Source organism: Humulus lupulus, chromosome 1 (genome assembly GCF_963169125.1).
Source record: "Humulus lupulus chromosome 1, drHumLupu1.1, whole genome shotgun sequence".
Classification (NCBI taxonomy): domain Eukaryota; kingdom Viridiplantae; phylum Streptophyta; class Magnoliopsida; order Rosales; family Cannabaceae; genus Humulus; species Humulus lupulus.
The window spans coordinates 264,861,140-264,933,228 of NC_084793.1; the positions used below are offsets into that span (position 1 = coordinate 264,861,140).

At 42.3% G+C, this 72,089-nt stretch overlaps 1 protein-coding gene across 1 annotated transcript; it reads right to left on the reverse strand.

Moving 5' to 3' along the window:
- Positions 1-19,875: 19,875 nt before the first annotated feature.
- Positions 19,876-32,957, reverse strand: LOC133806213 (kinesin-like protein KIN-14B). Its single transcript, XM_062244341.1, has 23 exons — positions 32,573-32,957; positions 32,142-32,265; positions 31,712-31,798; positions 31,338-31,508; positions 31,053-31,159; positions 30,497-30,628; positions 30,228-30,406; positions 29,389-29,550; positions 28,843-28,934; positions 28,505-28,656; positions 27,950-28,123; positions 27,166-27,312; positions 26,602-26,790; positions 25,220-25,291; positions 24,964-25,019; positions 24,647-24,857; positions 22,855-23,046; positions 22,555-22,746; positions 21,923-22,273; positions 21,642-21,740; positions 21,194-21,334; positions 20,898-21,056; positions 19,876-20,612 (listed from the first exon to the last, which is right to left on the reverse strand). Exons 1-23 carry the CDS (start codon positions 32,816-32,818, stop codon positions 20,157-20,159), a joined length of 3,891 nt encoding a protein of 1,296 aa, XP_062100325.1. The 5' UTR covers positions 32,819-32,957; the 3' UTR covers positions 19,876-20,156.
- Between the last annotated feature and the right edge of the window lie 39,132 nt (positions 32,958-72,089).

The following is a 72,089-nucleotide window of genomic DNA, read 5'->3' on the forward strand; positions in this document are numbered from 1 at the left end:
CTGGCGGCCAATCAAACAATCAAGGCCACCAGTCTCTGGGGGATACAATGCGAGAAAGACCCGGCATTGAGGGAGGAGCTGGCCAGCGGGACCAGGCCCAGGAGAAGAAGAGTGCCACCTCCGAGGAGCTGGAAGCCCTCTTCGACGAGGCCCTTCCGAACACGGGGACCCCCGGTGCTAGTGTATCAGGGCAAGGTAACTCACCTTTGCTTTTGACTTATGCTCCCCGAGTTGGGGACTTAGTTAGGGATAGACTAGTTTATCGAGGCCCCCTGTTCGAGGCTGATGGAGAGATGAGACCTTCATCTCCCAACACTGTAGATCAGTAAACCCTTCATCTCTCGGGTATGGGAACTTCTTATACCCGAATCACATGGGAGATCGAATCCATTCCTTCACCTTAGGAGAATTGAGTCGAGTCCGAGGTCTAGACAAAGGTTCATCCCGGATTACTTTTAGTCTTGTGATTACTCATTCGCCGTGACTTGTTTATTTTGCTAATTCCCTTTTTGTTTGTTCATTTCAGAAGACTCTAACATGTCCGATCCCGTGGAGAAGATGAAGCGGGCCCTTGAGGTCTGGGCTGCCAAGATTAGAGCTTCGGCAAAGAAGACTGCCAAAGGCACGCCCAAGCCAAAAGCTCCAGACGCGATCCTTGGGAGCTCGGTGCCGGAGCCTAACTCAGTCGTGGAGGCCTCAGCCACGGTCCCGATCATGATAGTTAATCCTGAAACTGTCTCAGCTCCTGCTCATCCCCTGGTAATCGACTTGGAGCGGGATCCACTTGTGAGTCGGAGTTCTGGGAAGAGAACCGCAGTCTCAAGCGCGGGTGAGGCCGCGAAGGGGACAAAGAGAGCCAAGACCAAAGTCGCTGGCTCGGCCAAGGAATCCTCCGGGGAGAGTCACCTCGCCGTCAAGGACCTTCCGGGAGCACCTGCGCTCCCCATCCATCCGGCTTTGCCCAAAGAGGGAGAGGCGGTTCTGCGGGAGGAACAGTACAAGCTGGAATCCCAGGCATGGGAGAACGGCCGGGAGAAGAGGGAAGAGGTTTACCGGGCCCTGATGATTCATCGTCAGGCCGAGTTCTCGGAGCGTCCGACAGCTTTTAGCGCTTCCCAGCCGATCGTGGACCATCTTGCCACTGAGACGGGGTTCCGTTCTAAACTGGGGCAAGACATGGCTCCATTTGCTGCAGACTTGCTGGATCAGGTGGGAGTTACTATGTACAGCCTCCAGCTGAAGCGGTACGCCACCATAGCCTACCAGGACATGTTATTCATCTCCCAGGCTCTTTGCCACCAGGCCACTGCTGTAAGTTATCCGTTTACACCTCCTGTTTCTTCTTGCACTTTTGGTTCTTCAGATTTTTCTAACTTTACTTCATTTCAGGATGCTCTACTGGCTCATCGAAATGTTGACTTGGCGGCCGAGATTGCAATGAAAATGGAGACGAGCCAATTAGAGCTGGAGGCGGTCGTGAACCAGCGGGAAGCTGCTAAGGAAGCCCTGGCCAAGGAGGTGGCTCAGGCCAAAGCGGACCGGGAAGAGGCTGCCCGGACTAAGTTCCAACTCAAATAGACTATGTCTCAGAGAGAGGATGAGAATAGCAAGCTGGTGGCCGGGTTGGATGCGGAGCTTCTCCGAGGGAAGGCCCTGCAGGAGGCGGTCGAAGCCCGGTCTACCCAAGACCGGGAGAGGGTCAACGGTCTCGAGTCTCGGGTTCGCGAATTGGACGACCTGTTTTGGCGGGAGGTGATGCGCACGATGAGACTCGCCGCGAGAGAGAAAAGGCAGACGCCATGCTGAGGGTCACCTTTGATGAGGCCATCTACATGGCCTGGCTCCAAGACAAGAACATGAACCTCCTGCTTTACCCCGACCCCGCCGTGAAAAGAGCCAAATTTGAGGCCAAGGACAAAGAAGACGCAGAACCCTTGGACAAGGAAGAGGCAGACGAAGCTAACCCAGAGGCATCGGGGCACGGCGAAGCCTAGGCTGGGTCTTCTATTTGTTTTTCTCTCTTTTTTCTATTTTTGCAACACTTTCACGGACGCGGATGCGTCTAAGACAATTTTATGTTCTTATTTACTTTATTTCTTGCATAATGCTTTCTCGTTTCCATTCGTTAAACTTTTACTAAGTGTTTTCGCCACCTTGTGTAAACGAGTCGAATGTTCGGTCCCGGTTCCAATGATCGGGACTGTTGACGGCCTGGACTAGATTGTTTTGGTTTTACAATACAGGCTCCAATAGCCCAAACCGCCGAGATCTTTCTAGATTTTAACTTATCAACTCGTTTTACTCCTATTGCTCAGGTTCCAACGCCCTCGGCCATTTGGGAGTTGATAATTATCACTAAATCTATTCGTCCCGATTCTAGTGTTCAGGTTTTGACAGTCTGGACCATCAAGGATTAGCCGACCAGTTTATTATAAAACCTAGGTTAGGTTCTCATGGCCTGGGCCATTTATAAGACTACTTTTAGACAACTTATACCTGGGACTCGCGCCCCAATAGTACTGTGCTATTGCAGAGGTGACGCGAACGGGTCTTTGGTTGTTTGGGACCACGCTCGGTCAACCAATTTTTAGGTATTTTATATCCCCGTGACACGCATGTCTGGGTTAGAACCTGGGCTAGCCCGTACGTCCTACTGGATATTTCACCTCCCGGACTACGTATGTCCGGGCCGGGACCAGGCCTGAGCCTTAAGTCCTATAGTTTTTACCCCTAGACCGCGTATGTCCGAGTCAGGACTAGGCCTGAGCCTAGTGCCTTTTCATTAGCATCTTGATTTTGTTTTCGGACTTACTCATGTGAATGGGTACACCCCCCGCCCCTTTTAGTGGGCCAGGACTGGTCTTGGGTCTCTTGCTTATGGAGACGGACGAGAACTTTCATTGTTTCACAATTTTTCTTTATGAAGTTTTGTACACGTCATTTTTATTATCCAAGAAATCGCTCTGGGGCATACATTTTTTACAAAGAAAATATAAAGTCGAAGCATGCTCTCCTGACTACTGATAGTACTTATAGAGTTGTTTCGCGGTCCAGGCCCTTGGGACTTCAGTTCCATCGAGTCGCTTTAAGTGATACGTTCCCGGACATACTTCATGTTGAATTTCGTATGGCCCTTCCCAGTTCGGGCCTAGAACCCCCACTCCCAGATCTTGGGTTGTAGGGAAGACTCTCCTTAGGACTAGGTCGCCGGTCCCGAACCTTCGGCTTTTTACTTTTGAGTTAAAATGCCGAGCGATCTTGCCCTGGTACATCTTCAATTGAACTTGCGATTCTTCCCAGATCTCTTCAATGTGATCCAAGGATTCCTGGAGTAAGGCGTGGTTCTGGGCGGGATCATACGTGTCCCTCCTGTGGGACGGGATGGCCATTTCTACTGGGATGATGGCTTCGCATCCGTACACCATGGAGTACGGAGTGTGTCCGGTAGACGTTCGTTCGGTGGTCCGGTATGCCCATAGTACGCGGGGCAACTCTTCTGGCCATTTGCTCTTGCAGGCTTGAAGCTTTTTCTTTAACGTCCCCTTCAAGATTTTATTAACGGCCTTTTTTTGCCCGCTCACTTGAGGTCTGGCGACCGCGGAGAAGCTCTTGATGATACCATGTCTTTCACAGAAGTCCGTGAAGTGGATGTTGTCAAACTGTTTCCCGTTGTCGGACACAATCTTGTAGGGGAGGCTGTACTGGCACACGATGTTGTTGATGATGAAGTCCAAGGCCTTCTTTGAGGTGATGGTGTTCATAGGCTCTGCTTCGACCCACTTGGTATAGTAGTCAACGGCCACGGTAGCATACTTCACACCCCCCCTCCTGGTCGGGAGCGATCCTACTAGGTCAATTCCCCATACCGCGAAGGGCCAGGGACTTGTCATTAGGGTTATTTCCGTTGGAGGGGCTCGCGAGATCTTCGCATACCTTTGGCACTGTTCGCATTTGCGGACGTAATCAACACAGTCTTTTTTCATGGTTGGCCAGAAATATCCTTGGCCCAGGATTTTCTTGGACAAGCTTAGTCCGGCTGTGTGATCTCCGCAGAAGCCTTCGTGAACCTCGTGCATGATTGTACTCATCTCGGTCCTGGATACGCATTGGAGGTATAGCATGGATAATCCTCTACGATAGAGCTTTCCCTCCATCATGACGTATCTATGGACCTATTACTGAAGTTTCCTGGCTACTGCCTTGTCCGTGGGAAACCCCCCGGTTGTCAGGTACTGGATGATGAGTCCCATCCAGGACGTGGAGTAGTCTATAGCGTTGATCATGGGGGCTTGAATACTTGGTACGGGGAGATGGTTGATCAGGACTAGCCCGAAAAGCTCTGCCTCAGCATCCGTGGGTTTGCCAACATGTCTGCAAACACGTTTTGATCCCTAGGGATCTGGCAGACGGAGTGCTTCTTGAAAGTTTGGAGCATCTCTCGCGTCTGAGTCACGTAAGTTGTCATCTTTTCCCCTTTAGTTTGGTATTCTCCCGAGATCTGTCTGATAACCAACTAGGAATCGCTAAAGATCTCCAGGTTTGCGACCCCTACTTCCCAGGCCAGGCGCAACCCGGCCAACATGGCCTCGTGCTCGGCCTCGTTGTTCGAAGCCTTGAAATAGAAACACAGGGCATTTTGTAACTGGTGCCCCTGTGGCAACACTAGGATGATTTTGGCCCCCGCTCCATTTTCATTCGAGGCTCCGTCTACGAACACCTTCCACACGGGCATTGCGGGATCCGTGGGATCGTCCTCTTCAGTGATCCCGGAGCATTCCATGACGAAGTCGGCTAAGGCCTATCCCTTGATTGAGATTCTAGGGATGTATGCAATGTCAAACTGACTCAATTCCATGGCCCATTTCAAGAGTCTTCCTAATGATTCAGGTTTTTGCAACACTTGTCGCAAAGGATGGTTGGTCAAAACTCTTATGGCATGAGCCTGGAATAAGGCCTGAGCTTCTGGGACCCGATTAGTAGACAGAACATTAACTTTTCGATTAGTGGGTATCGTGACTCTGCACCCAATAATATTTTTCTTACATAATAGATCGGGAGCTGGGCCTTCCCGTCTTCCCATACTAGTGCGGCGCTGATGGCGTGTTCGGTCACGGCCAAATAGAGGTATAGCGGTTCTCCCATCACCGGTTTTGCCAATATTGGTGCTTGGGCTAGATGTTCTTTCAGTCTTTGGAAATCCTCTTCGCACTCAGCCGACCATTCGATCCATTGGCTTCCCCGAAGGACGTTGAAGAAAGGAATGCATTTTTCCGTGGCCTTTGAGACGAAACGGCTCAAAGCGGCTATTCGCCCATTCAGGCTCTGCACATCTTTGTACTTCCGGGGCGAGGGCATCTCAACCAGTGCCTTGATTTTGTCTGGATTGGCTTCTATTCCCCGAAAGCTTACTATGAACCCCATGAACTTTCCGGATGCTACGCCGAAAGTGCATTTTTTGGGATTCAACTTCATCCCATACCTACGAATGATCGCGAAGGCTTCAGCCAGGTCGTCAGAATGTTTGCTGGAGGTCTTGGACTTGACCAGCATGTCATTGATGTATACCTCCATGTTCCATCCTAGCTGGGCCCGGAACATTCTGTTGACTAGCCGCTGATAGGTGGCTCTGACGTTTTTGAGTCCGAAATGCATGACGATGTAGCAGTACACTCCCTTGTTGGTTTGGAAACTGGTATGTTCCCGGTCCGCTACATGCATAGAGATCTGATTGTAGCCTGAATAGGCGTCCACGAAACTCAAAATCTCATACCCGGATGTTGCGTCCACCATCTGATCGATCTGAGGAAGCGGGAAGCAATCTTTAGGGCAAGCTTTGTTTAGATCCGTGAAGTCAATGTAGGTCCTCCATGTCCCGTTCGGCTTAGGCACCAACACTGGGTTAGCCAGCCACACGGGATACAAAGTTTCTCGAATGAAGTTGATCGTGTATAGCTTTTCAACTTCTAGCTTGAGGGCTTCCGCCCTTTCTGCCCCTAGGGGTCTTTGCTTCTGCCGGACCGGGGTCGCATCCTTGTTGATATTCAAGGCATGGCAGATGATATTGCGGTCGATCCTAGTCATATCTGAATGAGACCAGGCCAGGACATCCTGGTTCTCCTTCACCCGGGCAATGATTGCAGCCCATACCTCTGCTTTCAAGTTCTTCCCGACTTGGATTACCTTGGTCGAGTCAGTGTCACTGATGCACACCTCTTCAATCTCTTCCATGGGTTCTAGTACGCGGTCCTCTCCTATCCGTGGGTCCAACTCATCCTCTTCCCGAACAATCTGTCTTGCCGGGGGAGGGGGCGAGACTGGATCGGCGATTTCCTCAAGAGGTTCTTCGGGGACCATGTAAACGGGTCGGGCAGATACGTGGTAACATTTCCATGCGCTCTTCTGATCTCCCCGGATTGTTCCCACTCCTCCGTTATCGCAGGGGAATTTCATGCATAGGTGGCGGATGGAGGTGATTGCCCCGAATTCGACCAATGCGGGCCGTCCGAAAATGATGTTGTAAGCGGTGGGGCAGTCCACCACCACGAACGTACAAAATTTGAACGAGCTTTGCATCTCGTTCCCCAGTGTTACGGGCAACTGGATTTTTCCCATCGGGAGTATTGAGTCCCCATTGAAGCCGTAAATCTGGGTTGGGCACGAGGCTAGATTTGCCTCAGTCAAGCCAATTGCGATGAAGGCAGGCTTGAACAAAATGTTGACAGAGCTTCCGTTGTCCACCAGCACTCTGGACACCATCTTGTTGGCGATTTGGGCATCAATGACCAGAGGGTCATGATGCGGGAAATAGACGTTGCGGGCGTCATCTTCCGTGAAGGTGATGGGGAGATTCATCAACTTCGGGCGTTGAGCCGGTGCTTGGACTAGGGCGCATACCTCTTGGTCGTGGTCAATCTCACTGAGGTAACGCTTCTGATCATTCTGGGACGGTCCTCCCAGGTGGGGCCCACCCGAGATGGTGGCTACGTGACCATCTACTCTCGGGGGTGCGGTCTCGGCCGGATAAGGCATTCTGGGTCTGGGCGCCTACACGGCGAGGGCCCCCTGAGGGGCCTATGGTCTCGGGCCCTTTGTGTATCCTCCCTGGGGAGGTAGGTACACTCCAGGTGCGCCCGGGATCGTGGATTGTCCTAAGACTGCTGACAGTCCCGGAACTCCCACAGGCATCTTGATCCATTGGTGGAGATGCCCCAGTTTGATCAAATTTTCGATCTTGTCCTTTAGCTGCCAAAATTCTTCAGTTGTGTGGCCAACTTCCTTATGGTACACGCACCTTTTGTTGGAATCCCTTGGGTTTTTTCCTCCTTTGGACATGAGGGCTGGTCTCCGGTAATGAACCGTCCTCTCTGTGGCCAGGTAGATGTTTTCCCTAGTATCCACTAGGTTGGTCTACTCCGAATACTGGGGCTCGTAGCCTCTCTTGCCCTTCTTAGATGGTTCAGACCGATTTGGTCCCTTCCCGGATCTCTTTCCCTGGGAGGGATTCACACTCGCTTCAATTCCCCCCATCTGGGACGGCTGGGCCCTGCCGGGAGCAGCACTGTACCCGACTAGCGCAATTTCGTATCCAGGCAAAGGGGTAGTCTGGGCCGGGGCATATCCCGAAGATGCGAGGCCATAGACCGTAGGCGCGGCAAAGGTTATTCCAGGCGCAACTACCAATCTCGGGGCTACTGAGGGTGTCAGGTACTGCTGGGCCAGATATTGTGCCCCGCCGGGATATTGTGCCCCATATCCCGGAAAGGTTTAGGCATTTGGCTGAGGTGTCGGCTGCCATCCAAATGTCTGAATTTGGGCCTCCTCCCAGTTGATAAAGCCTTGGGCCCTCCTTATGAATTCCTCGAGGGTGGCCGCCTTGCTGCGCTGCATGTCATCCCAGAGGGGAGACCCGGCCTGGATTCCAGATTGTAGGGCCACCAAGCGCTACCCATTGTCCACCTTAGTTTTGGAGGCTTCCTTTGTGAAACGTTGGATGTAGGCCCTCAACGTCTCCGTGGGGAGCTGCTTGATATTGGCGAGGGCACTAATCTGCATGTCCATCCTCATGGCGGGCACGAACTATTTGCGGAAATTCGACTGCAGTCCGGACCAGGATTGGATGGATCCCGGCTTGAGCCTCTTCCACCATTCTTCTGCAGGTCCGCCTAGACTAATTGAAAAACATAGGCACTTGTCGTTGTCGTAGACGTGGGCTATGGTCATTAACCGATTGTAGCGCGATAGATGATCTCTAGGGTCGGTGTTCCCAGTGTAGGCGGGCAGACACGGCATTTTGAATCCTTTGGGGAGCACCACATCTAGGATGTGCTTGGCGCAGGGCTCCTTTTCTTCCTCGTCGGAATCGGTGTCTGCTCCCTCCAGCTTGCAGACCAGGCGGTCCGTGACTTTCTTTAAGGCGGCCAGTTGTTCCATGAACTGTTTGGCCGTACCATATTCCAGGGGAACTCTCTCGTTCCTCCTATCATTGAGATTATTTCTCAAAGCGCCATCTCGGGGGCGGATCTTTTCCTTGCGGGCCCGTTCCTTTCGAGCATTCATCCCATCCCGCAGGTCTACCCGAGATGTATCATCCCCAGAGCTAAGGGCGTTCAGCTCGTCATTATGTTGGCGCTCCCGGTGGCCCTTGTTCACAAAAGCGCTTGGGTTGAAAGACCGTTCCCGTCCAGTCCGCTCTAGGGAGGATCGGGGCCTAGTACCCTATGGGCGCATCCCTCGTGGATTGATTGGGTGGCCCTGTCCTGGGACGGGGCGCACCTTCTCTTTCTTAGGGAGCGGCTGGGGACGAGTCCCGGTTTTCTGGACAGGAGGGACTTCCCTCTGGGGGTTTGCTTTGGCCTTCCCTTTCTCTTGGGCCGGGTTAACTGGGCCCTGTCCAGGAGCTTATCCTGGGGTAGGAATCGGCCTCGCATCTCTGGGCGCGCCATTCCTAGCCTGCAGAGTGAGCGGTTGTGTTCCTGGAGGCAGAAAAACTGGGGGATTAGCCGCCAAGACTCAGGCGGCTATGAAAGCTTGCAGGGCTTGGAGGGACTCTTACATCCGTCGAGTGGGTTCCTTTTGTTTGACAATCTTGGCCTCTTGGTCCAGGACTTGCTGTCTTAGTTTGGTCACCTCCGGGTCCTCCTAGTTGGGGTCTACTTCTTCAAGGATCGCAAGATCCTCAGCTTCGAGATCGTGGTATTCCGCCTCATTTCCCTCCTCTTCCTCATAGTAATCTTCCTCATACTCTTCCCCACCTCCATCGTTCTGCAACTCGTCGGGCTAGGACATCTGATGAAGTGTGTCCTCAGGTTGGCTCTGAGGAAGAGGTTGGCTAGGCAATGGCTCTCCATCGCCTTGTTCTTGGTTAGTAGGGTTGAAAGTGGTGTGTCTCATGTTTACCATTGATGTAGACGTTCAAGATTGACTCAAGCTTTCTCAGAACTCTCAATGAAAGCACCAAAATGTTTACTGAGTTTTTTGGAAACCAGAATTATGAAAGATTAGAGAGCGTAAAAGAAAGGATTTAATAAAAGTAAACAAGGTTTTTACGTGGTTGGGGCGTTAATGAGCCTTAGTCCACGAGACAGTCATATTAGAGCTTAGAGAACTTTTTGACGATGGAGTTTTCTACAAGTTTGAGCAGAGTAACTGCTTACAATCAAAATCTCGGATCCCCTCCTCAATGCACCACTATTCGTATTTATAGGCACATGAGTGCACTGGACTTGGGCCGGGATAACCCGGGCCCAATAAGGGTGTAAATACCATTGGCTTCTCTGATGGGAGCCCAATACAAAGGATTGAAATATGAAACATACATTAATCAAAGCCCATTGGGCCAACCCAAATAATATCTTATTCTAAGACATGCGACAAACTGGAGTTTCAGTCTGGGTATTCTGGGCTACGAGGAAGATTTGGGGGACAAGATCGGTCAGAGTAGTGGCGGCGCAGTTCTGAACCAACGGCGTACAATCCCGAGGTAGTCTCTTCTGCAGGTTAAGCGTGGGGACAACCCCCACGCTTCATGGAACAATGTCAGTATCTTGGACACTTTATCGTGCCAAACTCGAACAACCCATCCAGGTCCGTTTACCACAATCCCCCTCCATTTACCAGGGCCCGAGTTCATCCACGGAGATCCCGACCCAATCTTGGATTTGGTAGCCGCGACCTCCTTTACCGTACCTCAAGGAACATCTTGGTACGCTATCCCAGGTTTATACAACCTGCCCTGACGATGGTCCCGACCTATTCTCCCGATAGCCCTTTAAACCTTTTTGAGACTTGGGCTGCCAATACCCATTTTCCCTTCGCCTAATGGGCCTGGTCTAGGCCTTGGTTCCCAGGAAAGCGGCGCATGAACTTACAGTGTGGATCCGTACATGTAGGAAGAAACGAGGATAACACAACCTATGATAAAACTCTTTTAAAAACCTTTGAAAGTGCAAAGGTGGGACTTGAAGTCCAAATGGGAAATGAAAAGATATCCAAAGTATTTGGAAGGGGCTGCACTGATGTGCTCTTTAATGGAAAGAAAGTTACCCTAACTAATATTTTCTATGTTCCCGATATGACTAGAAACATTGTGAGTGGAAGTCTATTGAGTAAATTCAGTACCAAAATGGAGTTTGAATTCGGTAAACTCACTTTGACTAAATTGGGCACTTTTGTGGGAAAGGGTTTTACATATAATGGAATGATTAAATTGTGTACTCTTGATAGTGTCAATAATGATGTGGCATCTAAATCTTTCAATGCGATTAATTCTAATTCTATTACTCTGTGTCATAATAGACTTTCTCATATAGTTTATAACACAATTAAAAGAGTTGTTAAATGTGGATTGATTAATTGTGATGTGAATGAGCATGATAAATGTGAATTATTAAATCTAAATGGTAAAGAAACATTTTCCAAGTGTTGATAGTGTAGGATCTAAGAATTTAAATCCAGATGCACGCTCTCTATTATTTTTCCAAAAACATAATAGAAACATAGAATAACATGACATACATATGAACATCAAATTCGTAAATTAACATAAGCACAAAGATGTAGAAACTTATGAATACGCAACAAAACTGGAACAACTCCTTCATTCAATCTTTCTAACCCTTGATTATTTTCTGTAGCAGAGTATTAGCAAGAGATTGAACTAGACCAGCAACACAATCTTCCTCACCAAGCCTTTGATCAACCTAGAACTAGTGTGAGTTGGCTCTCAACACATGAGATAGAGATTTAGAAAAGAAGAAGAGAGTGAGTGGCCAAGAAAGGATTAGACTGTCTATGTTTTCACTTACCCAATGAATCAACTGAGACTAACTTCTGAAAACTCTAGAAATCATATTCCTTATATAGCCAACTTAATGGGCTTTATTTAAATTTAAATTTAAATTAATTAAAAATAATAAACAAAAAATAAAATCCTTGGGCTGCCACAAATGGACTTGGGCTCAATCTCTTTGTTTTGAATTTAAATCCCAATTGGGTATAAAATCAAAACTTTTTTTATTTATATATCTTTTAATTAATTAATTAAATCCTTATTCAAATTAATTAATTATAATTTGAAACTTAATTTAATATTATTTATTTATATTGACACCAATTTATCAATATTAATAAATTTCCCAAAGATTCTCTTTTATTTTCTAAATCTCATATCTCTGTGAAATTTTCCAAAATTGACATAATCAACTTTAAAAATCCTAATTGATAATTAAATCAATTAATTGAGACATTCTAGATGATTTACTCAAAGGTGATGCGGGGACCATGGATCCATGAATACAAGCTACAATAAATTTCCATGAGTTTATTTATTAAATAAAATATCTCACAATTTATTAATTCCCCATGACTCCACTATAGATTCAGAATTGAACTCTTGAATTCATAGATAGTATTTTTCAAACCACAAATACGTTATCGACTGTTATAACCATTACAATCAGTCAATCCTCTATCGATGACTTGCTAACGAGACGGGTGCAAATTACTATTTTACCCCTCATTTGTATTTTATCCTTAACTCCCACTAAGTCCCTTGTAAATGATAAATCTGTTAACTTAATCACAGATATGAGCGCTCATTTATTTACCCTTTTAGACTAAGATATTAAGGAAGTCATTTTTACCTCTCATATAGAAGTTATAGATTTCATATCTATGATTAATACTCTTACTCATTACACTACTAAATCTCCAAGATGTAAGTGTGAGCTAGACTGTAGGGTAAGCTGGTAACGAACAAGTCAAAAGATTTAAATAATAAAATTAGCAGAGTATTATCACTCAGAATTAAGATCAACTTGACATATGGTCAACATTGTGACATTAATTAGATTCGTAACAACGATACTTATTTATCTATCAATAATCAATACCGGTCCTAGTCCAATGTACCCATATACATCTGATCTTATCTACTTGGTCAATGCCTTGGATAAGACATCACACCCAGAATGTGTAAGTAGCTCATATCGTAGATTACCAGATCAGTGAAAATTAAATGCACTGACTTAATCTTAGGACTTGTTCTTTTGAACATATAATTACAATTATAGTCCACTGTGACCTAGTCACTATAATTGTAATATATGTTCGGGATTTTATAAATGTTTGTATTATTTCCAACAATCATGTAATAAAACAAGAAAGCAACATGACTGTCAAACTAAATGATTTCTACTTCTTTTATTGACAATATAAAATCGTGTTACATGTCCATCATGGTTTTATAAGGGCATAAAACCCAACAGATAGATGTTCAAACTTGCTAGATTTAATGCATAGTGATTTATGCGAATTGAATGACATGTTGACTAGAGGAGGAAATAGATAATTCATGACTTTTATAAATGATTGCTCTAGGTATACTTATGTGTATTTGCTTAAGAGTAAGGATGAGGCATTTAATGCGTTTAAAATCTATAAAGCTGAAGTAGAGAATAAATTGGAAAGGAAAATAAAGACTCTTAGAAGTGATAGAGGTGGTGAATACTTTTCAAATTATTTCAATGTGTTTTGTGAAAAACATGACATTATACATAAATGCACTGCACCATACACTCCACAAAAAAACGGAATAGCTGAAAGAAAGAATAGGACTTATCTTGAGATGATTAACTCTATGATATTACATGCTAAATTGTGTTATCATTTGTGGGGTGAAGCTTTGCTTGCTGTGTGTCATATATTGAATCGAATTCCTATGAAAAAGAACAATGTGTCTTCATATGAGTTATGGAGAGGAAATAAGCCTAACCTAGGCTATCTTAAAGTGTGAAGGTGCCTTGCTTATTGCAAGAACACGGAGCCTAAAAGGACCAAGTTGGGTCCAAGGGCCATAAAGTGTGCATTTGTAGGCTATGCCTCAAATAGCAAGGCCCATAGGCTATTAGACTTGGAGTCTAATGTGATAACTGAATCAAGAGAATTGGAGTTCTTTGAGAATATGTTGTATTGTGATAGCAACTCTCAAGAACCCACAGGTGTTGGATAATCTCTTAAAGAGAACGATCCAAAGGTTGATGAGCAACCTATATTGCCTCGGACAAGCCAAAGGCTTAAAGAGTTTTGATCAAATGAGATATGTTCTCAAGTGGAGACACTCTAATTAGTAGAGGGAAACCTTGAAGAAGTCACATGGAAATTTCCTATGGCTCTTCAAGTTGAGGATGATCCCAAAACATTCCAAGAAGCAATGTTTTCGAGAGACTACGTTTTTTGGAAGGAGGCAATAAATGATGAGATGGATTCAATTATGTCAAACCACACATGGGAATTGGTAGACCTTCCACAAGGTTCAAAACCAATTGGGTGAAAGTGGGTAATTCGGAGGAAATATTACATCGATGGCACACTACAAATCTTCAGGGCAATATTAGAAGCCAAAGGTTTTAAACAAAAGGAAGGAATCAATTGTTTTGACACGTATGCACTGGTTGCTAGGACAACCACTATAAGAGTACTATTTGCCTTATCATCAATACATAACATTTATGTTCATCAAATGGATGTCAAAACGATATTCCTAAATGGAGATCTCGATGAGGAGATATATATGGAACAACCAAAGGGTTTTGTTCTAAAGGGAAATGAACATAAAATATGTAGGCTGGTTAAATCATTATATCGTTTAATGCAAGCACCAAAAAAATGGCATGAGAAATTTGATAAAGTCATAATTTCATATGGGTTTAGACACAATAATGCGTACAATTGCTTATAATTTAAGACTTGTGATGACTATGTCATCTTGGTGTATCTATATGTTAATGATATGTTGATTTTGAGTAATGAGATGAAAGAAATAATAGAAACGAAGAGGTTTCTATCTTCTACTTTCAAGATGAAAGACCTTGGAGAGGTTGATACCATCTTGGGTATAAAAGTGGGAAGAAATAGTGGGGGTTATGCCTTAAGTCAAGAACACTATGTTGAGAAAGTGATTGACAAGCTTAGTCATCTCAAAATTAAAGAGGCAAATACACCATTTGATTCAAGCATAAAGCTTGAAAAGAATAATGGTAGAGCAATGGCTCAACCTGAGTATGCAAGTGCATTAGGGAGTTTAATGTACGTCGCTCAATGTACAAGAGCAGGTATTGCATATGTGGTTAGTAAACTAAGTAGGTTTACTAGTAGTTCAAGTATCAAACAGTGGAAGGCAATTGAGAGAATTCTAGGGTACCTAGAAAGAAACAAGAAGGTAGATCTCCATTGTTTTCTAAGATACTTTAGGGGATACTCTGACGCAAGTTGTATATCGACTGTGGGAGACAATTTCTTCACCATCGGTTGGGTGTTATGCTAAAAAGATGAGCGATTTCTCGGGGCTCAAAGAAACAAACATATATTTCACTCATCCATGGAGAATGAGTTTATAACTAAAACGGTAAATGGCAAAGAGGTCAAGTGGCTTAGGGTTTTAATGAGGAATATCTCAATAGTGATAAACAAGCCACATGAGCTAGAGCCTATAATGGCATAAATATAATGAGAAGTCTAGACATATAAGTCTAAGACATGAGTATGTGAGATAATTGATTCGATGAGGAATCATATCAATCTCACATGTTAAGATAAGTTAGAACTTAGTAGATCCATTTACAAAACCTCTTGCGAAGAGGTTAGTAAGTTCCACTTCAAAAGGGATGGGACTAAAACTTTTAGAATAATATATTCACCAATGATGACAACCAAACTCCAAACTTGTGAACATCAAGGGCAAGAGTTCAATGGGTAAGAACAAGTTATTGGGTGAATAGTTTCAACACTAACAAAGTTATGAGTTCCATCCAAGGATGGTTAGTGTTGGTTGCTATCGAGCAAGGGTTAAGCCTAGGGCGTTTAATGAAGTTCAGTTATGTGAAACAAGCATCTCTAAAGGTAGTAAATATATTGTAAGAACTTCACCTATGTGAACTTAGTGGCGGTGTCGCCTCTCATGGGAGTTGGAGTGAATACTCGTTTGGACCCAGGTGCAAGTTGGATGGGTTGTGTGATCTGCTAGCGTCATGGGCCAACTTATAGACTTGGGCCTAACTAATCTTAATTTTCTTATTGGGTCGATGAGTACCCGGGTCCAGGGTTTGATTCTTTTCTAAACAATCCATATAACAAATACAAGTCATTTGCTTATGTCAGATTAGGCCTGGATGGCTAGTCTGGTTGCCTTGTTGGGCTTAAGATATGTCAAGTTGGGACTAACTGGCTAGTCTAATTGGCTGATTGGGTATTTTATATGTAGACAAATTTTTCCCACTACAGTAGTCGATTGCTCATTCCCAATAATACAACCTAGGTAACGTTTGGTTGGAGTGAATGAAAATGGAGGAATATGAATGAGAATGAGAAAATAAATAGGAATGAAATGGAATAAAAATTAATATGAATAAAAAAATTGATAAAATTTTTTTTTTTTTTTTTTACAATCTTGCATTGGAATGACATTTCTTCCCATTTTCAAATGGAATAGTCATTCCACCAAAATTGTGGAAAAACCATTCCATTGGAATGACATTCCAATACTCTGAAATGCAACCAAACAAAGGAATAAAATAAAAATTGATTCATTTCCATTCCATTACCCCCAACCAAACATCATCACCTAAGCTCCTACGAACAAAATCTTTCAAGCTCCAAATTCCTATAACAACATAAGAAGCACTAGTAGATAAAGAACATGACCAGAATTCTTGACTTTTGCAGTATTTACTGCGCAATACAAACACCCATGGTGAGTCATTGCCTGAAGTAATCATCCAGGTGAGTTTGGATACTAAGGCAACATTGATATCAGCAAATCTACACAGGCCTAGACCTGCGCACCCTTTTGGCTTGCATATCGAATCCAAATTCATTAGCGCCAAGAATCTTTTTTTTTTTCTGAGTTTCCCATCCACTAGAATCTTCTCACAATTTTATCAAGCTCGTTGCAAATAGATTTTGGGGGTATGAAGGTGGACATGCTATAAGATGAGATCCCTTGTATGACAGAGGAGACAAGTGTAGTTCTATTCCCCTAAGATAAAAACTTGCATTTGCCAACTCTCCAACCGAGACATGACATGGGAGTGTTTGGTATGGAGGTTTGGTTTGGTGAAAATGGGAATGTAAAATCTAACACATGTTTGATAAATTTATATTTAATGACTTGGAGGTTTGTGTTTCAAAGTGGGTCCTATTTTTTAGCTTGATTTGAGAGTAAGTTTAACTCATTTAAACACTTAAGTTTCACATTCCCTTAATTTAAACCCCCTCTAACTCTACTCTCACAAACTCAAACCTCATACAAAATACCCCCAAAAGTTTGTCAATATGCTTTTAACATCATTATGAGCATTATAAGGAAAAGTGATAGAGGACTTTCTCATGTTAACCACCAGTCACGACCAATATTGGAAGAGTAGAAGAGTGGAATTCTTATTTCACTAAACATTGAACTTTCATTCCATTGGAAAAATATTTCCAATGTTTTAGTACGCAAACCAAACAAACGAATCCACACGTTTAGGAATGATGATTCTATTCCAACTCACATTAAAAAAAAAAAAAAAAAAAAGACTCTCATTCAAAAAAAAAAAATCTCCTTCAAGTCTACCAAACATGATGTAAGGAAGAAAAAAATTAGTAAAGAACTTAAGGATTCAGTAATACCCTATTACAATTTAGTTCTAAATTTATTAAATGATTTGAAATTATTTTTGGGGAAAGGTTGAGAACTCCCACTTTTAGGAGTAGTTAACTAAAACTAGACACTAAATATATTTAGTTGAACTTTACCCATTATTATCATGAGACTTCCTAAATTACCCTTATTTGAGCTAGAGCTGTAAATACGGGCCAGACTTTCTAGCACGTCACGAAACTGGCCCAAGCCCGGAAGGCACGAGCATAAAACGGCACGAAAAAATATGGGATTGGGCCAGGCACGACACAAATTGAAAATTGGCACGACACGACATGGGCCTGAGCACGGCACGACACAACAAACCTGAAGGCACGACACGAAAACACAAACAAACTAGCCCAAAAGCACAACACGATAAAAAGCCCGATATTTTGACATTAATAATGATAATGTCAATTATCTAAAAACTAAAATGATAATAAAAGTCTATTATTTTTCTCAATGTTTATAATTTTATAATTATAATAATTTATTTTAAGATTTGTGAGTTAAAAATTTTAGCACTTATTAGTAGGTATTCAAATTCTAATAATTATCTATGATATAATTTTGTGTAAAGTATTGTTGAAAAGTATATAAAAATATCTCAAACTATAATTTAAATAAAGAAATGTATTTAGATTGGTGTTGAGTCCATTGATTGTTAAAGAGGAGGTGGATGGTTCAATTCCTCGTCCTCACATTTTTTGGCAATAATAAAATGGGCCTAAAAGTGGGTCGGCCCGAATAAGGAAAGTGGGCCGGCCCGACACGGCACGACATGGGTCGAGCCTATGGGTTGTGCTAGGCTTACTCTTTCAAATATGGGTTGGTCCGGCCCGACACGAATTTAAATATGGGTCCGGCCCGAATTATTCGGAGGCACGAAAGTGTGGGCCGAGCCGGGCTGGCCCACATTTATAGATCTAATTTGAGCACATGATTCTAAGTGTTGTTGTAGTGTGTATTATATGTGTCATATTATAGTTAAATTGGAAATGCATTCTAATCATAGTTTGTCATATATATGTGTGACAACTATATTTATAGGATTGTATTTAATCTATGAAAAATTATTCTTTAAAATGTAAACCACAACTCTTTAAAACTTAAACCACAAATCTTAAAATGTAAACAACAATCATTTAAAATATAAACTTCAAGACATAAAATCTAAATCACGACATTTTAAAAGTTTAATCTCGAGGCTTAAAATCCAAAACACAACTCTTCAAAATGTAAACCACAAAGCTTAAAATATAAATCATCACTCTTTAAAATTTAAATCACAAGCCTTAAAATTTAAACCGCGACTTTTAAAAATTTAAACCATAAGGCTTAAAGTTAAACCACTAGACTTAAAATCTAAATCACAGCCATATAAAATATAAATCATAATAATTTAAAATCTAAACTATGACTCTTTAAAATTTAAACCACAGGGCTTAAAATTTAAATCACAAGGCTTGAATTTAAACTACAACTTTTTAAAATTTAAACCACAAAGCTTAAAAGTTAAACTACTAGGCTTAAAATCTAAACTACGTCCATATAAAATATAAACCATAATCATCTAAAATCTATACCACGAATTTTTAAAGTTTAAATCACTAGTCTTTAAAATTTAAATTGCGACTCTTTAAAATTTAAACCACAATGCTTAAAATTTAAACAACGACTTTTTAAAATGTAAACATCAATGCTTAAAATTAAACACCTAGGCTTAAAATCTAAAACACGATCGTATAAAATATAAACCATGATCATTTAAAATCTAAATCACTACTCGTTAAAATTTAAATCACTACTCTTTAAAATTTAAACTACAAGACTTAAAATTTAAATCACGATTCTTTAAAATTTAAACTACAATGCTTAAAATTTAAACTACAATGCTTAAAATTTAAACTACGACTCTTTAAAGTTTAAACCACAAAGCTTAAAATTTAAATCATGACTCTTTAAAATTTAAACCACAAGGCTTAAAAGTTAAACCACGCGATTAAAATATAAATCACGGCTCCTTAAAATTTAAACCACTAGTCTTTAAAATTTAAACTACAAGGCTTAAAATTTAAACCACAAGACTTAAAATTTAAATCACGACTCTTTAAAATTTAAACCACAAGGCTTAAAAGTTATAATACTATGCTTAACAAAATAAAATGTATATATTTTTAGCTATTAATTTAACTATGTATTTGTTGTGTTTATTTGTTATTAAATATTATTCAAAGTTATTAACTAACAATAAAAAGAGTTAGATTTGATGATTGTGTTGCTTCTTAGACACATTCATTATAAATCTCCGAGTATAGAAGTAAGAGGATTAATAAATGGGTAAAAATTAAAAGAGTTATCAGCATCCATCTAATTTCTTCTTATTTTTGGGGCTTCTATTTTACTCTCCAATCAAACAGTCCATTTTTTATTTTTATTTTTTATAATTGTACCTTATGTTTCATCTCTAGCAAACATAGCCTAACAAACTAGAGATCAAGATTTTGCAAGAAAGAATTTAAAAAAAAAAAATAAAGATAGACATCTCTAAAACAAAACAAGGATACCGAGTTTGTTATTAAACTCTTGCAGCTCTTTTTATTTTTGTGAGTATAATAGACCCCATTAGCATTATATTTTGCCTTTGATCAGTAAAACCATTCTCACAAACTTAAAAAGAAAATGAAGGCAAATAATTAAACAAAAAATGGGATTAATATATGGTACAATATTAGATGGATTACAACAAAATGCTTCACATCAGCAATGCCAAAAAATGTGTAAACAATGTACATAAAGCGTTACAGCATTTAGAACACATGTGTGACATTGCCTATGAACATATATAACATTACACACAACCTACATTACAAACATCAAAACACTTTGACAAAACCCACAACGAAACTTGGCCATGTGATATCGCCGATACAAAATCAAAAGAATGGTTCTCGTTACCAGTGAATGTTTTTGCTTTTCATGCCTTTATATCTTTTAGTACTCCTCCCTTTTCAAGCTCCCCAACTAGATCCCTCAGGGATGGAACTTTCATGGCCAATGTTCTGTACAGCCTAGAGTATCGAGCTCGGGTTCCATCAGCAGTCCTTGCCAAGGCAAGCAGGCTTAGAGCTTCTGGGAGTTCAGAGAATACTTGTTTCATCTCCTCTAAGCTCATGTTTTCCAAAACAGGCGGTCTTGGAACAACCCTCACAATCTCACCACCCTTGGGTTCCTGAACTCGGGCATCTGCTTTAATGACAAGTTCTGAGTTTGAGTTTGATCCACACTTGATGATAAATGGGGTTGTTGAGCCTGTATTGAACTGGAGGACGTTCCACTGTGCCACATCAGTTTCAGTGCCAGTCCCAAAATCTCTGGATGATCTGCGACTTCGTGATGGTTCTTGAATGCGGTCATCTTCTTCAGGAATTGTCTGCAGCAACGTGAGTAGTGTAAAGCAATAGAAGAACAATAAGGTGAAGACAAACTGTACTTCTGAAGGTTCAGCGAGATCAGAAAACACAAAAATCAGAGAACAGAAAAATTCCACCATCAACGAAATGAGCAACATTAAATTAAAAAGTATATGTGATGAGCAAGATAAGTGTTTCTTTATCTTGACAATCCAGATTTAACCACCAACAAACAAAATATTCTAGAAGCATTACGTTAATTTTTTTTTTAAAAAAATTATATATATTTATTTATTAATACATACTTCAATCATCTGACGAGCATCAGCAATGTGCCTCTGGGCACATGGATGATCAATGTTAAGAAGGGACGGCATTCGCTCGGAAAGTTCATCTAGAGATAATAGCATTGCTTTCTTCTTACTTTTACTCAAGATGCTCACAGAAGATTGTCTTACTGTATCCTGTTAAAAGAGACATTTTCAATGGTGCTTCTTTATGTAAAGTAAATTGTAGAGGTAAAATTTGACACAAAAACAATATGAAAATGCAGAAGCAAAATTTGACACCTATAAATAAAATAAAAATGCAGAGGTAAAACCTTGACTTGCTTCAATATGCCATCAAGTGATATTAGAGACGCTAATCGTGCGTCTTCAGCAGCAGTAGAAGGATTCTGAATGGGTGAACCGCCAACTTCTAGTGTTAGTAATGCTGCATCATTTCTCATTTGTTGCAAGATCTGATAAAAAACAACCAAATGAAATGTCACATTAGACTTCACAGTGAAACATTCGTGAGCATAGAGAACTTGAAGTGCTCTTTATTAATTTGTTTTTTTAAAGCATCTTACTTCGCATACCAAGTTCTCATAGCACCTCAGTAAATAAACACTAATAGAAATGTTTCTTTTAGAGCTCCAAAACAGATGAATCATTTGCCTTTTGTAATTTTACACATCTCCTATCGGCTATAAAAATTGTCTTTCACACAATCTACATTCAAATTACTTGATTTTAATGGTGCTAATAAAATTAGGAATCAGCTACCTTTCTTCTTTTATGATCTACAGATTCAAGTGCAGAACGCAGCTTTGCCACCTGTGGTGCATCTTCAGCCTCTTCTGTTGCCAAAGTGCCAGCAATATCCTACAAGGCAAATACAAATTTCAAAAATCTAACAATTCAAAGAAACACCCATACATCTTCAAGAACGCACAACTTCAACATAAGCAAAAATACAGATAGAAGAAAACCATTATCAAATAAGTTCATAACTGTTAGGAACCTTATACATTTTTTTTTAAATATCAAGTGCGTACTCAGAATACCTTCAGGTGTTGTAGCTGAGAACTAAAGACTCGCTTTGCATACTCAGATAGAAGTTGGCCAAGAGCATCTGTACTAGGAGGCACAGCAGCACCAAGTCCAGCCATCCAACCATCCATAATTGTAGTTGAAAGAAGCTCCAACTGACCAGTTGTTCCCCCGGATGCGTCGTCTCCCGTAACAGAAAGAAAGTCAAAATTCTCTGCAAGCCAGGATCTAATTTGGCGCTGCAGCTCACCTGCTGGAGTATGAACAAATAAAGCAGCAAGAGCCTTGTTTCCAATTGCAAAACTTTTGGCTTCCTCAAGTATTTCCCTAAGCTTTTCACCAGTTACCTGTTGCTTCAAATTATCCTGTATATTGACGTTCTTTAGCCTTGCATCTAACATAACCATTGGGGACATAACAGATATTCTTTCAGAAAAAACAGAGCAAGAAAGAACACCAGCATTCAGGTTAACCAAACAATTATCTTACATCACGAAAATTTTGGCCAAAAAAATATTAAAAAGAAATGATTGAATAAGCAATATTCTCCATGAAAATACAAGCAGGAGATGAGGATACCAAGTTTACACCCACAACACAAAACAGATAAACAAAAGACATAACATGTATATAAATAGCACCCAACCTGATCCAGCCCTCTTATCTTTGATACAACTGAGGAGAACTTGGACTTCCTTTCTGGCTTCAAATTAACCTTAAAGCCTTGGATGTGCTCATTAGCATAGCGAACAGGAGACCTTCCAGGGCTGTTACCACGGCTAGAACTTCTACTACGTCCAGTATTAGCCTTTTCCAGAAAACAATCAACAGATGATACCTTCAAGATTAAATACAAATAAAACTCAGTAAAACGAATATGTGAGAAAATCTTCACCAAAAGCACAAATAATAGTAATAAGTTTCATCTCAATTTCATATTCAGTACCTTGATGGACTGCAGCTCTGGTGATCTAGCAAGCAACGATCTAATATACAAAATTCTAACACGAGATACAAGCATGGTATCCATTACCCTCTTTGGTTCCATTTTACGAACAAAAGAGAATACAGCATCTCTAATTTCAGCAAGTATCTCATGCTCTCTAGAAGCTCCTGCTTTAATCACAGCAGCTAAAACCTGCAATGTTCTTTCATTGGCATATTAATCACATATTTCCATTTTTTCAAGTGGATAAGCAAACACTTGATTTGAAATATTATGCTATATTGTGAATGATGAACTGACTAGGCATATATAATTTCAAATTTTTTAGGCAGATAACCAAACACTTGATTCAGTGACAGCAAATACATGACCGGACACCCAAAAAGATGAGACTGGCTTGAAGATATGATGATTATTAAAATACAGAATCATTATTCACAGCATGCGATCAGGAGCAATCTAGGCTCTAGTACAATTATAAATAGCCATTCACAGACCGTGTTAATGTATTATATATGTATATAGTTAAGTCCACATAAGTCCAAATGAATCAATGCCACATCCAGAATATGACTTAAATACATGTGCACAACTAAAAGTGTAAATTAAAAAAAGAAAGAGGCGTTACACAGATAATGAGATCAAGATAATTCAAATCATTAAATCTAACAGTTCTTCGTCAATCTTCAGTATGAAACCAATTTAACTATTTCATGAAACTTGTTCATTTAAAATTCATAGCAGAAACACCATTTTAGGTTTCCACATTTATAGAAATGAATTTTCTTTTTCCTTTTTTTTTTAAATTGTGCTCCTCGTCTGGCCTATGGTTTACTCCCACGAGATTTAAGATTTGAGTCCCTCCTGGGTACCTACATAGCAATTGCTATAATTTCTTGTTCATCAAATATTATAGGATTAGACAAGGAGTCTAGTTTCAAAAAACTGTGCTCCAACCTTAACCCTATCATATTTGAAAAACATAAAATTATAGCAATTGCTGAGTACCCAGGAGAGACTCGGACCTCAGATATTGAGGGAGTACTATAGGCCTGACTGTTTGAGCTACACCTCTTGGGTTATAGAAATTAAACAAAACCCACCCCACCCCGCGAAGTAACCTGCCCCATTTGACCCGCCCCATTTAATAAATGGGACAGGGCAGGTCAAACCCGATGGATCAACAAGTCAACCCGCTCACCCCGTTGACCCACTTTTTCTTTAAAATTTGTGGAAACAAAATAAAATTTCCTAAGTTGTTAGACAACCATTATTCTCTAAAACAATTGCTCTTAAAACAAAATACAAAACCAATAAAAAAAATCTCATTGTCAACCATCACAAAATACAAAATGAATAAAAAAAAATCTAATGTCAACCTACACTTCTCTTTATAATCTAATTGTCCCATAAAAAAAATTAGTTTTGCGCAAAAATAAAAACAAAATAAGTCACTAAATAAAAAAAAAAATCCATTAAGACTTTTTAAACATCCAAGTATCAAAGCCTCGTTTCCGTTATAGACCTTGAATTTTTTTTAAAATATAAATAGGTATACATGGCGGGTCACAGGGCGGGTCGGATCTGACCCGCTCCGTTTAATAACCTGCCCCGTTTAATGTGGGGCAAACCCAACCCATTCAACCCTGCTTTTCTCCAGCAACAAAAGAATAAAATAATAGTTATAGCAATAAAAATCACATTAATTATGTTATGAATTCATGCAAAATCAACACCTTACAAACCTAGGTGACACCAATCAAGAGTTAACAATGACCCTGACAAAACATACCAGCATTAACAGCTTATTGGCACCATCTGAAATAGCAGCAAGGCTGTCATATTGCTCAGGATCGAACTCATTCAAAGCAGCAGTAAGATATTCTCCTGCTGGGGTGGTTTTTTTCTCAGAATCCACTTTAACCAAAGCAACTGTACCCTCCGTCTTCTCAGCAGCTAATGAGGAAGTAGTACTATCAATTGAACCACTTTTATTATCATTTCTGTATAAAATTCGAAAACAGTAGGTTAGTGAATAGCCAAGTAAACAATAGGAACAAAATAGAAAAGGCAAAAATAAATTAAACGAACATTTTAATAACTCAGTACCTTCCAGGGTCCTGAGGCTGCACATTTACCGGTCCTTTGGACAATGGGCTTGACAGCTAAAATAAATGAAAGTCAAGTCAGGAATCTGAAAGCACTTATGCAAACCAAATAAGTCATTAGCTCAATGTACTGCCACTATAAACTACGGTAAAATCCACCAATACAAGTAAAACAAAAAACGAAGAAGCACAATCAATATATATTTTCTTCAACTGAATAACAGAGATGATAACTTGGAACAGGAAAGAGATTTCACCTGTGATGATTCAGACATAGATGCTTTCTCTGTCAACCTGTCAAACAATTTCTCATTTTCTTCATGCAATCTCTGAAGAGAGAGAGAGAGAGAGAGAGAACAAATTAGCTGTCCATTCAACATAGATCTGAACATGAATTTTTTGACAAATTGGTTCAGATTTCAGATAAGAGAAGTCATAAACACATGTCAAAGAATAAAAGAGAAAATGTTGAAACATCCAAAAGTACAGAGTATGATTTTCAAACACCATATCAATTTATTAACTTGCACTATGTTTCTTTTTATAAATATATATATACATATAGATAAAAAAATACTCTAGGCAAGTCTTAGATAAAATAACACTAGTAGTACCAATTAAATATATTTTTAGTTCATATATATCTAATATCACATACACATGTCTTTCCCCTAAACCAACTATTGATATCTTAGATTCATTTGGATTCTAGAATCATTCTTTTCTGAATTTTACAAAATTTGGCTTATGGCAAGTAGATTAAATATACCTAGTTCAACCCCATCCCTTACCCCTTCCCCCTTTTTTTTAATATACGAATTTCCTTTTTTGTAAACCCTAATCTTCCGTAAACCTAGGTGGACTCCCTTGTGAAGCAAACTTTCATAGTTGGAGCTAGGCTAGCTCCAACTATTTCTTCGTGAGGTGAGGTACTTCTTTTTTAAATAGGGAGTAGCCCTTTTATTGGTTGAAGTAGCCGCAACTTTGGTCATAGTCAGTTCAAACACATAGACCCAGTCCACTTGCAGCCATGCTATGCTGATCAAACTAAGCTTAAAAAACTATGGCAAAAACTAGTTAATGATGACCTTTCATGGATTTCCTATATAAGCCATAGCTAAAGTTGCAAAAATAAGACCTTGAATACCACTTGTATATGATCCACTCACTAAAGGTACTAATGAAACAAAGGCAACAACTATTAATTCATGAGTTAACATATTTCCAAAAAGTCTAAAATAAGCGATAAGGGTTTTGTGAAATCTTCTGCGATATTAATAGGTAAAAAATCTTTTTGAACTTCTTGTAGACAAGAAACTATAGCAATTGCTATGTATCTACCTTGGAGAAACTTGAACCTCAGACTGTGGGAGCAAACCACAAATTACAGGCCTAACCATTTGAGCTACCCCTCTTCAGTGCACTATGTTTCTATCTTTCATTGTTGGTGAACAACAAATATTGTTCTCTTAAGATGCTATGAGCAGAAACAATAGTTTAAGAATGCAAGGTGTGCAAAATTTTAAATATACATCAATCAAATGAGCATGATTGTTAAGGAACATTTTACTATTAAGAAAGAATCATTTATGAGGTACAGCATACTGATAGAGCAAAAGAATATAAAAATAGCACAAACCTCGATCAACGCATCACGTTTTTTGAGTTCCTCTTCCAATTTCTTAGTTACTGTATAAGAATCCACACTCTCTCCAGTGTCCTTGGAAATTGATGGGCCCTTAGTCCCTGATTCGGAGCTAAATGTAGACCGAGCTTCATTGGAGTGAAGGGCTTCATTGAGATGGGATTCGAGGCTTTTAATCTTGGCCTACACCAGAATGGTCAAACTAAGAATCTCACAATGAAATGAGTTCAGAAGTTATGTCAAATAACAGCCAGAAACCAATTACTGGTCCAATGTGCATCAGGTACCCATTCTTACCAGTTAATTTTAGTTGCATTGGGGGGAAAAAAATCGACAAGGACACAATTAATAACTATATGCAACCTGACTAGATTTTGAATGCCACGGATAAGTCATTGGTCCCAAAAAACCAATATAATTATATAAACTTTTTACTCTACTATACTGCATAAGAAGCCGATGAGGATGCAATTAATAACCATCATTTCTTATAATTTCATTTATGTTTAATTTTCTAGTCAATAGGTAAATCACATTGCCACATAGACAATGACCAACCTGCAAGGTCTGGACAGTTGAATCTCGTTGTTGTATCTGCAATTTCTGCTCTTGCTCCAATTGTAAAAGTTGAGCAACTTGATTTCGTAGCTGAGCATTTTGTTCTTTCTCGATTTTATGCTTATCTGCAAGCATATTACTCTCTGACTGCATCAAGTAAGAATAACGAGAGTCATAGGGCCACTTAGTTAAACAAGGAGAAATTAATACAACATCATTCATCATCATACACACCTCTCAAAGCAAGAGCAGAACTACAGTACTGTGACAAACTGGGTAAATGATTGGATTGCAAGAAAAAATCAATATGTAAATCCGTTTACATGAAAACTTGCTAATAGAAGACCAATTATTAATTGTTCAAAATCTCAATAATTTTCAAGTACACAAGAAATAAATTGGATTTAGAATGAAAATACATTCCTGAGGAGATGTCAAGACAAATGAGCAAAACATTTTAACCGTTGTTCTTGAAATCCAGTTAGCTCTAGAAAATTGTCTAACTAGGCTTCAAATAAGATAGGAAAACATCTTTGCCAATTCAGAGTTCTTGAAAATAGATAACCACGCCAAAAGAATGGAAAAATCAGAAAAGGATATCTTTGTTGACAATAATAAAACTCATTCTCTTTAAATTTAAACCTTAACACAAATCACTTCACAACTTTTACAAGAAAGAACAATCATGTAACTACTAAATTTTTATAAAAAAATATATATATCAGGAGAAAATGTTTAGTAACAGAAATTATTTGATAAACAATAACAATTCATAGACACAAACCTTTAAATCCGACTGCAATGTTTGAGAAACTTTCCAAGCCTTCTGAACCTCATTAAAGAGTAGAACACATTGATCATTTGCATCCTTGAGTGCATGTTTAAGACCCAAAACTTCCTGCTTCAAGTCTTGGATTTCCTTCTCCTTGTCATATAATTCTTTGCGTGCATCATTTGCCTGCAAAAGCCGTTTAAGAGATCTCCAATTAGCAGTTGCTCTTAATAATAAATTAAGCAATACAAACTTGAAAGTAATTTCAAATTTCTGCATGAGATGAGAATGGAGAACTTTATGTCAGCTCTAAGAATAAACATAAAAAGTTAAAAACAGCTATCTCTATTCTCAATACACCATCGTTTCTTCTCTCTGTACTGCTACCGTTCTGGTAATTAAGTTTATATCACTGTCCCCAAAGTACTGCATTCAAAAGCCACCAAGCATTCCACTTAGTGTCACCCCAGCAAAAGCTAGATTGCATTCATTGGATGGATGCCTGCTTTCAAGTTCACCTACAACATACAAACAATACAAATTTAAAAGAGATAAAAGAAAACTTACAGTATCTCTCCATTTCTTAATTGTATCACGATTCCCAAGGCTTAGGACAGCATTTCGAGCTCTAGCACCGAAATTAAGTGATGACAATGTCTCCTTCAAATTCAAAGCATTTGGGCAGACATTGAGAATCATCAAAGTTTTTGAAGTCCCGCCTAAAGGGAAGATATAGAACGATGACATGTGAGATATAGTTTACCTCGAAACTCATAAAAAAAGAAAATTAGAATAAATTATTGGATACACTGACTCTCCAAAGAAATAAAATTCACATATATATAGATATATGTATGTTCTTTTCCATCTTGATCTTGAAACTCTCATTCTGATTAGTGGAATACCTAGTGAGTCTGCAAGCACTTTAGTTAGCATTGAATTCTCGTAAGGAATAACATCCTTTTTTGAAGTCAAAGAAGCCAAAACATCTCCCAATCTACAAGCAAAAATTAAGTGGTAAGGATAATGTATGAATGCATAGCAGGTGTGCATGGAGAAAAAATGAGATTCCAGACACGGATGTTATTTCGAATTGAATGCATCATATAGTAGATGAATGAGTACAAAGACAACTTCATTCCATCCAGCATGCACAAGTCTCAGAACTCAAATGGGACTTGAGTTCAACTTAGTCATGGTCATATTTGCCAAAAACTCCAAATAGCACTACATTAAATTGCTATCGAATCAAAATAACCATAATGATAAATCCATATGGAACAAAGAGAAAAACTATTCAGTTGTCCACAAAAAAACATACAAAATATACTTACTGAGTCACTAACAAACGAAACAAGCATGCAAACAAAAAACCCAATAATAAAAATAATAAGACAATGCAATGACAATCTTGATAATGAAAGTGAACTGATTTAGCAAATGCAACATACGCTGAAAGTGATTTCATGACATGCAGCAAGTCCGTCACTCGCTCACCACTTTCATCCTCTGCAATTGATCCTTCACTTCCAGCCAAGTCAACAAGAGACAGCTTGCTATATGAGTTTTCTCCAGTGATTAAATTGTTATAGTATATGTGCATAGTAAGAATCCTGTCAATAAGAAAACCAAGAATTCACTTAGATTAATAAAACAAAAACAACAGTAACACAGAAACTAACATGAATCAAAAATTGAATACAAGAATTATTGGAACTTTGTAAGAGTTTATAGTTGGAATTACTTTCATAAATGCAGCTATTGTCCTATTTTTCCTCACCAAATTTGCGGGCTACCCAAAACCCCATACATAAGTCCCATAACAATTTAATGAACAAAATAATAAGTAATTTCTTTCACGAGTTGAGAATGCATTACAACAACAGATATTCTACAATGGAACAAGAGTTTGGTGGAGTAGAAATGAATAAGTTTCATGGTTGTTTTCACAAGGAAGAACATGTGATGTGCTAGAAATAAATGTTATATAAATAAATCAGCTGTGTACATATAAAAAAAATGACTAAGAAGCTGTTTTTAAGAAATTACAGTGAAGTAAAGAAACAATAAAATTCATATAACGACACTATTGATCAATATAAAGTCATAGGATCAATCCTTCATAAGCTAACCACAGTATTCAAGTTAACTATAGTATTTGTGCTATCTAAAAGTTCAAATAAAAATTAAATTAAAAAAAAAACTACTTAAAAGAACCTTAGTATGAAATATACAACAAAATAATAATAATCACTCAAGATATATTTAGGGCACAGAATGTTGGTCTTACAAATGAGACACAGTTAACTTTGCTACATCATTTCCTCGGCTCTGAACTGCAGCTTTTAGGACTCTAGAGAAATCCAACGGATTATCAACTGTTTCTTGCACAAGTTCTACAAAGGATTCAGGAGATCCCAATCGCACCTTTGGTAAGGCATCCCCCAACTCTGAGAGCAAATCCCTCATCTACTACAACATAAAAAGGATTTACCATGATCCCATGCTTAAACATGTATCAAAACAAACAAAAGAAATAATATTTATAAATAAAAGGACCTGTTCATTATAGAGCTCAGCAACTGTAACTGAGAATTTAAATCTAGAAGTAGAAGTTGAATCAGAGTTGGCTAAATCAAACAGCTCCTCAAAGCAACGAGTATAAAGACCACGGTCATGACTAGATCCTTCCTGAAAAATGTTAAAAGGAATATATCACATACAATGAGATTTACATATGTGAAAGAACATGGTCAAGTAAATTATCCATGCTATAGAGGAATATCAATGAAGCAACAAACATGCTTGAGACACAAGAATATCACATATAATGAGATCTGCGTGTATGAAGAACAGGTTAAGATTAAAGTATTAGCTGTAAAAGAAACATTAATGAAGCAATTACATACTTGAAACAAATTTAAATCAATTTAATAGCCAAGAATGAGACATCCACAAAACAATAACGACTGAAATTACAGAGCATCTTCAAATTCACATATTCTAGCATAGACTCGGCGTGCATGTGCATAATTGGATTTGAATGTGCACAAAAGTATTAAAAACAAAAACAGACAGATGAAAAGAGATCAACTTAAAGAGTGGGGGAACTAACCATAGTATGCGTCTTTCCCGAGTGGGTTTGTCCATAAGCAAATATTGAAACGTTATATCCATCCAAAGCTGACTGTACCAATGGCTGAACATCATTGAAAAGCTCAGCTGCGAACACATATTTAAAATACGTGAACAACTCAGGTACAGTATCAGAGTAGATAGAACAGTAGTAATCATAAGAGGAGAAAAAGAAATAACAACAACAACAATAATAATAAATATATAATAAAGAAGCACACAAACCCACATAAACATACAAACACTAGCACATATCTGCTCTCACCTTGCCCAACATGAGGTCCATATACTCTGTCAAATTCAAAATCCTTCTTGGGGTTGGAAATGGAATCATCACCAGTTAAAACACGAATAGTGAAGTCATCAGGATATTCAACAATTGAGGGGCCTTCATCCTCAAATAACGGTCTCGTGCGACAAACTATCTTGATGTTACCTGAAGTTAGCAAGCTACTTAAAAATGAGTACTATATGAACAGTCTTTAGCAAAAAAGGGAGGGAATGCTTGACGAAGCTTAAAATACATACTTTATATATATATATATATAAATTGCGAGTGTCAGAGCTTCTGTGTGCGTTTTTGACGCAAAATATATAGAGAGAGAGGTCAACAAGGGAAAACCCACATAAGTTATGTACCTTTCGCTGTCAATAAGTCATTAAACAATCTTCTCTTCTCATTGATCAGTGGGGATATTCTAGCCTCCGTTTCAAGGGCAAATTGATCTGACATTCATAATCATATATAGATAAAATTTATGATCCACCAGGAAACCAAAGCATACTAAAAACATTAAAAAAAAAAAAGAAGTAAAGATGATCTGAAGCATACTTGACCTCACATGCCTAAAATATTCCCGAAAGGACAATGCGATCAGCACCAATAAGTATTATTGTTGCAAAAAAAGACCCATCTTACTCGTTCTAAAAATCAAAAGCATACCAAAAAACAGAAAAATGACAAAAATAAAAGTCTTGGAGACGTTACGTTTACCCTATACAGAATGCACCACATAAATTTGTGCTATAATCTAAATCATACAAATAAACATAGACCGGACTAGCTTACCTAGCTTTCGGGATTTATCAGCAAGAACACCTAGATAGCGCGTAACTCGATCAAGTTTCGCATTTGAGTACTCCTGCAATTCACTTGCTTCTTGTCTCAACTCCAAGTAATCCTCTCTTGCGAGCTGCCCAGAATTTTAATAAAAATGAACTAAGAAAATACATCAAACAAACCACATCACCCAAATCCTCTAAAACCAACCACCTGAGAAGAAAAAAAAAAAGAAAACGAAGAAACTTCCAACAGCCGAACACAAACTACCACGAACCCATTTCCCATTCAGTTTGCAAAAGCAATGCCACCAATCCAACACAACCAAACCAATGATACCACTTCACCTCACCCCATAAACAGCTCAAAAATGAAATTCAAATCCCAAAACACAAAAACCGACAATGCTATTAACTAGAGTTCAAATCCAAACCAATTACCTTAACGTTATCCTTGAGTTTCTGGAGTTTAGAGGTCATGGAGTGCTTAGAAAGCTCCGAATGCTGCGGCAACATCGAGGCCGCAGAGATCGAGTACCTCCGGACTAGTGGCGCACCATGCTTGTAATCATCAAAGTCCACAGACGCCGACTTCGGCGAGGACGTTGCCGAAGACGATGACGTCGCCGTCGTCGTCTTCCTTGGCTCGAACCCAGTCACTTCCCAGTTCCACCTGTTGTTCGCCATTACCAAACCCAGGAAACCTAAACCCTCTGTGGATTCAAAATTCCAATTCCAAACTCCCAACCCAGCTCTTCTTCCACATAGAGATCATCTATAACTGGGTCTAATTTTTCTGACCTTTTCTTTTCTTTTTTTTTCAAAAAAAAAATTAATTTAATTATTTAATCAACTTTACCACCTCAGAATAAATGGAGTGAGGGTGAGAGAGTAGCAGTGACTAGTGGACAGTGACTGGGTTAGGATTAAAACGACGTCGTTTTGAAGCAACTTGGGGTTGTAAAATAAATAAAATGTGAGCTAATGGAAGGACACTTTTCGGCTTTTGAGTCACAAATAATTCTGCGCTCCTCGTTACTTCACGCTTCGCTCTCAATCCTCTGTCGTTTGGTTTTTGCTTTTCAGATAAGGCGGAGCACGTACCCTGCGCGTGACTTGTATTTATATAAATATATATATTATTGTGTTTTTTTCTTTTTTTGCTGAGCTGGCAACGTCTTTCTGTCCAATGAGATTACTGTTTGGGTGTTCGTGGGGGTTAAGCTATAGGCGGGCAATTCAATTTAAATGTGGGCCTGGCCCACTGCTTTCCCTCCACGTCAAATCTTATGCAAGATAAATTAAAGAGAAATTATAGGAAATGGCCCAAAATAAAGCCATCAAGAAGCTAATGTCCTCATTTTTAAAATTGTAGATAAATGATTCTTTTACATTGTTGATTATCTAAATTGCCCTTTTTTATAATTTATTTATTTATTTAAGATTGTAGGACTTTAATATAGTGGTATATGTATATTAGTTTTGTTTAATTAGTTTTTATTTTAAAGTTATATTGATTTTTTAGTTTTTTATAGGTTGTTGGTATATTATTTTCTAATTAATATATTTGATAATATGTGATATTAAATAGATGATTAGGCTATTTTACTATAGAATTAAAAACATGGACATTTACTTACTTTCACACAACATCAAAGGTCATTTTGCATCATGCCCCTAAATTAAAACACATCACAATTTTTGGTAAATATTTTGAATTTAAATTTATTTTCTTCCCTTATTTATTTAGAGCATCATTAAATATAATAATTTCTCTTTTAATTATGTTTATTGCTTTTACTTCAATTTGCATCAACATGACTTTTTTCAACATGACTTTAAAAGAGCATTTCATTGATTAGTAATAGTAAATAAATATAGTTCCTATGTTATGTATAGTGGTATTTGCGGCATAAATACACAAGGGAAATTTTACTATTCATACTTAATAATGTCTAATATTACCAAAAAAATCCTAGCACTATAATCTTTTCAATTTGATGCTAAACATTCATCTCATAGCCAAAATACGCCTCTCATTATATCAAGAATCATAAAATCTTATCTTCCTCTCTCTTCCCCCTCTCTCTCTCTTTCATTCTCACAAAATCATCCCTAAAACCTACAAATTTGTATGATTTTCTTATCGAAATTGTTGTTAGTCATCTCTATTGTCTCTGTGAAGTCGCCAATATCAAAGGCAGCATTCATTTTGAGGGTTTTTTGAGGAGAAAAACAATGGGTCATAAGATTGTTCATTTTATGTGTTGGATATTATTTGTTTACATTTTTGGCTATTTTGAACAGATCTAAGCCTATATTAGTGTGTTTTTTGGGTTTTTTAGAGAGATTCTGCGATTTGCGTTTTTCTGGGTTTTCTGCAACTTTTTTGCTCGATAGGAGCTCGATACCAGTTCGATAGGGACTCGATGGTATGTAGAAGAAGGTTCTTTTATGAGCTCGATGCTGCTCGATATAGTTCTGTTGACGCGGTTTTTCGCCAACAGTGAATTATATGAATGACTAGGATGGATTAGTGCTTAATGATAAACCGTAATAAGGAAATGATAATATTCAAGGATGTTGGAAGCCAACTACAAAGAGAAAAATGATCACTCTTTTTTACATGGTTCGGAGGTTAAAATTCCCCTAGTCCACGAGTCAATATTATTACTGTTTCTCTCTCTTGCTATTTTTACAGAGTATTTGCATTACAGAAAGAATCCAACCCTTTGCACTACCCAGGATCCTGGTATTTATAAGAGGATGATCTCTAGGTAGGTATTGGGGTCATCCCGTGATATCTTGATCCTTCACATCATTCCTGTGACATTGATGATTAATATCTAAATTTTACACTGAGGTGTGGTCTAATCAATCAGATAAAAAAGGTAATGGGTCGCATGGCCTTAATCAGGTGCGTGATTTCTGATCACGCACGTTTAAATTGCGTATCCGGGAATTCGGTAATTAAACAGACACGTGATGTCTGTTATAGGCACGTTTATATTGCGTGGTCAACTTTACAAAGACCCTGGGGTATGTCTGGCCTCTGAGGTACCACGAGCTTAATGTAAATCTAGCTCATGTCTTTTGGTGTCATGTTTATGCAATGGTTCCAAGTGATAAGCTGCTAAATGATTCATCCTTTGAGCTATTGTTTAAGGGATCGTACCAGATCTCCCCGGATGAATGGTGAACACGTGGCGTATTGCTTATGGCTTTTTGTTAGTTCGCTTTTCCTGAGCTGCCTCAAGAAAGTACACCTTGATATTCAGGGCGTACATTTGCCCCCCAAGTCCCTACTCGTGATCTATGACGTCACTTTTTGACTTTCACGGTGGGGGCTTTTAAACTTCCTTTTCGATTATCCATCCCCTGCCCACCATTTGAGTATTGGACACGTGGAACGCTGTGATTGGCGCCTGCTCGGGCTTCGAGGATGGCATTAAATGGCCTGGCCACCTTTTTGTCGCCGCCTCATCTTCCACATCATGACCCTCGTATCTCGTATTTGTTTGATCGGACGGTCCTCGTTTCCTAATGTCTTTTACGTATAAATAGGGCTAGCCATTTTCAGTACTCATCACCTTTTATTTGAAAATTTTCTTCATTTTCTCTCTTCCGAGTCTCAAAAACTCTTCTTCTTCTTCTTCTGCTTAAAATCCCAGAAATCCCTATATTCTTGTTACAAAAAACCCTCCAGAAGCCCAGTCTTAAGGATTTCTCCAGGACTTCTACCTCTACACTGCTTGCAACCTTCGCTTGGAAAATACATTGTAAGTTTCCTGTTTTTCGTGTGTTTCAATTTCCTTTTTCTTTGCCATGCCAATTTACACTCCATAGTCATAAACAGTAGGTTGTTTTTTAATAACTTTGGTGTATAGTTTTCGAGTTTAGGTGTATTAAGTAGATCCTAAAACATGTATAGGATTGAGAGATTTCTGGGAAAATTTCTGGGTAAATTTAGGAAATGCCCACTCGAGGTATGGAAGGCGAGAGGTTTTTTTTTTAGGTTATAAAACCAGGTAACTTAAGGGTCACGTTTCTTGGGTGGTTTTTTTTAAAAACCCTATTCCCAAGGCAAGTAGTGGCCTGACTCGCTTGACACACGGATCCCTGAATATCAAGGGTATGTTGGAAAATCTAGGCGCGTGGCACAGGCAACGCGTGGCATCACGCGGGCTGATATTGGCGTCAGCTCATGTATTAGGACACCTCGCCTTTGTTTTTTTCTTCTGTTCAAAAGTTCTACGTCACCCACTAAAACTCTGTCATTTTTATTCGATAGGCGATCTGATGGCACCAAAGAAAGGAGCATCTAAGAAGAACGTGGCTGGCTCGTCATCTCAGCAGCTCCGCAAGGGGAAGGAGGTCATCCCTGACTCCCCCCTTCCCGAGTTTGGTCCCGTGGTGGAGGCAGAGGTCGCGGTTGCTCCTAACGCCTTCTTTGAGGCCGAGAGGATCATATCCATGATAACGACCCAAAGAAGGGTCAACAAAATCCTCCTGTCCCACAACATTGAGGCTAGGAAAGGGACCTTAATCGCTCGACCTCCCTACGAGGGGGAGCGGAGCTGTTCACCACTCCAGGACGACTTCGCGACCTGGAGTGACGAACATTTGAAGGTTGGGGCCTTTCTCCCCCTCGACCAATATTTTGCGGACTTCCTCAATTATGTGAGGTTGGCGCCATTCCAGCTCCCCCCAACTTGTACCGGCTGCTGGCGAGGTTGAAATACCTGTTCCTGAAGCATGAGTGGGAGGTCCCCACTCCGGCAGACATCCTCTATTTCTTCTGCCTCAAAGCCAGCCCGGAACAGAGGGGACGAGGGGATGGGTTCTATTATTTGACCCGATTCCCTAACTCGTCTGCAGTCATCGAGCTACCTAGCCACCCCAATGACTTCAAAGATCAATTCTTCATGTCGAACGGGTTCCGCAACTGCAAGCACCGATACTTCAACCGCCCCCGCATGTTTTCTTTTCCTAGATCGCATAAAATTCCTTTCATACTTAGTCTTCCTTGTGTGTATATTAATTGGAATGTATTCGCGCAGCTATTTTTACGAGGACGACCATATCAGTGACCCTTGGGGGCCAATACGAGACTTTGGCAGGGCTTCCGCCCAACAAGAAGGACTACTGCCAGCTCGTGTCTAATGACACGATGCTGGCGTGTAAATTGATTGTCGAAGGTCAGACCTTGGCCTTGAGAAGGACACAGGCCGCTGCTCCCATAATCCGCGACCTCCCTCCCATTCCCGAGAGGAATACTGAGGTCGACGACAAGGCATTGGAGGAGGACGAGGTAACCCTAGTGCGAAAGAGGCGAGCTCCTAAGGTCGCCGGGGATCCCATTGTTGAGCGAACCGCGTCGGGGGCAGCAGCCGGCCCCTCCGGCCAAGGTAACCCATATCCTTTTAGGGATTTAGATAGGGCTGTGGTCGACCTTAGGCTAGTTAGGTTCAACCCCAACCAGCTCGTACACCGTAACCCTGATGATCCAGATCGCAATATCACCCTACTCCATTGTGTGGACCACTTGGTTCTTCGGTATGATATGGGCCATCCTAGGGGGAACCGTAGTGGTGGGCAATACCTTGTTCTTTAGGTCGTCCTTCTTTGACGAGTATGGAACCAACCTTAGGTTGTGGCCATCCCTTCTCCAAGGTGTTGTAGCCCCAGGACTTAGGCAATATGTAAAGGAGTCCAGCCCCGAGGTAGAGTCTGACCCAGAGCCTCCCTTAATCCAAGAAGTGTTTTACTTAGACTCTCCTTCCCCCTTAGCAGCTCCGAGATCGAAGGTCGTGGAAATAGACTCCTTTAGCTCGAAGGGTAGGATTTTTTTATACTTTGTATATGTACTTTCTTTGCAAACTGATGAGTATGCACGTATATCTAACAAATTTTCCTTTATTTTTCAATTGATGAGATGGCACAACGAGGGGAACCCGACATTCGGTTGATGTTCCAGGAGGGGAGATCCAGTGGCGGCCCTCTGGTCAAGAAACTTCGACCCACATCAAAGAAAACTCCTCCGGCCGCAGCTACTTCCAGATCCCCGGCCAAAGGGACGGGCACGAGCTCGGGAGCTGTGCCTGTCACCCCTGCAGAGAAAAGGTGTCTGGCCGCACCCCTTCCTCGCCTTCCTGCAGCTCCTGCTCGGGACCAAGTAGCACCACCTGGTCCCCCGGCTCCATCGATCCCTTCCGCCTCCGTCCGCATTCCTGTCAACCCCTAGGACTTGGAGCTAATCCCTGACACTTTTTGGGGGACGGTCTATGGGACGGCGAACTATGTGGTTGATCATTTTTACAAGGCCAAGCCCACCGACCTGAGGGCGATCGAGGAGAGGAGCCCAGAGAACGTCATGGAGTCGGCCCTGGGAATGAACCTCACGGTAAGCACTTTTCCTGACCTGACTTTTATTATTCTCCTTGGTATGCGCCTAACTGTTTCTTTGCTTCTTTGCAGGCGATCCTGGCTCAACATCGTAGCATATCTCGGGCAAGGGCTAGGAATGCTGAACTTCAGGCCGAGCTGACTGCGGCCCAAGCTGCTCTCGCCACTTTTCAACAAAGCGAGCAGAATGCCAAAGCTGCCTTGGCGGCGGCCCAGGCGAGTGAACAGGCGGTGAAGGTTGCCTTAACCACTGCTCAGGAAGGCAAGCAGGCGGCAAAGGCAGTCTCAGTAGCCTTTCAGGCCGAGCTCGAGGGGGCCAAAGAAAAATAGCAGGAGGTCGAGGTGGCCCTTCTGGAGGAGAAAAAGGCATCGACATCCTCCATGGAGAGCATGCTTTACCATTTTTGGGCCTTCAATCAGGACGGCAACTTCACCTTTATGGCCGACGCGTGGGGGCACTACCTCGAGAAGTTCAAGGTTCGGCTACAACAGGAGCTGCAGGCGCCGACTGAGACTGGGGAGACCTCCGCTGCGGGCGAGCAAGAGACTGAGGAGGTGACGTCCTCAGAGCGGCCTGGGGGGCCTAGAATTTTTGTAATTTTATTTTTATTTGCTTTTATTTGTAAGTGTTAAGCACGAGATTATTCTCCTCGAGATAATTTGTTCAGTATCTTCAGCTATCCAAGTTTTATTTGTTTTCCCATCTCTCGTCCTTTATGATGTGTTAGGAAAAAACTTAGTTCGCGTTAGTTTTATCGACACCTCGTGTTTTTTTAGAAAAACACTGAATAATCAATTTAACCAACTTCTCAGTTTTGGGACCTGGTCGTGTCCAGGATATTTAACTTTAAAAACTTAGTTCGCGTTAGTTTTATCGACACCTTAATTTAACTAACTTCTAAGTTTTGGGACCCGGTCGTGTCCAGAATATCTAACTTTAAAAACTTAGTTCGCGTTAGTTTTATCGACACCTTGTGTTTTTTAGAAAAAACACTGAATATTCAATTTAACCAACTTCTAAGTTTTGGGACCCGGTCGTGTCTAGGATATCTAACTTTAAAAACTTAGTTCGCGTTAGTTTTATCGACACCCCGTGTTCTTTAGAAAAAATATTGGATAATCAATTTAACCAACTTCTAAGTTTTGGAAACCTGGTCGTGTCCAGGATATTTAATTTTAAAAACTTAGTTCGCGTTAGTTTTATCGACACGCCGTGTTCTTTAGAAAAAACATTGGATAATCAATTTAACCAACTTCTAAGTTTTGGAAACCTGGTCGTGTCCAGGATATTTAATTTTAAAAACTTAGTTCGCGTTAGTTTTATCGACACCCCGTGTTCTTTAGAAAAAACATTGGATTATCAATTTAACTAACTTCTAAGTTTTGGGACCTGGTCGCCGGGTGATCTGCCCCCCAAGTAATCAGGAAGTGGACTTGCTGGGTTACTTTGAACTATCATACAAACGGAACCGTACAGACATAAATGAAACCACACCCATCATCATTCATTTTTTTTAATTAATTGGCTTTTATATGCATGCCTTACATAAACAAGAGGTTTGACTACTGATAATACTTTCTCAAATGTGTAGCATTCCAGGTCCGTGGTACCATTTCTCCATTAAGCAGGGCCAATTTGAATGTACCTTCCTGTACGATTTCGATGATCTGATAGGGCCCTTCCCAACTTGAGCCTAAGGCACCATCTTTGGGGTCCTTGGCCGCTAGAAACACCCTTCGGAGTACCAGGTCTCCTAATTCAAAGACACGCTTCTTAACCTTTGAATTAAAGTAACGAGTGATTTTCTGTTGATAATGCGCGAGTCGTAGCTGTGAATCTTCTCGCCTTTCATCAATCAGGTCGAGGGATGGGCTGAGCAATTTGTCATTCTGCTCCTGGCTGAAGGTCTAGATCCTGTGCGTGGCTATCTTTGTTTTGACAGGAAGGACGGCCTCACTTCCGAAAGTGAAGGAAAAAGGGGTGTGCCCCGTCGAAGTTCGGTGTAAGGTCTGATACGCCCATAGCACCTGTGGGAGCTTCTCGGGCCAAACTCCCTTGGCCTCGTCTAGCCTCTTCTTAAGGCTTGCCTTGAGCATCTTGTTCACAGCTTCGACCTGTCCATTAGCCTGGGGGTAGGCCACTGAAGAAAAACTCTTAATTATGTCGTGTCTTCCACAAAATTCGGTGAAGAGGTCGTTATCGAACTGGGTTCCATTGTCTGACACAATCTTCCTTGGTAGTCCGAACCAGTAGACGATATTTTTAACCACAAAATCGAGGACTCTCTTTGACGTTATCGTTGCCAGGGGCTCTGCTTCTGCCCACTTCATGAAATAGTCAATGGCCACTACGGCATAGCGAACTCCTCCTTTTCCCGTGGGCAGGGCTCCAATTAAGTCGATTCCCCAGACTGCGAATGGCCATGGGGACGAGATCATCTTTAGCTCGACTGGTGGAGCTCGGGTGATCGTGGCAAACCGTTGGCATTTGTCACATTTTCGGACGTAGGAAATTGAGTCCTTTGATAGAGTGGGCCAATAATATCCTTGCCTCAATATCTTTAAGGCTAGGTTTTTCCCCCCAGCGTGATCTCCACAAAAGCCTCCATGCACCTCCTGCAGAATAGTTTTAGCCTCCTCTGGCAGAACACATCACAGGAGAGGCAGGGAGAGGCCACGTCGGTATAATGTTCTGTCTATGACTGTATACCTCGGAGCTTGATAGAGTATCTTCCTTGCGTTATTTCTCTCGTCGAGTAACTTCCCTGTTGTAAGGTACTCGACTATGGGAATCATCCAGGTTGGCCTGGCATCGATCATCTTGATCTCCCTTGTATCCTCTACCACGCTTGGTCTTTCCAAGAATTCCACCGGTATCAGGCTCAAGGTCTCGGCTTCCCTGGAGGTGGCGAGTTTTACTAAAGCATCAGCATTGGCGTTCTGCTCACGTGGGATTTGCCCGATTAGGCTATATTCAAATTCAGACAGCTCCCTCTTCACCTTGGCCAGGTAGGTCGCCATCTTGGTTCCCCGCGCTTGGTATTCCCCTAATACTTGGTTTACCACGAGCTGGAAATCACTGTAGCACTGGATGGCTCTGGCCTTCAGCTCCTTGGCCACTCTAAGCCCAGCCAATACAACTTCGTACTCGGCTTCGTTGTTGGACGCCTCGAATCTGAACCATAACGCAGAGTGGAAACGATGTCCCTCTGGGGATATCAAAATGATGCCAGCTCCAGACCCGTTCTCGTTAAATGAACCATCCATAAAGACCCTCCACAACGCCAGCTCTGGACCCGTTCTTCCCCAGGTTCCTCTAGGAATCCAGTGCATTCATCCATGAAATCAGCCATGCCTTGGCTTTTGATTGCAGTCCATGGTACGTACAGAATTTTGAATTGGCTTAGCTCGATGGCCCATTTCAAAAGACGTCTTGATGCCTCAGGTTTCTGCAGTACCTTCCTTAAAGGTTGATCGGTGATGACGTGGATTGAATGGGATTGGAAATACGGCCTAAGCTTTCTGGAGGTCGTGATAAGGCAGAAAGCCATTTTTTCCATCAACGGATATCGAGATTCAGCTCCGAGAAGCCTTTTGCTAATGTAATAGACTAGCTTTTGAGCCCGGTCCTCTTCTCGAACCAACACGGTGCTAGCCGCATCTTCCGTAACAGCTAAGTAAAGAAAAAAAGGCTTTTCCTGCCGTTGGCTTAGACAAAACTGGCGGCTCAGCTAAATGTATTTTTACGTCAAGGAAGGCCCGCTCACATTCTTCGGTCCACTCAAACTTTTTATTCCCCCGAAGCAGGTTATAGAATGGCAAACACTTGTCGGTAGACTTGGAAATGAACCAATTAAGGGCTACCACCCTTCCTGTCAGACTCTGGACGTCTTTTCGCGACCGGGGCGATGACATTTGAGTAGCGATCTAATTTTTTCAGGGTTCGCCTCTATCCCCTTAGTGTTGACTATGAAACCCAGAAAATTTCCTGACGCCACCCCAAAGGTACACTTTTGGGGATTCAACCTCAGATCGGGAACATGGTCATCGACAGTTTTGACTTGACCAACATGCCGTCAACATACACTTCCATGTTTTTCCCGATCTGATTAACGAACATTCTATTGACCAATCTTTGATATGTAGCTCCCACGTTCTTCAGCCTGAAGGGCATGACTTTGTAACAATAAACATTGGTTGGAGTCATGAAGCTGGTATGCTCCTGGTCCGCGGAATTCATAGAGATCTGGTTATAACTAGAGTATGCATCCATGAAGGACATGAGCTCGTGCCCTGCTGTGGTGTCCACCAACTGGTCAATTCTTGGTAAGGGGAAGCAATCTTTGGGACATGATTTATTCAGGTCAGAGAAGTCGATACAGGTTCGCCATTTTCCGTTAGGTTTTGGGACCAGAATAGGATTGACGATCCAAATCGGGTATTTTGCCTCGCGGATAAAGTCGTATTTTAAAAGTCGAGCGACTTCCTCTTCCAGGGCCGCAACTCAGGTCGTGCCCAGACGCCTCTGTTTCTGCGACTTCGCAGGCATGCTTTTGTCCAAGTTGAGGGTATGCATGATGATGCTCGGGCTGATGCCTACCATGTCTTCATGAGACCAGGCGAAAATGTCTAGATTTCCTTGTAGGAATTTCAGCAGCTCCGCCTTTCTCTCATCACCAAGGTTTTTCCCGAGCCTAAACACCCTCGAAGGGTCTTTAGGATCGATGTTTACCTCTTCGAGCTCTTCGATAGCCTGGAGCTCGGACCTATCTTCGTCAATTCTAGGGTCGATATCGTCACTCAAGGTGGTACCCACGTCATCGGCTGGCTGAGATTCCTTTATCCCAGGGCCAGTTCTCACTTCCTGGGGATCCTCGCTTCCGCCCTGAATGGCCATCGTCTGCTGCCCGGGTTGTGATTTTCCCTTCATGGAAATGCTATAGCATTCTCTGGCAGCGAGCTAATCGCCTCGGACCGTACATATCCCCATAGAAGAGGGGAATTTGACTGCGAGGTGGCAGATAGAAGTTATGGCTTCAAATGCCATCAACGTAGGCCGACCCAAAATTGCGTTGTATGCGGTGGGACAATCGATGACCACAAACTCGAGGAGCTTGGAGACAGTTCGGGGTCCCTCTCCCAAGGTTATTACTAGTTCAATTATGCCTATCGCTGCCGACCCTTCGCCAGAGAACCCATACAACATGATGGAGGTGGCCTTCAGCTCGGTTACCGACAACCCCATTTTTTCTAGCGTGGACCGAAACAACAAGTTCACTGAACTCCCATTATCAACTAGTATCCTCCTAACTCTCCGATTGGTGAGCTGGGTGGTTATGACTAGAGGGTCGTTATGTGGGAACTGGACATGACTAGCATCTTCTTCGGTGAAACTGATTGGCTGTCTCTCCAATCACTATTGTTTGGGTATGTGCTGCTCTGGGACAAATTCGACTCTGTTATGAGACTTCAATTCGTTGATGTATCTTTTCTGAGCACCTCTGCTCGAGCCCGCCAGATGATGGCCTCCAGAAATGGTGGTTATCTTTCCTCCTATTATTGGAGGAGGGATTTCCTGACCCACCTGGGCTCCGGTCAGATTTGCTGGGATTTCCGAAGCTGATTGAGTGTTTTGCCTGGCGGGTGGATTAGGAGTGACTCGATTCCGAGCATACTGAGCCAGGGGTCCGGCCCGGATGAGTGTCTCGATCTCATCCTTCAGATGCCTGCAATCATCAGTGTTGTGACCGATGTCATCGTGGAATCGATAGAATTTGGAAGGGTCTCTCTTTGCCTTCTGATTCTTCAAGGGCTCTGGTTTTTTCCATGGAAGGCGAGCAGAATTCGCTAGGAAAATGCGCTCTCTAGTGTCTGTGAGGTCAGTATAAACCGCGTAGACTGGTTTGAACTTCTCCATGGGCTTGTTCTTCTTTGGACCGTGCTGGCCGCCCTCACCACTTCCCTTTCTCTTGCTTCCTCCCCCTGGTTATTCTGGGGAACGGTCTGAGTCGTTGTTACGACGTCTGTTTCTGCTCCAGCGGGCTGGTCAGAGACTTGGCCGGTTCCCACAGCCGATGCTCGCGCTTCTTCCAAGTTTATCCATCTCCGGGCCTTGTTCAGGAATTCATCCACGATGCTGACACCTTTCCTCTGGATTTCTTTCCACAGCTCACCCCCAACAAGGATTCCAGTTCTCATAGCCACGAGTCTAGAACTTTTGTCCGCGTCCCTAGCTCGGGCCGCAACGTTGGCAAACTTGCTCAAATAAGCTTTTAAGGGTTCTCTGGACTGTTGCTTCATGTTCGCCAGGGAATCCGCTTTGACGCGAACTGCTTGAGAGGCCTGGAATGCCCTCTTGAAATCGGCAGAGAAATTCTTCCACGAGCTGATTAAGCATTTCTTACATTGCTTGAACCATTGCCTAGCTGGCGCGATCAGAGTTGAAGGGAATATCAGGCATCTCAGCTCGGGCCCGATATTATGGGCCATCATCAGGGTGTTGAACATCCCCAAGTGATCTGACAGATCTCCGTCCCCATCGAATTTGGATAGATGGGGCATTCTGAAACCCGACGGGTACACCGTTGCTGCAATGTTGGGGGCAAAAAGCTCGAGCTCGTCCCCCGAGTCGTATTCGTCTTTTCCCTTCTTTGATAGGAGCCTCTTCAGAGGGTTTAGTCTTTGATCCCTGGGTTGTTCTGGGGCTGTTCAACAGCTCCCGTCCCATTGTATGCGTTAGGCAGGTTATTGACCCTCCAAGCTTGAGCTTGGTTTGGTGGGACATTCCCGTTGTCACGTATTTCAGAAGGACCATCCTCTCGGCGAGCACGACTTTCGTTTCTAGTCGACTCTCCCCTTTGCGAGTTGAGGCGATCTCGAAGGTTGGTCCACGGGGTGGCTCGAGGGCTTTGTGCCGAACTTAGATGATTTTACAGGTCTCCACCAGATCTGCCACTTCGATGGCTTTTGGTCCAATAGCTCCCATTGGAAAAGCTTAGAGCCTGCTTCCGAGGGTGAGGATCTGGGACATTTCCGTGTGTTCGCGGGTGATGAGCAGGAACGGCGGGAGGAGGATTCCTCCTGTTGTTCCCGTATGCGAGAATATCTCGAGCAGGATGAGGAGGAGATGGATATCTTATCGGCAAAGGAGGATGCCTGATCGGTGATGCAATTCTAGTTCCGTTAGATCGGATCAAACTAGCCCGCGGTCTCTCTGCTCCAGCGCCCAGCCCTCTGCGCCTGGCGATCCAATCGCTGCGCGGGGGGGTTAGCCGGAGCAGGTTGGCCGCGTGAGCTCCCCCCAGATCTCCTCATGGAACCATCACGAGCTCTCCTGGGTGCATTCGATGGTGGAGCCGAACTTGGGGTTGAAGTTCTGACTGACCGGCTGACTCGTTGATGGGCCCTGGGAAAATCATCAAACATAGTTTCCTATCAATGGTGCGACATGGGCACAGAACTCGGGGTTGAGGTTCTAACTGATCAACTGGGCTTGGGCCGACTATCCCGGCGGGACTTGTGAGTCTTGCTTTGTCTCTTTCCGACGTTAACGTCGGTTGCAAGAGGGGGTAGCTGGGCCAAGACTTCCTCGATTTGCTTATTTGCTTTGGCTAGATGACTCCTCAACTGCATGTTTTCCATTTCCACTGCCGCCAGGTAACTTGGGTTCGGAATAGGAGGTAGGGGCACTGAACTCCCAGTGTCGTCATGGCCCATCGGCTGTTTCCCCGATCGTTGCTGGATCTCTGGGTCTTGTTCATTGGATACGGCGGCATGGTGGGCCTCCTGCCCCCCATGTTGATCCGCTTCGTTACCATGTCTCGAACGAGTGACCACCATGATAAATCTTTTGTGATAGCTCTAATCTAAATCCTCTCAATTAAAGCATCAAACTGTTGACGCGGTTTTTCACCAACAGTGAATTATATGAATGACTAGGATGGATTAGTGCTTAATGATAAACCGTAATAAGGAAATGATAATATTCAAGGATGTTGGAAGCCAACTACGAAGAGAAAAATGATCACTCCTTTTTACGTGGTTCGGAGGTTAAAATCCCTCTAGTCCATGAGTCAATATTATTACTGTTTCTCTCTCTTGCTATTTTTACAGAGTATTTGCATTACAGAAAGAATCCAACCCTTTGCACTACCCATGATCTTTGTATTATAGGAGGATGATCTCTGGGTAGGTATTGGGGTCATCTCGTGATCTCTTGATCCTTCACATCATTCCTGTGACATTAATGATTAATATCTAAATTTTACACTGAGGTGTGGTCTAATCAATCAGATAAAAAAGGTAATGGGCCGCATGGCCTTAATCAGGTGCGTGATGTCTGATCACGCACGTTTAAATTGCGTATCCGGGAATTAAACAGACACGTGATGTCTGTTATAGGCACGTTTATATTGCGTGGTCAACTTTACAAAGACACTGGGGTATGTCAGGCCTCTGAGGTACCACGAGCTTATTGTAAATCTAGCTCGTGTCTTTTGGTATCATGTTTATGCAATGGTTCCAGGTGATAAGCTGCTAAATGATTCATTAGTTCGAGTTATTGTTTAGGGGATCGTACCAGATCTCCCCGGATGAATGGTGAACACGTGGCGTATTGCTTATGACTTTTTGTTAGTTCGCTTTTCCCGAGCTGCCTCAAGAAAGTACGCCTTGATATTCAAGGCATACAAGTTCGATTATAGCTCGATAGTTTTAGGCTTTGTTGCTCGATTGTGCTCGATGGCAACTCGATAAGGGTTCGATTGGACCCTAGAATATTTGGTGTAGTTGTTTTCTCGATATGTGCTCAATAGGGTTCGATGAAGTTTTTGGTTAGGTTTTATGTTCGGTTTAAGAAATTTTAGCTCGATACGAACTCAATAAGAGCTCAATAATGGGCTCGATGGTAACTCGATAGAGTTCGATTGAAGCTCGATAATGTTCTTTTTTCATGAATTTATGAAAAATTGACAGCTTTTTTGACAATTTCAATATATTTTTTTTCCAACACAGGTTTCATTGTCTACGTTTTTGTATCCTACAATGGTGTTTGGGAATTACAAGGGAATAAGTGGATTTTCAAGGACCCTCAATGCATGGTGATACCGATGGAGGATACTGTAACGTACTTGCAACTTCTTGACATATTGCACAAGGAACTTAAAGTTGATAAACAGATGTATGGGTTGAAATTGGAGGTTCCTTACACGTGCAGTGACCAACCGTTTACACTCGTTTATGTTGAAAGTGATCTTGGTGTCCGTACATTCTTAGGAGTAACATCTAAAGAAAGGTTAGCCTTGTGTGTCACTCCTGTTAAAAAGATTGTCATTGCAGATCCATATTCCACTCCCGGACCTGAGGGAGCAGCCAGTACTTTAGGATGTCCTATTGGTGACCTGAGGGACAACCAGTATGAGTACAACCCCTATGTGAATGACGATCCAATAGCTGAACATAATGAGAACTCAGGATACAATTCAGAGGCATATTATAGTGCAGAAGTGCCGATTGACATGTCTGATGATTTGCAAGTCGAACAAGCATAAGAACAACCAATACACCCTATTGCACGGGCTAACCCACCAAGTCAAGGACGTCGAACACCTAGCACCAACTCTAGTCGGCCTAGGTGGAACAAAATATAAAAATACATGGAACGCTCCAATATGTTCAACAGAAGATCACAGAAAATGGAGTGCTCCCATGTTTACAAAAGAAGATATCATGGCTTCTAGTCGATCTGAAACACCCTCATCCAGTGTACCGTTGGGAGAACTACACATTGGGAAGACTTTTGAGAATATGGAATTGAAAACCAAAATGGCTCTCTTCACAATGAAGAATAATTTTGAGTTTATGGTTAAGAAGTCTGGTACTGATGTGTTGTATATCACCTGCAAGGATCCTGATTGTGGTTGAAGAATAAGAGGGAAAAAATTAGCACGATCGGAGATGTTTGAGATCACTGTTTATAATAGTGTACATACTTGCTCACTAGAATTGTGACAAAAAGACCACCGTCAAGCAGCACCTTAGGTCATTGGGCACCTTATCAAGAACAAATATGCTACTTTTGGCACTAGCTAGCAAACATCATAAAAGGAGGATATGAAGAATAAGTTTGGGATCGATATGAGTTATATGAAGGCTTGGAGATGCAGAGATAAGGCACTCGGTTATGTCAGGGGGATGCCTGAAGAATTGTACTCTAAGTTACCTTCTTACTTGTACATGCTGCAGTAAAAGAATCCAGGTAAAATAACTGATTTTGTCACAGATGACGGTCGCTTTCTTTACTGTTTCTTCTCACTTGGAGTTTGTAGAAGGGGATTTACAACATGTCGTCCTGTTATATGTGTGGATGGCACTTTCTTGAAGTCAAGGTATGGTGGCCACATGTTGTGTGCTGTCGCATTGGATACGAATAACCACATTTATCCAACTGCGTTCGCGATTGTTGACAGTGAGAATCATGCTTCTCTGAAGTATTTCATGATGAAATTTAAGGAAGCTGTTGACCCTTGTTTTGGTCAACTGACACGGATTCAAATGCTTGATGTGATAGAAGGTATTGAAATATATCTAATGGAAAGAATAATAAACGACACAACAAATTATAGTGGTTGAAATAGATCTAATGGAAAGAACAGTAAACAACACAACAAATTATAATGGTTCGGCCCCACGAATTGATAATAACCTACGTCCACTTAAGCTATTATTGATATTGATTCTCAAAGGAGTGATCAAAGAACTAGGGTACTCCGAGTTTCACAAGCCTTAGAGGGATGAATAATACAATCGAAAGATAATAGCTATAATTCTCTTGTAAAGCATAAACTCAGAATTAGCCAAAAAGTCCCTTCCTTGAGCTATTTCTTCTCTATTTATAAGCTCAATGAGGATTACATAAATTTGTTACATATATTCTTTTCTAAATAATCGGATACTCATGAATTATGGGAGATAATCTCAGATATGATTATAATTGCATAAGATCTTCTCAAAATATACGGAGTATACGACCAAGCTGGTCGTATACAAAATCCAAATGTTATGCCAGGGGAATCTCCCTGGTCGATGGTCGAACAGGACCTCTGCCAGGTGTCAACCACGTGTTAAAAATGTTTGCCACGTCATCCACGCCTACTCTTTGGATAACATTTTCCCCCCAAGTTTATTTATTGCGACCAGCAATAAGTAAACTTAGGAAAACAACCTTTCATATGCCCCACGATATATGTCAGAGCCCTCGTGCGTTTTTGAAGACCGTGACCTAATCACGTCTAATCAAGCCTTTTCAGTTTTCAAGAAACCACTCTGACGGCTGTTACACTCCCCCATGCTTCGAAAAAGGGAATTCATGATTACTCCTTTTTGTCACACCTCGGTTTCTATAAGTAACCCTTTCATTCACCTTTTAACCTTTTACTCGCCATTTCCTGTCAAGAACTCTCAAGAACTCCATCCCAGAACTCAGAACTTTGAAGGTCTCCCGTCACTTTGCTTGAGGGTTCTTTGTTTGCAAGCCCAAAGTTGTCCCATTTCAGAATCTCCAACCTTCATCCAGGTAACTTTCTTCGTCTTTTAAACTCTTTGAGATGCCATGCATACTGCTTTTGAGTTCTGAAACTTATTGTGTTCTTGGGTAGATGTTTGTGAAGAGTTTGCATATACCATTTGATGCCTGATAGGGTAGTGTACTTTTGCTCTATATAAGTTAGGAATCAGTTTGATAGTCAGGATCATAGGTTTAGGGCGTAAAATCGACGTAAAAATTTGAATTTTAGGCTAGTTGAAAAATCGGGTTTTTCTCGCCCTTTTGGAGTTGAAAAAGCTTATTTTCAGAAAAAATTTTTACTTTCACTTTTTGATCCGTTTTTCAAACTACTAGCATAAAACTTAGTGTTTTGGTCAGAATGCTGCTGGCCGATAGACGCGAGCAACGTTATTCTAACTTTCAACATAAGCTCCCAGACTGTGCGTCTTATCTCCTCCTTTGTCTGTTTGCATTTCATATGCAAGACCTATGGGGAGGAGAAAGACCCATTGACGAAAATCTCTTAGTTCAACTGCTTGAAGACGAAGAACAACCTTCGACCTTGATATCAGATATTCCTTTTTCTCGCGTTAACCTAAACACTTCCCTAGTTTTGACTCAAAATATGGTTCGTACCAAAACCAAAGCTCGAAAAAGAAAAACTCCCAACACTTCTCATCAGCCTACTGCTGATGCTCCCTCAACCAGTGGTCGAGACGAAAATGCCCCCGATCCAAATGTGCAAAGGCATGCCCACCCTCGACACGCTACTCAGCCGGACGTCGAGTGGCATGTAGTTTCTTAAAGTAGGGTGACGATCAAAATGATCGCCAACTACTTAAACAAATACAATCTGACAAGGGTGACCCTAGTCAAACCTAACCCAGACCGAAGGGCTAATATGCCTGGAGGTGCCTACAGCGCCTGGTCCCAGTTTCATGTTGAGGCAGGAGCCACTTTGCCTCTTCATGCATTCTTTTAGGGGGTGGCCAACTATTTTGGAGTTTCCCCCTTCCAAATTACCCCAAACGGATATAGAATGCTCGCTTCACTCTATATCTTGTATAGCCAGAAAAAATGGCCTGTGCCGTCGCCACATAAGGTCAACTACCTGTTCGACCTTAAGTCTAACCCCAACCAAGAAGGCACGGGGTTCTTCCATTTTTGTCATCAGGAAACCAGGCACACTTTCCTAACTGACACGACCCACATCTCGAACGTGGGGAGGTACCACCAGGAGTACTTCCTTACGCCTGGCCTGGTTGCGGACAATCTGGCCTTCGCTCGTGGAGTTAAAACTTTCTTATCACTAGCTGAATTCTTCTCTTGGTGTTTTCCTCCACAATATCTTAAATCCTTGATGTATTCCAGGCCTGTGGCTGCGACCAAACCCAACTTCGGGAATGGTGTCGAGGGTGGCCCTCTTAGTTGGCATGTCAGATGCTGAAAAGAGTGTCAAGGCTCTGGTCACTGAGGCTAACCTTAGGTTGGCTGGCCTTTGGGCCCCTCAATCAGAGACGAAGGGGCCTTCGATAGGGAGTGCTCGCGCAGAAGGGGAACCCAAGCAGCAACCTCAGGCGTCTCCTCCGCAAAGGAGAGCAACTGGGGTCACAATCAGGGAACCTGCTAGCACTCCTCGAGTAGAGAGGCCCTCGGCTCCCAACGGAAAAGGAAAGCAGAAGGCCACCGAGCCTGCCGAACTCTCTGACGACTCGTCGGATGACAACGGTATAGTAATTTTGCTTTTAAACAATTTGCCAATTCCCTGTCATCTATTCGACGGGGATGGCAACTTTAAGAATGCTCCAATCTTAAATTCAGATTTCTTCCAGGCAGTAAGTAGTTCAGTAAATAATGTAGCGACCAATATTTGTAGCGCAGGTACTTTCCTTGTAATCTCTTCACTTTCATTTTTTGGCCCTGTGTGACCATCTTGTCTTACTGCTCGCGTTGTTTCCTTTATGTAGATATGGACTCTAAGGACGTGTTCGAGCACTACAGGGCTGCTGCCGCCTCTTCTGGCCAGAAGAAGAACAGCAAGAGGGCTCGGGGGGAGAGCAGTAAAACTGCCTCAAAGAAGGCCCGAACTATGACCCTTCAGCTACCGCCCCTTCGAAGGAGAACCCACCACCTCCATCGCCACTCGAGCAGCTGGCCTCAACTCCTTTGGTCAATCAATCTTCCAATCCTGCAACACCCGTCAACCAGCAGCCTTCTCGTAAGGCTCCTAGCAGCCAAACCTTGCGCACTCCGCCCGAAGGCTCCCTGCCCAGTATCGTGGTTAGCTATGCTAGGGAGAGAATATACAAGCTCTCCAAGCATAAACGCAGTCAGGCTGCTATTACTGAAACTACCTCTATGGAGGCTGATCAAGTTCTCAATAGAGGACTGAACGAGATAGTTAGCGTAAGTCAACTCCTGACGATGTAACATTTATTTTCGATTCCCTGCCTTTACTTTATCTTTTTCTATCTGACTTCAGGGACTACTGACCATAACCGCTGGCTGGCGCCGTGCTAGGGCGTTGGTGTCTCGGGGCAGGAATTTCGATACCAGGCTCGCCGAGGCCAAGAAAGCACTCGAAGCTAAAAACAACGAGCTTACTAAGCAGAATGGCGAGTTGCTTGCGAAGAAAACGGAGCTGTCTAAGCAGAAAGAAGAACTGCTCGAGCAAAAAGCTACTCTGACTGAGGAGCTGCTGGAAACTCGGAACGCCCTGAAGAAATCCAACGAAGCCAGGGAAAATTCAGGGAAAGCTCCACACTCAACTATCAACAAGTTGTACAACTCGAGCTTGATCTGATCGCGAGCAGGCAGGAGGCGGAGGAACTCGGAAAACGAGTGAAAGAGCTTAAGGAAGCTGGAGCTAAGAACTTGGAGAAATACAAGGAAGCCACTCATCTTTGCTTCTACGAGTTCTGGAAGCACAACCGGGAGGCTAACTTCAACTATCTGTCAGAACGCTTGAGGAGGACGTTAATGTCGTAGTGTAGCATTCGCCTGGAAGAAGAAGAGAGGGCTGAAGTGCCTGCCTCCCCAAAGATTTCCCTGGTAGCAGGGATAGACGGCGCAGACACTGAAGCTGGCACAGCCGTCGACCAAGACGTTCCTTAAGACCCTCCAGCTCCTTAACCTTTTTTTTTCTGCTATCTCAACTACACGACCCACGAGTCGTGATGTACAGACAATATTTTTTATTGCTGCAAGGGCAGCTATTTTACTTTTACTTGAATAGTTACATCCGAATAGTACTGCTCGCAGCGTAAAAGGATTCCTTTGACATTATAATATTTTTGCTTTATTATAACATCTGTTCGCATGACTGAACCTAGCATAGTACTTTGGCTTGATTTAACAAAATATAAATTTTGAAAAATACTCTAAGTACCGTAGCATGATTTCACTTATTTTGCTCATTTGTTTACATACCATGTATCGATATGCTTTGCTTACTTGTACCTTATATGCCCCCCAAGTGACTGGGAGCTTTAGGTCCTTGGTCACTTGCCTTGACCACAACCTGTACGAACATTACTGCTCGGTATAAAATGTAAAACTTATAATACAGCAAAACAACACACGTAATGAACAAATACTTGTAAAAAATTACAAAGTTTGGCAAGAATGACTGGCTGCGCACAGTCCCTTATAATTCTTGTATTTAAATGGACTAAACATGTCTTTACGAGTGATCTTTGAAAGATCTTACACTTATAAGCGATTAGCCATATAACATGACTAACACTTTTTTAAAACTTTTAAAAAGTAAAAGTTAATACAAGCCAGTCCTTTAAGAAGGACTGTTTATTGATAATACTTGTGCAGGTGTTCTCCATTCCAATAACGTGGAACGAGATCTCCATTTAAGCGTGCAAGTTTATAGGTGCCTGGATGAAGGACTTCTTCAATCTGGTAAGGTCCTTCGCAGTTTGGTCCGAGTACTCCAGCAGCTGGGTCACAGATGTTTAAGAAAACTCTTCGAAGCACTAAGTCTCTAACGTTGAACTTTCTTTCTTTTACTTTGGAGTTAAAATATCGAGCGACTTTTTGCTGGTACGCAGCTACTCGGAGTTAGGCTTTTTCTTGTTTCTCCTCGATCAGGTCTAGGGACTTCATCAACAATTGGCTATTTTGGTCTTGGTCGTATGTGATTCTGTGATGTGAGGGCGGATCTAACTCGACAGGCAACATGGCTTCATACCCATATGCTAAGGAAAATGGGGTATGACCTGTTGCTGTTCGGTGAGAAGTTCTATATGACCAGAGTACTTCAGGCAGCTGTTCTGGCCATGCCCCTTTAGCTTCTTCAAGCCTTTTCTTCAGGGTATCCTTCAATGTCTTATTTACTGCTTCGACTTGCCCATTTGCTTGTGGTTGAGCAACTGAAGAAAAGCTCTTGATGATGCCATGCCTTTCGCAGAAGTTTGCGAACATGTCACTATCAAACTGGGTGCCATTGTCCGAGACAATCTTTCTTGGCAATCCATATCGACAAACAATGTTCTTGATGACAAAATCAAGTACTTTCTTTGTCGTTATGGTTGCGAGTGGCTCGGCCTCGGCCCATTTGGTGAAGTAGTCGACCACCACAACTACGTATTTCACCCCACCCTTTCTTGTCAGCAAGGATCCGATTAAATCAATACCCCATACTGCGAAGGGCCATGGACTTTGCATTTGCTTTAACTCATTAGGAGGTGCCCGTGGGATCTTGGAAAATCTCTGACACTTATCACATTTTCGCACAAACTCCATCGAGTCTTCATTCATTGTTGGCCAGAAATAACCTTGCCTTAGAATCTTTTTTGATAAGCTCTGCCCCCCAGCGTGGTCTCCACAGAAGCCTTCATGTACTACCTTCATCAATTCTTTAGCCTTTTCCAGTGTAACACACCTGAGCAGTGGCATTGAGTATCATCTTCGGTAAAGAACACCATCGACTAGTATATACCTAGCAGCCTGTCTCTGAAGGGTCCTGGCTTTGTTTCTATCTGCTGGTAGTATACCGCTCGTGAGATACTCCAAGTATGGTGCCATCCACGTATCTGCTAATCGGACCTCCATATTGGTTTCGTCTGCTCGTATGCTTGGCTCGCGCAACCGTTCAACTGGCACTATATTTAAATTGTCAGCATCCTTTGCACTCGCGAGTTTGGCTAAGGCATCTACGTTTGAATTCTGATCTTGAGGTATTTGTTGGAGGGTATATTTTTCAAATTGCTCCAACAGATCTTTGGTTTTGTTTAGATAGGCCACCATTTTCAGACATCGTGCTTGATACTCCCCTAAGACCTGATTCACTACCAGCTGTGAATCACTGTAAATATCCAGCACTTTTATGCTCATGTCTTTGGCTAACCTTAACCCAGCGAGTAGGGCTTCATACTCAGCTTCGTTGTTCGAAGCGGTGAAATCAAACCTAATTGCGCAGTGAAATTGATGCCCTTCCGACGTTATCAATATCACTCCTACTCCTGCGTGAGATTCGTTGGACGATCCGTCTGTGAATAGCTTCCACGAAGGAGCTTCAACTTGAGGCTCAGGCGCACTAGGCTTTTCACTCTGCTCGTTGTTTGGGAGTTTAGTGAGTTCAACAATGAAATCAGCCAAGACTTGTCCTTTTATTGCTGCTCGCGGTGAGTATGTGATATCGAACTGCCCGAGTTCGACTGCCCATTTCAACAAACGACCAGCAGCCTCTGGTTTTTGCAAAACTTGCCGAAGGGGCTGATCAGTCAAGACTGTGATTGGATGGGCTTGGAAGTAAGGACGTAACTTCTGTGAGGCCAAAATTGGGCGGTGTATTAGGCCAAAATTAGGACGTAACTTCTTTCAATGGGAGGATATCTCAATTCGACTTTGATTAACCTCTTGCTCACATAATACACCGCCTTTTGTACGCCTTTTTCTTCCCTTACTAATACCGCACTAGCACCATATTCGGTGATCGCCAAGTATATGAACAAAGTTTCCCCATCTATAGGCTTTGATAAAACGGGAGATTGCGCCATGTGGGCTTTTAAGGCTTGGAAAGCCTGTTCACAGTCTTCAGTCCACTCGAACTTCTTGTTGCCCCTAAGTAGATTAAAGAAAGGGACGCACTTATCTGTCGATTTTGAAATAAATCTACTGAGCGCGGTAATTCTTCCAGTCAAACTTTGCACATCTTTGATCTTTACCAGCGATTTCATATCGATCAGGGCCTTGATCTTTTCGGGATTAGCCTCGATTCCTCTCGAATTAACGATGAATCCTAAGAACTTCCCTGATCCTACTTCGAAGGAACACTTGAGAGGATTTAGCTTCATTTGATATTTATTCAGAACATTGAAACACTCTTGTAAATCCTCCACATGTCCTTCTGCCTTTTTTGACTTTACCAGCATGTCATCAACGTACACCTCCATGTTTATTCCGATCAACTCCTTAAACATGTGGTTAACTAGTCGCTAGTAAGTCGCACTAGCGTTTTTCAATCCGAAGGGCATTACTTTGTAACAGTATAGCCCTGTATCGGTCCAAAAGCTAGTGTGATCCTTGTCAGGGGGATGCATACTAATCTGATTGTATCCTGAGTATGCATCCATGAAAGAGAGGATCTTATGGCCTGCAGTTGCATCGACCAGCTGGTCGATCCTTGGGAGTGGGAAGCAATCTTTACGGTAGGCTTTATTAAAGTCTGTGAAATCCACACAGGTTCGCCATTTGCCATTCGACTTGGGAACCAGTACTGGATTAGAGACCCATGATGGATAAAACGCCATCCTGATGAACCCATTCTCCTTTAGTTTTTCAACTTCCTCCTTCAAGCCTTTTGATCTGTCTTTATTGAATAGCCTTCTTTTCTGTTGCACGGGTGGAAAGCTTTTATCGACGTTCAAGACATGGATGATGACTGCAGGATCTATCCCATCCATGTCTTTATGTAACCAAGCGAAAACTTCCTGGTTCTTCCTCAAAAATTCCACCAGTGCGTATTTTGTTGTTGCTTCTAAATTTTTGCCGACCTTTACAACTCTGGTTGGAAACTCTTCATCAAGCTGGACCTCCTCAAGGTCCTCGACAGGTCCTACATCTTCTTCAAAATCCCCAAAGCGAGGATCTAAGTCCCTATCCTCACTTTGGGCAACACCCTATTTGGTTACTTCATCACCTGATTAGGCTTGTACATCAATGGCCATCTGAAACTTTTCTGGGGGAGCTCTCCTCAACATACCCTTCTTGGCATTAGTGATTGAGGCATTGTAGCACTCCCTTGCTTCCCTTTGGTTTCCCAATACGCGTCCTACCCCTGTGTCTGTTGGGAATTTCATGGCCAGGTGCCATATAGAGGTGACGGCCCAAAGGTCGACCAGTATGGGCCTTCCAATTACAGCATTGTAGGCCGAAGGACAATCAACTACTATGAAAGTAGTGAGTAATGTCCTGGTAGCGGGCATTGTACCGGCTATTACTGGAAGCCTGATTGACCCTGTTGGAGCGAGCCCCTCACCAGAGAAACCATAAATTGTTTGGTTGCAGGGCTCCAAGTCCTTGACGGATAACTTCATTCGTTCCAGCGAAGATTTATACAGGATGTTAACTGAACTTCCTGTATCGACCATCACTCTTTTCACCATCATGTTGGCAATCTGAACATCCACGACCAGTGGATCAGAATGTGGGAACCGGACATGCTGGGCATCGCAATCAGAGAAGGTTATTTCACCGTCTTCTGTCCAAGCCTTATTTGATGCCCGATCCTCCACAGTCATCATCTCGATGTCCTGGTCGTGGCGTAGGGTCCGAGCATATCGTTCCCTTGCCTTTCCGCTATTTCCCTCAAGATGCGGGCCTCCGCAGAAGGTGAATAAGGTGCCAGCCACGGGATCAGGCTGTAAAGGTGGCGAGCATTGGTAGGTAGGCGCCTGCTCGTTGCCACCTAGAGCCTCTCGTTGGGAAGCTCCCGAGGCCCGCACGTATCTCCTCAAGTGTCCTTGTCTAATAAGGAACTCGATTTCATCCTTCAGATGGTTGCACTCGTTCGTATCGTGTCCGTAGTCTTTGTGAAAAAGACAGAACTTTGTGGTATCCCTTTTCAAAATATCCTTTCGAATGGCAGCGGGTCTTTTGTAAGGCACACTGGAACTTGTGGCCAGATACACCTCTGCTTGAGACTTGACAAGGGTAGTGTAGTTGGTGAGCCTTGGCTCATAACGATTGCCCTTAGCGCGCTTGCTCTCGGAGGTAGAGGGTTCGTTATGGGGCCTCTTCCCCCCATTCTTGCCATTGCCATTCCCATTTACTTTGTCGTTGCCGTTGGGCTTTGACCCATTGGCGGCTTTGGCGGGGTCTTCAGTCCCCTTATCTTTATTTTGGGTCTTTCCCTCGCTGGCAATTGCATCCTCGAGCTTGATGTATCGATCATCTCGATCCAAAAATTCTTGGGTAGTTTTAACCCCATGCTTCTTGAGGCTACTCCAAAGAGGCGTACGACGCCTAACTCCTGCAGTTAGAGCCATCATTTTGCCTTCGTCTCCCACTGTTTTGGCTCCAGCAGCTGCTCGCATAAAACGCTGGACGTAGTCTTTCAGTGGTTCTCCTTCTTGCTGGCGTATCTCGACCAACTGGTTTGCCTCAGTTGGGTGCACACGACCCGCATAGAATTGTCCGTAAGACTCCTTTACAAACATCTCCCAAGATACAATACTTGTAGGAGGGAATTTAAAGAACCACTCCTGTGCAGCATCAGAAAGTGTTGCATGAAAGATCCTGCACCGAGCATCTTCAGACACCTTCTGAATGTCCATTTGTATCTCAAATTTGTTGACATGAGATACCGGGTCACCATACCCGTCAAAGTTCAGAAGTGTGGGCATTTTAAACTTACTGGGAGTCTCTGCCACAGCAATCCTCTGAACGAAAGGAGTGCCCCTTCTCCTGTCGTACTCGATGTGAGACATTCTTCCCCCGACCAGCTGTTGCACTGCTTGGTTCAGGGCATCTATCTGGGCCTGAATGACTTCAGGAATTGCCGGGGCCTCTGGTTCCAGGGGAATGTACTCGCCGTGCCATTCCCGGCGGTCGTTGAGTACATCCCTTAAGTCGTCATCTCTTCGCCGTTGCTCGCTGGCTCCGAGCCGGCTAAAGACGTTGTTTTGTCTGGGCTGCCCCCCAGCATTACATCTTGCTTGTTGGTCTTCTCTAGGTGGTGGGCTTCTGCCTCCACCTCTCTCCTCGTTCCTCCAACCAGCATTCCCTCTGCCTGAGTCGGCCTCATTATAGCCATGGCCATCTCTGAACCTCGATTGGCTATGGTGGGACCGACTGTCTTCTCGATTGCCTCCTCGGGCTGGAACTTCCCGAGCGTTAGGGGGAGGCCTGCGCTGGTCGGTAGGTCCTCGTGCATTATCATGGGGGGCCCCTGACTACAGAGCCTGTCTCCGAGTTCCTTCTGTTGCCAGAAGGACGCTGTCCCCTGCTTGGTGGGTGCGGCTCTTCACCCCCTTGGCGTCTAGGGCTGCAGGGCTGCTGCCCAGCCCTATTCTGCCTTGGATGCGGAGGATTACCTCGACCAACCTGGGATGGAGGTTGCGTCTCAGGGTCCCTAGGTGGGACATCATCCTGAGGCATTGGTGGGTGCTCCGGCCTTTGAAGGATTGTTGGCTGGATTGGAGGGCTTGGATTGGGACCTCTTTGAGGTGGCCCATTTGAGGGTTGGTCAGGCTGCGAGGCAGGTGCATCTTGATTCCTAGCCAATTGGAGGGCTGCTTCGAGGGCTGCCATGGCCTCCCTCTGATGACGGTCCATCTCTGCCTGTCTTTCACTCAGTTCTTGGCGCTGACGCTCTATTTCTTGCTGTTGTCGCGCCATGGTCTCCGCAACACTTTCTTGACTAGCCCTCAAATTGGCCAATTCATCTTGCAATACTCCCAGAGTATTTCTCAGCGTTTCGGAGTCCAGTTCCTCCTCATCAAACTCCAAGTGTGGCTCATTCTCAGCCATATTCGGAGGAGGAGGTTGAGATGGTGCAGCACCAGCCGCCTGCCCGGTCTTCCTTGTTGTCTTTTCCATTAGTGCTTCAACAACCTTGTCTCAAGATCTCAATGAAAGCACCAGAATGTTGACCCTTGTTTTGGTCAACTGACACAGAGTCAAATGCTTGATGTGATAGAAGATATTGAAATAGATCTAATGGAAAGAACAGTAAACGACACAACAAATTATAGTGGTTCGGCCCCATGAATTGATAATAACCTACGTCCACTTAAGCTATTATTGATATTGATTCTCAAAGGAGTGATCAAAGAACTAGGGTACTCCGAGTTTCACAAGCCTTAGAGGGATGAATAATACAATCGAAAGATAATAGCTATAATTCTCTTGTAAAGCATAAACTCAGAATTAGCCAAAAAGTCCCTTCCTTGAGCTATTTCTTCTCTATTTATAGGTTTAAGGAGGATTACATAAATTTGTTACAGATATTCTTTCCTAAATAATCGGATACTCAGGAATTATGGGAGATAATCTCGGATATGATTATAATTGCACAAGATCTTCTCAAAATATACGGAGCATACGACCAAGCTTGTCGTATACAAAATCCAAATGTTATGCCAGGGGAATCTCCCTGGTCGATGGTCGAACAGGACCTCTGCCAGGTGTCAACCACGTGTTAAAAATGTTTGCCACGTAATCCATGCCTGCTCTTTGGATAACAGAAGCCATTGGAGTTGTTGATAATCTGGCTTTTGTATCAGACAAGCATCCTAGCATTATTCATGCTCATGAGTAGGTATTCCCTGATGCCTACCACGGTGCATGCTACCATCACATAAGTATGAATGTAATCGCTAAGTTCAAGACTGATCACTGTCACAAGGAGATGTGGAATGTGGCATATGCATTTCGAAAGTCAAAATTTCACAGGTTCTTCAACAAAATAAATCAAATGGATCCTGCCATAGCTCAATATCTCGAGGGTATTGGCTTCGATAAGTGGACTCGTGCTTACTTTCCTGGGAATCGATATAATGTAATGACAAGTAACTATGCTGAAAGTTTCAACAACAAAACTTAAGACGCAAGAACCTTCCCAATCACTACTTTTGTGGAATTCATTCGTTTCACAATTCAGTCATGGTTTGTTGCGCGTCATGAGGAGGTAGATAATTGCACATCAAAATTAGCAACAATATATGAGAAAGATGTCTCAGGCATTACGGATGATGCAAGGTACTTGAAAGTACATCCTCTTGGACAGTTCGAATTTCATGTGGTAGACCCAGAAAGTGATGGTGAGGTGAACTTGATGACAAATCATGCTCCTGTGGCATGTTTCAAATAATGGGTTACCCTTGTGTTCATGGTGTAGCTGCACCCATCCTGCGCGGTGTCAACATTTACTCACTGTGTTCCCCATATTACACTACTGAGATGTGGAGAGAGTCTTACAAAGAAACAATTTACCCAACTGGCAATGTGGATGATTGGGAAGTTCCCGAGAACATAGAGAAAATGCAAGTTGGGGTTCCCGTTGAAAAACAACCAGTTGATCGACCGAAGAAGAAAAAGGTGGGAAGAAAGAAGACAAATCGCACTCCATCGAATGGCAAAATCATTCGCAAAGAGCGCAAGTGTATTATGTGTGGTGGTCTTGGCCACAACAGGGCTATATGCAAAGCTAGGCTATAAATTTTTCCATTTGGGCTTGTTGTATTAATAACCTAGCTTGTTTTCCTTTCTTTTTTCTTTGATTTTTCTTAAAAATATATGTTAAGCTCGATGTAAACTCGATGAGATTGATTATAGCTTGACATGAACTCGATAGTAGCTCGATATGAAATCGATAATATGTATGTTAGCTTCTAAGCTGACTTCAAATCTTAGCTCAAAAATATTTCGATAATGGTTCAATATAACTCGATAGTGGTTCGATAATGGTTCGATGTGGCTCGATATTAGTTCAATAACAGCTAGATAATGGATATGAAAATGATATTGCTCGATTGAAGCTCGATATTAGTTCGATAAAAGTTCGATATAGCTTGATATTAGTTCAATAATGTTCGATATAGCTCGATAACAGCCATATGAAAGTTATAAAAAAATGTGAACAAAAAACTGCACATGTAAATACACTGTATATATACAATCATCAAGGTAACAAATTTTGATACCACAAGTCTGTGGTCCACTTGTTCTTGAACACCTCTATATTTTCATCATAGATGGTTTCCAATGGAAGGCCAGCCATGAGATGCTCAATATGCTTGACAGCATACACACCACAATCTCCATTGTAAAAAAAATGTAAACATTAAGTGTGTTAGAGATATTTGTGTTGTCTCAATGGAAAATAAGAAATACTATTACAACTCTATGCAAAAATGCAATAGACAAGGTAATTGATTATATAAGATTACAACTAAATAATTAAAATACAAGTAAATGTAGAAATAAGAGGAAGAAGAAAATTATAAGAACTACAAATCTAAAACAAAGGATACAAATAAATATGTAAATAGAAAAATAGAGGAAGAGAAGACAAAAACAATAGTAGAAAAAATAATAAGAACAAAAAAGTAAAATACTCTCACTCACACAACCAAAGTGAAGATTATTGGGGATTACCAACTTGAACAAGGTTTACAACCTTTCCCCAAAAGCTTATTTCCCCCTATCTCAAGTACTAAGAGATTCTCTCAATATTGGAAATAACTCTCTGGAATATTCTAGCCTTTTGGTGTATTTCTAGCCAAGTGCTCTAGTTGATAGAAATAGAGTTGCCTTACAAGTGAGCATTAGGCTCCTATTTATAGAGTGTTGAGATACCCTTTGAATTTCAAATTCCACCAACCCCATGGTTGTTACCAATGTTTAATTGGATGTTTCTGGAATTAAAATGGAGATTTAGGAGTTACTTGGGATGTTAGAACCATTCAAATTGGAAAAAACTGAAAAAATAATTTGGTTGTCAGCCTCACTGGCTGTGGCCAGGACTATCAGTGGCCGCAGCCACTGGCCTCTGTCCCCCAGGCCGCGGCTAGGGAATGTCAGTGGCCGCGGCCACATGCCATTTTCAGCTCAAAAATGTCATTTTTCCAAAACGTTCCAAGACGTCCCAAATCCTTTCCCACATGATTTTGTAACCTTCAAACACCTAATGGGAGTAAAAACATGTCTCCAACAGTCATATTTCATAATGGCTTTGTGAAATCCAATCTCAAATATGTAACATACAAACTACACATTATTGGGTAATATTTGGGAGTTAGAAATTTGTAACTCCAAAATATGTCACATTTTGGCACACACATGTGTCCAATTTTAGGACTCTCAATAATATGTTCAAGGATGTGATAGATCACATTTGTGTGACAAATCACATTTTGTCACATTATTTAATCTAACATTATATTATATGAAATAATATAACATTCCCCCACTAGATTAAATAATCACTTTTTGTAACACTTATTTAATCAATCAAACATTATATTAAAATATAATACTCCCCCACTTGATTAAACAATCACTCTCTATAGAAACCTTTGCATTAGTGCATAAAGTAAAATGTCTTTCGACTTGAATTTTACCTTAGTGTAATTATCACAAAGATTGTTGAAATTTTGGTTGCCAAAGCATTGAACCACTATCCCTTGATAACAAACCGGTGATAACACACACACTTTTACTATCACTTGAGACCTCAATGTCTCGCTTTTGCACCGTTAATGGCCATGTGCACATTCCATTCATAGACTTTTCTTGAGAATGACTCCCAATTCTCATGAGGGGTGGCACCACCCCTAAGTCTATATAGGTATAACTCTTACAGTATTTTGTTACCTAAAATACTTGTCTTTTCAAGATCGAGTTCTATTAAAAAAAAAGGTTTTAACCCTCATTTTGGTAACACACTAGTACTCATATCTCAGATAGGACAAAATTTGAGTACTACTACTATTCACTTTATTGACTTGTTATTACCTATTGAACCTAATACTAGTTTGGTTACTAGTTGTTGACACAGAATTTGGTCAACTGACACGGAGTCAGAATATGCTTGATATGAACGAATGTGTTGAGAAGAACGTAATGACCAAAAAAAATAATAAGAACACGATATTTTTATAGTGGTTCGGCCCCAGGATCTGGTAATAACCTACGTCCACTTAGATTGTTATTGATATAGGAATCAAAGGAGTGATCAAAGAACAAGGGTTCAATGAGTTTCACTAACCTCTGAAGAACAATACAATATTCCAAGGAGAATTACTCTAATCTCAAATAATTCAAGAGCCAAAAGTCCCCTCCTTGAGCTATCTTCTGCTATTTATAGGCTCAAGGGGGATTACAAAAGATTGTTACAGATACTCTCTCCTGAATAATTGGATATTCCGGAGATTGTGTGAGTTAAATTTGGGATTTACAAAGATCTTCACAATAATGCTACTTTGTATGCGGAATCATCGACTAGGCTGGTCGCAGGTAAGACTGGGCGGCTTACTGCTTCTAGTGCGTCCTCTGGTCGATACCCTAGCAGAGCTCTTCCAGGTGTCAGCCACGTGTCCAGGAATCACTTGCCACGTCATCAATGCTAATTTTTTGGATAACATTTGCCCCCCAAGTTTATTTATCACGAGCAATAAATAAACTTTTGAGCGAACGACTCTTCGGTAACCCCGCCTTACGTGTCAGGACCCTTCGTGTGTTCTTGGAAAAAGTAACCTACTTCTGTCTAATCATGACTTTTCGGTTCCCCAGTAATAATTCGACGGCCATTCCGCTTCCCCATACTTCGAAAAAGGGAAACTGATGATTACACATTTTTAATGCCACAGACAAACTTATATAATACCTTCGAAATCTTCCTTTTCTTTTTACGCACGCCATTGTCTTCACAAGAAACCCTAAAAACCAAAGTTTTAACCTTCTCCGGAGAACGTTCTTCTGCATTTTCAAGACTCAGTCCGAGAGTTCCTTGACCTCCGAAGACCCTTTTTCCATCTCCACGATCATTTTCTTGGTAAGTTTTCGAATTCTTATGCTTCAAATTTTCATGATGCATGCTCCTGTATGTCGACTGTTTGAGTTCATCTGCTTCTGGTTTGAGACGCTTGTGAGTATAATGTTTTACAAGTTAGTTTGATAGTTAGGATCGTACTTTTAGGACGTAAAATTGAAGTAAAATTTCGATCTTTAGGCTAGTTGGAAAATAGGTTTTTCCCGCCCTAAGGGGAGTTGAAAAAGCTTTCTTGAAAAACTTTTTACTTTCACCCTTTAATCCGTCTTTCAAACTGTTCGTGCGGAATATTTAGCTTTTTGTTAGAATGATGTTGTATAAAGGCTTGGCTTTTATACTCGACCAACGTTATTCTAAAAAGCCTTTAAAAATTCTTCATCCTCACCTCCCCATTTTTCTGTTTGCAGACATTGATGCCAGATTTGTGGGGAGGTGAACGGCCCATCAACGATGATCTTCTCGCCCAGCTGCTCGAAGGCGAAGAACAACCGGCCGACCGAGTCCACGAGATTCCCTTCTCACGATCCTCTTCCAGACCCCGTCCTTCTCCTCCTCAAATGGCCCGTTCTAAATCCGTAGGCAAGAAAAGACCCGAATCTAATGATAGCCCAAACCTTCATGCCCAGCCTGATTCGCAGGCTAGGGTTCCCTCGACCAGCGGTCGAGACAATCCTGTCCCTGACCCTAACATCCAAGTTAGAGCCCGCCCTCGGCATCAGAATTTGCCTGATGTCGAGTGGTATATTTCCCCGACCAGCGTAGTGACCCTTCGGATGGTTGCTAACTATTTCAGAAAGTATCCCCTCACGGTGGTCACCATCAAACTTCCTGCCGCAGACCAAAGGGCTAACCTTCCCGGAGGTATATATAGCGCCTGGTCTCGGTATCACATAGAGGCGGGGGCTTTCCTCCCTCTACGTCCTTTTTATCAGGGGGTGGCGAATTATTTCGACGTCGCCCCTTTCCAAATTACTCCAAACGGATATAGAATGCTGGCCGCACTCTATATCTTGTATAAACTTAAAAAATGGCCAGAACCTACTCCCCACGAGGTCAATTATCTTTTCGACCTTAAATCCAACCCGCAACAATACGGAACGGGTTTCTTCCACTTCTGTCACCAGGAGACAAACCGGAAATTCCTGAGTGACACTACACACATATCGAACGTGGGGCAGTATAGTAAGGAGTATTTCCTTACACCGGACATAACCAGCAACAACTTGGCCTTCACTCGAGGAGGTAAGTACCGTCTTTGACTGGTCGATACTTTTAATCAAGGAGTTTCCTTTCATTTTTCTCAAACTACACTTTGTCTTTCAGGCCCTTGGTTACGTCCGACCCCAACACCAGACATAGTGTTGAGGTCCAATAGACTGGCCAGGATGACAGACGCAGAAAAAAGCATCAAGTCCCTGGTTACTGATGAAAACTTGAGGTTGTCTGGCCTCCTGGCTCCTCGCCATGAAACAAGAGGGTCCGTGGTAGACGATGCCACTGCCGAGGGGGTTCCCGAGCAGCAACCTCCTGGGTCTCCTCCTCGAAGGAGGCCAACGGGGGTTACAATCAGGGAGCCCACGGGCAATCCTTCCGTAGAAAGGCCTTCTGCTCCCCAAGGCAAAGGGAAACAAAAAGCCAAAGAACCAGTTGTGGATCTGGGGGAATCCTCTGATGAGAACGGTAAAATTATTTTGCTTTTAAATAGTTTGCCAATTCCTTGTCATTTGTTTGACGGGGAGGGCAACTTTACATATACTCCAAATCTAGGGCTAGACTTCTTCATGCCAGATAGTGAGTGTGTGACTAATAGAGTCAATAGTATAGCGACCAGTAGTTGTAGCTCGGGTACTAACTTTGTGACCTTCTTTTTCATTTTGATAAAGAGTCTTCATCTGCTTTTATCTTTATCCTTTGCATGTTTTTACTTATGTGCAGATATGGCCACTCCCAACGTCTTCGACTTATACCAGGCTGAGGAGTAAGAGGAAGTTCCTCAGCTTCAGAGAAAGTCGTCACGGAGACACACTGGCGAGACGAGCCAGGGACCCGCAAAAAAGAGTCGAACAGAAGACCCTCCTAGGGATGTGCCTACTGGGCAAACTTCTGCTCATCCTCCGGCCCCTGTTGAGAAGGAGACTCCCCCTGCTCCAATGAACCCTCCTCCGGCCGCGCCCAGAAGGGAGCAAGACAAGCGGGAAGAAACTCTTGGGGCCAAACTCTCGAGCCGTGCCGTACGAGCAGCCAAAGACCGTATTGCGCACATCGGGAAAAATGACCGCGTCAAGGATGCAATGGTTGAGGCAGAGAGTATGACGGTCGACCTGATTCTGAACATGACCCTGAACGAAATAGCCAGCGTAAGCACTTCTTTATCTTTTTGGCTTCAGTCTTTTAGTCTTTGCCACAGGTTCTAACTTCTATCCTCTGTCCTCAGGCTTTGCTGTCTGCCACCACTGCTCGTACCCGCACCCAAGCCACCATCGAACAGGCTAGGGCAAAGGCTATCGAGAGGCACCAGGTGAAGGCAGCCGAGGAACTTTCGGCTGCAGAGGCCAGGCACGTAAAGGAGTTGGAGGCGATGGCTCAGCAGAGGGATGCCGCGGTGACAAAGTTATCAGAGGCTGAAGCTACAAAGGCAGCTATAATAAAGCAGAGGCAGGATTATCAAGATGCCAGCCGAACCCATCTTCGCGAAGTCAAGAGATTGGAAGAGGTGCTTAAGTCCAAGGACGATGCCATCGCTACTCTTGAGGGCAAGGTGGAACAGCTGAAGCTCGACAACTCCAAAAATCTGGAAAGGTATAAGAAGACGACGCTCCGGTGTTTTTACAACTTCTGGAAACACAATCAGGGTGCCAACTTCAGCTATCTTTCAGAGGATGTCTGGACTGCTGAGCTGGCTCGCTGCACTGCTCAACTGGCTGAAGAGGAGGCGAGAGCAAGGATTCCTGCTTCCCCAAGCCTGGCTGGTGCTGAAGAAGAAGGGGTTGTTGAGCAAGAAGGGGTCGTTGAGGACGCGACCAATCAGAATGCTGATAAAGACCCTCCTGCTCCCAACGCCTCTTAAGCTTTTCTATTATTTTTTTCTTTTGATTACATGACCCACGGGTCGTGATGTAAAGACAATATCTTTTATTTTAAACTTTGCTGCATGGGCAGCAAACTTTTCCTTTTATTTGAACAGTTACATCCAAGCAGTGATGCTTGCGGTGTAACAGATTGCTTCATGATGCTATAATATTTTTATTTATTATAACACTTGTCCGTATGACCGAACTTAGCATAGTACTTTGGCTTGATTTGACAAAATAAAAAATTTGAAAAATACTCTAAGTACCTTAGCATGCTTTCACTCATTTTGTTCATGTGTTTACATACCTCATGGTACGCTTTGCTATCGATGTGCCTTATATGCCCCCCAAGTGATCGAGGAGCTTTAGGTCCTTGGTCACTTGCCTTGACCACGACCTGTTCAAACATTTCTGCTCAGGTGAAAAAGTAATACTTGTAATACAGCAAAACAACACACGTAATGAACAAATACTTGTAAATATAAATTCACAAAGGTTGGCAAGAATGACTGGCTGCGCGCAGTCCCTTATAATCTCGTATTAAAAATGGACTAAACATGTCTTTACGAGCGATTCTGAAATAGAATCTTACATATACGAGCGATTAGCCATACAGCGTGGCTAACCCTCTTTGCTAAACTTGTAAAAAGAAAAACTAATACAAGCCAGTCCTTTAAAAAGAAATGTTCACTGATAATACTTGTGCAGGTGTTCTCCATTCCAATAACGTGGAACGAGATCTCCGTTTAAGCGTGCAAGTTTGTAGGTGCCCGGATGAATGACTTCTTCAATCTGATAAGGTCCTTCTCAGTTAGGTCCGAGCACTCTAGCAGTAAGGTCGTGGGTATTTAAGAAAACTCGTCGTAGCACCAAGTCTCCGACGTTGAATTTTCTTTCTTTAACTTTGGAGTTAAAGTACCGGGCGACTTTTTGTTGGTATGCAGTAACTCGGAGTTGGGCCTTCTCCCGTATCTCGTCAATCGAGTCTAGGGATTCCATCATCAGTTGGCTGTTCTGGTCCTGGTCGTATGTTAGGCGTCGATGTGAGGGGGGATCTAATTCGACAGGCAACATTGCCTCATATCCATAGGCTAAGGAAAATGGGGTATGTCCTGTCGCTGTTCGGTGAGACGTTCTATACGACCAGAGGACTTCAGGCAGTTGCTCTGGCCACGCTCCCTTAGCTTCTTCAAGCCTCTTCTTCAGGGTGTCTTTAAGAGTTTTATTCACGGCTTCGACCTGCCCATTCGCCTGGGGGTGTGCAACTGAAGAAAAGCTTTTAATGACTCCATGTCTTTCGCAGAAATCCGTGAATAAATCGCTGTCAAATTGGGTCCCGTTGTCTGAAACTATCTTTCTAGGCAAACCATATCGACAGACAATGTTCTTGATAACAAAGTCAAGGATTTTCTTGGTTGTGATGGTAGCGAGCGGTTCAGCTTCGGCCCATTTGGTGAAGTAATCGACTGCTACGACTGCGTACTTTACTCCGCCTTTCCCTGTAGGTAGGGATCCAATCAAATCTATCCCCCATACTACAAAAGGCCACGGACTTTGCATCTGTTTTAATTCATTCAGAGCTGCTCGTGGAATCTTGGAGAATCTTTGACATTTATCGCATCTTCGTACAAACTCCATCGAATCCTCGTTCATAGTTGGCCAGAAGTAGCCTTGCCTTAGAATCTTCTTTGCCAAACTCTGCCCCTCAGCGTGATCCCCACAGAAGCCTTCATGCACCTCTTTCATGAGTTCCTTAGCTTTTTCTGGTGTAACACATCTGAGTAGTGGCAAGGAATATCCTCTTCGGTACATAACACCATCGAACAGTATGTACCTAGCAGCTCGCCTTTGTAGAGTTCTGGCTTTGTTTCTATCCGTTGGGAGTGTACCGTTTGTCAGATACTCCAAATAAGGTGCCATCCATGTATCCTCCATCCGAATCTCCATACTGGATTCGACCGCTTGTATGCTTGGCTTACTCAGTCTTTCTACTGGCACAATGTTCAAAGTGTCAGCATCCTTCGCGCTCGCGAGTTTGGCTAAGGCATCTGCGTTTGAATTATGATCTCGTGGAATTTGCTGGAGGGTGTACTTAGTGAACTGGGCTAGCAAGTCTTTTGTTTTATTTAAGTAGGCCACCATTTTTAAGCCTCGCGCTTGATATTCTCCTAGAACCTGATTCACCACCAGCTATGAATCACTGTAGACATCAAGCGTCTTTATGCTCATGTCTTTCGCCATCCTCAATCCAGCGAGGAGTGCTTCGTATTCCGCTTCATTATTTGACACGGTGAAGTCGAACCTGATGGCGCAGTGAAATCGATGCCCTTCCGGCGTTATCAATATCACTCCCGCTCCAGCGTGGGATTCGTTGGATTACCCATCCGTGAATAACTTCCACGAAGGAACTTTGTCTTGAGGCTCAGGCGCTTTAGGCTGCTCGCGTTGTTCGCTGTCTGGGAGTTTAGTGAACTCTGCAATAAGGTCAGCCAAGACTTGTCCCTTGACTGCTGCTCGCAGTGAATAAGTTATAACGAACTGCCCTAATTTGACTGCCCATTTTAATAATCGTCCAGCCGCCTCTGGTTTTTGGAGGACTTGCCGAAGGGGCTGGTCAGTTAGAACTGTAATAGGATGGGCTTGAAAGTAGGGGCGTAGCTTCCTAGAGGCCAGGATTAAGCAATATGCTAACCTCTCAATTGGTGGATATCTCAATTCTGCCCCGATCAGTCTTTTACTGACATAGTAGACTGCCTTTTGTACGCCTTCTTCCTCTCGCACTAGTACCGCGCTAGCAGCAACTTCAGTAATCGCCAGGTAAATAAACAAAGTTTCTTCTTCGATTGGCTTTGACAAGATGGGAGGTTGAGCCATATGGGCTTTCAAGGCTTGGAACGCTTGCTCGCAATTTATTGTCCATTCAAACTTCTTATTTCCCCTAAGTAGATTGAAAAAAGGGACGCACTTGTCTGTTGATTTCGAAATAAATCTACTTAGGGCTGCGATCCTCCCGGTTAAGCTTTGTACATCTTTGATCCTTTCTAGCGACTTCATGTCGATCAGGGCTTTTATCTTGTCAGGGTTGGCCTCGATTCCTCTTGAATTTACAATAAACCTCAAAAACTTCCCTGATCCAACTCCGAAGGAACATTTGAGGGGATTTAACTTCATTTGGTATTTGTTCAATACATCAAAGCACTTTTGTAAATCCCTCACATGTCCTTCTGCCTTCTTAGACTTTACCAGCATGTCGTCCACGTATACCTCCATGTTTACTCCGATCAGCTCCTTAAACATGTGGTTGACTAGTCGTTGGTAAGTCGCACCTGCGTTTTTCAGTCCGAAGGGCATTACTTTGTAACAGTATAAGCTCGTATCGGTCCAAAAGCTGGTGTGATCCTCGTCGGGGGGATGCATGCTAATCTGGTTGTAGCCTGAATATGCATCCATGAACGAGAGGATCTCGTGCCCGGCAGTTGCATCAACCAGCTGCTCGATTCTTGGGAGTGGGAAACAGTCTTTTGGGCAGGCTTTATTGAGGTCTGTAAAATCCATGCAGGTCTGCCACTTGCCGTTAGGCTTGGGAACAAGCACTAGATTTGAGACCCACGATGGATAAAATGCCACCCTGATGAACCCATTCTCCTTTAGTCTTTCAACTTCTTCTTTTAAGGCTCTCGATCTATCTTTATCGAGCAGCCTTCTTTTTTGTGGCACGGGTGGAAAGGTCTTGTCTATATTCAGGACATGGTTGATAACTGCAGGATCTATCCCAGCCATGTCTTTATGCGACCAAGCGAAAACCTCCTGGTTCTTTCGCAAAAATTCCATCAGTGTGTGCTTCGTGGTAGGCTCTAAGTTTTTCCCAACCTTTATGACTTTGGTCGGGTCTTCTTTGTCGATTTGGACCTCCTCCAGGTCCTCGACGGGTCC

Bases quoted from the DNA above. Each gene is read 5' to 3' on its own strand.
- LOC133806213 (XM_062244341.1), bottom strand. From the start codon at position 32,818: ATGGCGAACAACAGGTGGAACTGGGAAGTGACTGGGTTCGAGCCAAGG. The intron at 30,629-31,052 runs GTTAGTTCCCCC...AACATTTTTCAG, and splicing joins CGGGAAAGACGCATACTATG to GAAGGATCTAGTCATGACCG. The intron at 27,313-27,949 runs GTTTGTGTCTAT...TACTTGATGCAG, and splicing joins CATTGCAGTCGGATTTAAAG to TCAGAGAGTAATATGCTTGC.